Source organism: Pinus tabuliformis, chromosome 1_1 (assembly GCF_031772625.1).
Source record: "Pinus tabuliformis cultivar Carrire ecotype Pingquan chromosome 1_1, CPIR1, whole genome shotgun sequence".
Taxonomy (NCBI): Eukaryota; Viridiplantae; Streptophyta; class Pinopsida; order Pinales; family Pinaceae; genus Pinus; species Pinus tabuliformis.
The window spans coordinates 133161954-133234042 of record NC_142297.1 but is presented as its reverse complement, the minus strand read 5'-3'; positions in this window follow the sequence as shown (position 1 = coordinate 133234042).

Sequence of the window (72089 nt, the reverse complement as noted above, 5' to 3'; positions counted from 1 at the left end):
CCATCAACTTGAGAATGAGTTGCTTACTTTGGATCCTAATAATTTTTCTTGCATTGAAGATTTCTTGTCCAAATTCAAGACCCTTAGATATCTCTTGGAAGGTGTTAAAGTTAAGAAAGAAGATGGTAACCTTATTTATTCCATCCTTACTAAGTTGGGACCAGCCTACTCTGTATTTGTTTCCACTTTCCATTCTACAAGGGAAGCTTTCATTTGTCAAGGCAAAGACTACAAACCCCCTTCCTTTGACTCCTTTTGTGATTCCTTAATAAGAGAACAAGAAAAACTCTTACACCTTGGTCTTCTTAATCTTGGAAACTCTTCCTCGAAAGCGTTAGCCGCCCAGCAGCAACCAAATTCAAAGAATCCTAAGAAGTCTTATCCTCAAAGGAATGGTCCTAAACCAACTCAGCCTCAAGATGAAAGATCATTTCAGCAAAATGACAAGACCAATAAAAACAAATGGAAGAGGACTGACAGACATTGTAACTTTTGTAATCGAGATGGCCACTTAGAATCTAAATGCTTTAAGAAGATGGAAGCCTTGGAAGCCGCAATGAAGAAACATAACATCCATGTGGAGCCTACTTCAACTTCAACTTCCGGAATGGCACTTTTTGCATGTCGCTGTCAATCATCTCAGTCTGGTTATGCTTTAAATGTATCTTCTTCTTCTTCTCATTCTCATGAGTGGCTCATTGATTCTGGAGCCTCTTATCACATGGCCAAAAACCAAGCCATGTTTTCTTCTTTAAAAGATTGTAACACCAAAAATATATATGTTGGTGATGATAGATCTCTTAGTGTTGTAGGGACTGGAACTGTTCATCTAGACAATGGTCAGTTTAATGATGTATTATGTGTTCCAACCTTATCCTCCAACCTTCTATCTGTCTATCAGATAACTCATTCAGGTGAAGGCAAAATTGTTGAATTTTCACCTCATGATGTTGTAATCAAGGATCTAAAAGATCCTAAACAGATTCTAGCTACTGGTCTTGCTGATGATTCCACAAGGTTGTATAAGTTTCACAACTTTGGGTCATCAAATCTTCCCTCAGTATTTGTTGCTCATAATGATGAAGTGAGCAAACTTTGGCATGAGCGATTTGGTCACTTAAACTATCGCTCCCTTCAGCATCTATGTAAAGAAAATATGGTGACAGGTCTTCCTATGGTATCTTGCAGAGATGGTGTTTGTTCCGGATGTGTACTCGGAAAACATCATCGGGACAGTTTTGACAAACGTGCCTCTTGGCACGCCTCAGCCCCTTTACAGCTTGTGCACAGTGATTTATGTGGTCCTCTTCCTGTTGCTTCATTCTCTGGTTGCAAGTACTTCTTAACTTTCATTGATGATTTCTCCAGACGCACTTGGGTATACTTCTTAAAACTCAAGAGCGAAGTATTTAACACTTTTTTGGCCTTCAAAGCCTTTGTTGAAAAACAATCTGGACATCAAATTCTTAAGCTAAGAACTGATAATGGTGGAGAATATGTTAAAAACACATTCATCAACTTTTGCACCGAAAATGGAATTCAAATGCAACATACTGTTCCATACACTCCACAACAAAATGGTGTAGCTGAAAGGAAAAATCGCACCTTAAAGGAAATGGCTAATTGTATGCTGCAATCTAAAGGACTCAGTCTTAGTTTTTGGGCCGAAGCAATTAATTGTGCAAATTATATAATCAATCGCACTCCTACTAAGGTTCTAGAGAATATCACTCCAGAAGAAGCTTGGAGTTCCATTAAACCAGATGTAAGTCACTTTCGTGTGTTTGGAAGTGAAGCATGGGCCCATATTCCAGATGAAAAGCATAAAGCTTTAGAACCTAAGAGTGAGAAATGCACTTTTGTTGGATATTCTGAAGATGTAAAAGGTTATAGACTTATTCCATTTAAGTCCAAAAATGTTATCATTAGAAGAGATGTAAAATTTGATGAAAATAAATCGGCCTGCGAGCCTAGTCCGGCGGATGTGCCACCTCTTCCTATCTCTTCTACTTTTGAAAACATTTCTTCTTCAGATGATGAAAGTGAGGATGACAATCCTCCCCCACCTTCTCAGGATCCTCAACTTCCAAGATGGGTCCGTGCTACTCGAGATGCAGCAGGTGATCTTGCCGGTGATCCTACAGATCAGCGACGTACACGTTCTCAGTTTGAAAGAGCCTCTTCTTTACTGGCTCAAGCTCCAGTAAATCATGATCCTGACACTTTTGCAGAAGCTTCAGGCCATCCACATTGGGAAGCAGCTATGAATGAAGAATATCATTCATTGATGACAAATGATACATGGGATCTTGTTCCTCTACCAAAGGGACGAAAACTTGTAAGATGTAAATGGGTTTACAGAACCAAGTATGGACCAGATGGCAAAATTGATAAACATAAAGCTCGTCTTGTTGCTAAGGGCTTTTCACAGGTTGAAGGCATTGACTACACTGAAACCTTCGCCCCTGTTGCCAAAATGAACTCTATCCGCCTTGTTCTTTCCCTTGCTGCCTCTTTAAAATGGGAAGTCCATCAAATGGATGTTAAATCTGCCTTCTTGCATGGGGACTTGCAGGAAGAAATCTATATGGAACAACCCATTGGCTTCATACAAACAGACTCAAGCCTTGTGTGTCGACTTAAGAAATCCCTTTATGGTCTCAAGCAGGCTCCTCGGGCTTGGTATGCCAAAATGGATAGCTTTCTTTTAGAATCTGGCTTTTCTAGGTGTCATTCTGACAATACTGTCTACACCAAGAAAGTGGGTGACTCTCTTATCATCCTTGTTCTTTATGTTGATGATCTTATCCTTACTGGTAGTGATCCCAACCTTATAAACCATGTGAAGTCTATCCTTAAAAAGAAATTTGAAATGACAGACTTAGGACACTTACACTATTTTCTCGGTCTTCAAGTCTTGCAATCCAAGGAGGGTATTTCCCTTTCCCAGTCCAAGTATGCTTGTGATATTCTTCGTCATTTTCACATGGAAGACTGTAAGCCAGCCCCTTCTCCCTTTCAGTCTGGAGTCAAACTTTCAGTCTCTTGTTCTTCTCCTGAAGTTGATGCTACCTTATACCGTCAACTTGTAGGAAAACTCTTGTACTTAACCCATACTCGTCCTGATCTTTCCTTTGGTGTTGGCCTTGTTGCTCGTTTTATGCAAAACCCCCGTGAAAGTCATTGGAAAGCAGCCAAAAGAATACTTCGTTATGTTCGAGGTACAGTACAGTTTGGGATTCATTACAGTGCCAAAGCAGCTCCTCTGTTAGTTGGTTTCACTGATTCTGATTGGGCTGGTGACCCTGATGATCGGAAGTCTACTGCCGGTTATGTCTTCACTCTTGGTTCAGGACCTATTACATGGGCTTGTAAGAAACAGGCTGCCATTTCTCTTTCGTCAGCAGAAGCAGAGTATCGTGGTGCCGTGGAAGCTAGTAAGGAAGCCTTGTGGCTTCGTCAGATCCTATCAGAGTTTGGCTTTGAGCAGCAGCATCCAACCTCCCTTTGGTGTGATAATCAAAGTGCCATTCAGCTATGCAAAGATCCAGTCCAGCATCAGCGCAGCAAACACATCGAACTACACATGCACTTCATCAGAAAACTCATTCATGACCATGCTCTTGAAGTACAATATTGTCCAACAGATGATCAGGTTGCAGACATCTTCACAAAGGCTCTCACAGAGGCGAAGTTCACTAAACTTCGATATATGCTTAGAGTTCAGGAAGTTGTCACTAAGGGGGGATAGGCTCTAGTGCCTCCTTCCTTCTCCTATTGTGTCATATTTGTAAATCCTTCAATCCTATCCCAAGTTGTTCTTAAGGGGGGATGTTAGGATATTCCGACACATAGGATATAGTTAAGATCAACTTGGTCTAGTTTAGAGTTAGGTATAGAGTTAGGTAAAGTGTCTTTCTTTACCGTTGTACATATTGTAACTTACAATCCGACGGTCACGATATGTAGTGATCCGACGGTTCACTCTCACCTCGGTATTATCGACACTTGATCCGTGGCTTGACACCCGATTGGTCCATGAGTTCTATTTAAAGCGCATGGAGGGTCATTGTTCGGGTAATCTGTGCATGAGAGAAGCTTACGTAAATTTTCATTCTTTGATTAATAAATTGTCTGTACCCACGTTGGGACAGGCCGTGGACTGTTTCCCTCCTTGCACTCTGAGGGTTTTAACCACGTCAAAAATACTGGTGTATTGATTTGAGATCTGGTTGTGAGCGGTGTCCTTTTGGTATTCTTTCTGAGGAACTTACCCTGTAAATTCCTACAGAAACTTTGGTGATAGCCCTTTCATTGGCAGTCCAATCAAACTTCATCACATGGAAATATATTGAAATGATAGTCAGATTCATTGTAGTAATATGTTGTCAGTTCCAAGGAGGTCGTGGGGTCAAACCTGAAACCTTCCCCCTATGGAATTTACGTTACAACTACATTTTAAATAAATATGTTTTCTAATTATAAAGAACAATAATGTGTGGCCCAACAACTGGGTGCTTGCCACGTTGAACAAAGGTCATGGGGTCAAACCCCAAAAGCTCCAACTTCTTCAACCTAACTTATGACTAGTTTTTCTACTCCAAGGTTGTACCACATGGTGCCTTTTGAAATGGCCATGTGGCAGCTACCATTGGTTCACCTATCAACCTCTACCTACCAACTCAATGCCACATAATTGCCACATATCGTTCTTCTAATATGCCACATGTCCTAACACACCAGCATACAATGCCACGTTCATTGTACAGTCCTGCCACATGGCATTGTAGGACGTGCCACATGTAACCTTGTCCATATTTTTATTTTTTGGTGTAAACTTCAAAATTCCATAGCTTTTTCATATGGAGTATGTTTGACGTGATACAAGTTGTGTTTGAATCGCCTCCTCAAGCTCTACAGCATGGCACTCTTTCCAACAACTTCTAAGAACAATGAATTTTAGGCAACCCATTTGGTTGTGGAGAATAATTATAATTTAATATGTTTCTCTAAGAATAAAATCCTCATGTGATTGGAATTAAATAACAATCCTACTTGGGAGGTTTTAGAAAGAGAAAATTACATATTTTCTAATATGGTGTGGCTTTTCCCAAAATTTGAAGGAAACCATAGATCAGTTACTCTTGACATTCTCCTTTACCAGAGGTTTGGCAATAAACTAGAAGCATGACAAAGCTAAGTAATGCATAGAAATGAGGAACATTGAAGAAGCCTTCAAGTATTGGTATACAAATAAACATAGTTGTTTGGTGTAAACTTCAAAATTCTATAACTTTTTCGTATGGACTACATTCGACGCAATTCAAGTTGTGTTTGAATCATCTCGTCAAGCTCTACAGCATGGAACTCTTTCCACCAACTTTTGAGAACACTAAATTTTAGGCCTTCTTGGATCCTCCCTAACCATTAACGAAGGTTTCATTGGACAACCCATTTGGTTGTTGACAATAATTATAATTTAAGGTGTTTCTCCAGAATAAAATTCTCATGTGATTGAAATTAAATAACAATCCTACTTGGGAAGTTTTACAAAGAGAAAAATACTTGTTTTGCTAATATGGTGTAGTTTTTCCCAAAATTCTAAGGAAATTATATATCAGCTACTCTTGACCTTCTCCTTTCCCAAAGAGTTTTGGAAACAAACTAGAAGCATGACAAGGATAAGTAATGCATAGAAATGAGTAACATTTAAGAAGCCTTCAAGTATTGGTATAAAAATAATGACAGAAGGAAGATTTAAGTTTTGCCACGCAATATAGCTTGGGGATGATTTCTTGCTAGAAACCTGAAATTTTTTGAAGGACATGATATCCTTCCCCTTAAATATGAAATTTAGTCTCTATATATATTATATGCTTATCCATACTAGAGGAATAAATAAAGACCGAGTAGAAAATAAAAAATCATCAATTCAAGCATTCCTTGTTCATACTTTGATGGTGCTTGTCAAAGGAATCCTCTAGTAGGAGGTTTGGGAGGAATATTGTCTCTTTTGCCTTTCCTAAAATCAAAACATAGCTTTCAAAGCTAGCATTGGGTAATAAATTCATCACTATTGCAAATTGTTACTTCTCAAAATAAACTTCTAGTTAGTTCAAGAATATCGTATTACACAACTGCAAATTTGTGGGGACTTTTTACTATTTTATCTAATGTATTCAAAAGGAAGCATCTCTAAGACATTTTACATGATAACCAATTTTTGATGATATATAACAATAGAAGGTAATTGCCTAATAAATTTCTTTGTCTCAAATATACATGAAAAAGAACAAAGCAGGAGATGAACTTTCAAAATAGGTACTATCACATAGTTAATCTCCCCATTCACCATAAATATAATTGGATTTTTATAAAGATTAACATATTAAATTTCCATTTCGCCATTCCACATTCAAACCATAATTCTTCCTCTTTCCATATCCTCTCACATAAAACAACACATAACACATGAAATACCCAATTGAAATGCATCATACCTTCAATGCCACCAAATCTGCAGAAGTTAAGATAGGATATGACAACGTAAAGGAAGGGATTGTATTCTCTAAAATATATTATTTTTTATAAGTAAATGAATTCCACTCATTGATGGAAACATTATGGAAAATTTGGTCTAACTAAAGGAGTATAAAGTGATTGATGCACTTAATAAGAGTGTGCATAAGATGCTTGCAATAGCCATACGTATCTGTAGATTTAATTTGAAAGATATAATTTTGGGAGTTGTAAATTTATATTAGCATTAAGGGAATGGTGAGGTTTCATAAAGAACTCATTAAAAAAAAAAACATAAAATAATGGTTAAATAATAAAATAACACTGATGGATTTTCAAATAATAAGAAATGAAACTATGTTTTTATATTATATTTTGACTTATCTCCTTATAGGTTTACTCCAATTTCGAGCATAGACACCCACTAGATGCAAAATTGAATTCCACATCCAATGAGTACCCACTTTGCATACTTTTGAATAGATCCACATTGAAAATACATGAAAAAACATGCTCAAACACACTTTTTCATGTATTTTCAGTTTCTTTTTTATGTGGGGTCTACACTAAAGTATGTAAAGTGGGTACTCATTGGATGTCTAATTTAATTTCGCATCCAACAAGTTTCTACACTTGAAATTTGAGTAAGCCTATAACGAGATAAGTCGAAAACACAATTAAAAAAATAATTCTATTCTTTTCCATCTAAAATATTTACCCTTGGGGATAACGTCATCATATTCAATCTTGCTCATTCTTTTAATTTTGAGGTCCATTTTTTACCTCGAAATTCCCCTAATGCAATATTTTAAAGTCAAAGAAAGCATGTAGAGAGGTAAGTTACAACCAAAAATTAAGTATCACAAAGTTGAAGAGGATGGAATCCTATTGTACAAAAATAAAATATATGTTCCTAATTCTAAAGAAATGAAATCCAGTGTTGATGGAAATGCATAATGTATTGTAAGGGGCACATCCAAGTTATCAAAAGACAATTACAACAATAAAGAGTCAATATTTTTTTCTAGGCATGAAGAAGGATGTGGCTAGTTATATAGCCAAATGTGTGGAATGCCAATATGTGAAGTATAAGCTTTGACACCTCGTAGGTTTACTAGAACCATTATTAGTTTTGGAGTGGAAACGAAAGGTAGTCACCATTAACTCTATTAACATGTTATGCAGGACAATGAAGCAACATGACTCAATAATGGTGGCATGGTGGAAAAATTGACAAAGGCTACACAATTTGTTATAGTCAAAATGATTCATACAGTAGCCAACATAGTATATATTTACATGAAAAAAGTTTCTAGGCAGCATGGAGTACCCAAGGCAATTGTTTCAAATAAGGATTCCAAGTTTACCTCAAATATGTAGGCAGATAGGGAGACTTAATCAAGTGATTGAAGACATGTTAAGAATGTATGTGATGGGAAATCCATCCATGTGGGAAGAGTATCTACATCTAGTGGAGTTTTCATACAATAATGGGCATTAGGATTAACTTAGATGATCTCATTTAAAGCATTGTGTTGAATGCATTACAGCATACTAGTGAGTTTGGACAACCTAATCAATAGAGTGATTATTATGTCAACGTTTCTTAAATAAATGTAAGAGGAGATGGTAAAAAATAAGGCGTGTGAACAAAGGTAGAGAACACGGAGAATTCATAGTGGGAGAGCATATATTTCAAAAATAGAAGTTAAAAATAGTTCTCTAAGGCTGCCAAACTGCTCAAAATTGGTAGTAACTTGGATTTTGTTGGCTACTTGAAATCATATAGAGGATTGGCCTTGTTACATACATGCTTGTACTCCTTGTATCTATGAATGTGCATAATGTGTTTCATGTATCTTTAATTACAAGTTTGTATAACACCATACTATTTCATAGATTAGAATTTGATTAAGGTCCAGCGAATGTGCATCCCAGACTAGGAAGACAAGGTGCTTTAGAACAAATCCATCTAGCAAACGATGTCTAGTGGACTTATTACAACCCTAAGGATGTGACATGGGCACTAGAATATGGAATGTAAGAGACTTGTCCACAACTATTTTTGATATTTTGATATAAAAATTGTATATATGGGCACGAGTATGGTGATGTGCAATGAAGATAGTGAAAATTTAGGGGGACATGAATGTACCACCCTAGTTTCAATCCCTCGGAATTGTAATATAATTATACATATATGTATATAGGTTGGTGAGCCAATATGATGGCTAAGGGATGATCTTTCTAAATTGTACATCAAAATTATTAATAAACAAACATAAATAGTTGCAATATGAGAGCGGTGATGGCATTTGGGAGGATATGATTCCATAAGAGAGAAATAGTTTTCCATTGGTTGACCTAAACAAATGGATTTCTAGCTTGACTACCTAGTTTCTCAATCTTTCTAGTCAATTTACATATTTCATTGGTCGACTAGGTCCACTACCTAGTTGACCTACCTTTGTAGTCAAATAAATGGTTAAACATATCTTTGTAGCTGATGGCAATAGTGCATGGGTAGATCAAAGCATAAACATAAATTATTTTATTTTGATTTAAATGTAAAAGGGACATAAAGGGAGGCATAGAGGGGATAAAGCATGATTTATAATATTTTATTGTAAGCCAAAGTATGGTTACCTTAAAGTGTTATAATGGAAAAATACATATGGGAATGTGTGCCAAAGTGTTAGATGGAGTTCCTTGGGTGACAAGTAGTAAGTTTTAAAAATTCATACTAATTCTTTAGAGAAAATAAGAGTACTCTATCGATTTATGTTGGGGAGATTTGTGGACGATTTTTCCATGCGACGGAATTCAACATTAACCTATGTAGCACTAGTAGTAGTCAACCTACATAATGAACGATGGAAAGATCCTAGGAATTAGATTGCTTAACCCATTATAGAGGGATTTGTAAATCTAGTATCTAATTGCTTATAGGAAGGAGCATGTATTGTTGTGATAGAGAATTCACAAATAGGTTGATTTTCTTGAGCTTGACATTCCTATTCCTAGATAGTATGTACTAGAGCTCTAGATGGGGTGATAAATTCCTAAGAACTCACGTGGTGAATAATGTTGGAAATAATACTGAGAGGGGGGGGTGAATCAGTATTATCAGATCAATCAAACTTTTTCAATTTCATGCTCAGAATCATATACACTACTTCAATTAAGTGAACCCGCGTGTACACGCTACTGTGTCTAATGAAACTCGCGTATATCCAGAGATCTTATAATTCAGTTAGCTTAATCTTCAGTAAATGCATCAGATCATTATTAAGCATATTAACAGTAAACAGGTGCAGAATAACAGAACAGAACATCACACAAGAGCCACACACATAAACACCATGATATAAGGTGGAAACCCAATGTGGGTGAAAACCACCTGCTGCAATTCGTCTCTTTCTCTTTAATAAGAAACTTCTTTTACAATGTACTGGTGCAGTCCTTTACCAGCACGCAGGCTGCAACCTGCAGAGGGCTACAACCCTCATAGCTCTTGTACTAGCCGATCCATTTACTAGTACGTAGGTGCCAACCCTACAGAAGGCTACAACCTTCACTCGTTTTCCAGCTGCTCCTGGAAGGGAGCTACAACCCCCTTGGCTCTTGTACTGGCTGATATGTTTACCAGTACGTAGGTGCCGGCCTACGATCTTCCCGGGACCACGTTTCATACATTTTCATACTGGATCCATGAAACAATCACCATTGTAGAACAACCTGCATCATCAATCACTGAAACACCCAATTCTGAATCACTGTAACCCTGTCAACAACAACCAGACAACATAACAACAACCAGATCCAACTTCATCTTCAAATATCATACTTCACATTGTATACGCTACTTGGATGAACCCAACCTGCGTGTATACGCTGTTTTACCAAAACCAACCCGCGTACAGATCTGCAAATTCTAATTTATAACTCTGCAGCTATATCAGACATCAAAACATACCCAGATCATAACAATAAACATGCATCAGTAGATCTGATCTATCCACAGTCAAACCATATGAAGATAATCATTCCAAGCCTTGAGATCTCGTTCCATCATTCATCATCCTCCACATGAGTGAAACCTTGGTTCAGATCACCAACCCATAACCAGCACTTGGATCTCACACTTCCTCAGATCTTCATCACTCACACACTCTTGCACATTGGCCTAATGATCTTTCTCCTTATATAGCTTTAGGCCTTGCTCAATACCAAGGGCCAAAACCATAGAAATCCAATACCATCAACTCAATGCTAGGGATCGACACGTCCGTCGAGACACCATGGTCCGAAACCACAGGCACAACTTCCAAGGAATAACCGCCACGGACCAAAATGAGTTTTCCACATACACGCGCTTTTAATGAAGCCAACCTGCGTGTACACGCGACTTGGGCTTAACGAACCTGCGTGTATGAACTGTCTTGGCCTGCTGTACTCAGATCTGTCCTCTGATTAAGTTGCCATCACCTGTACCAACCTCTGAGTACCTGTACCAACCTCTGAGTGAGTTTCCATCAAGGACAACACTTGAATCATAATGCCAACAATCTCCCCCTTTGGACTTGATGGCAACCACCACACCAAGTCACTCTCCCCCTTTGACATCAAGGGCAAAGGGCGAACCAAGATATCCTCTTCTTTGGTATACCTTCTGCTGTCCATACTCCCCCTGAGTACCTGCTGCAATCTCCAAATGTGCTCCCCCTTTGTGTATGCCAAAGTGTACCAATCTATACATCCTGCTCTTGCTGAATTGTGCTGTTCATGCTCCCCTTGACTGTAGGCAAGATCTGTAAAAGATGTTCTTCAAGAAGAACAAAGACTTATACACCATAGAAGACCTTCCTATCACCAAAAGACTCAATACATACATTCATCACCCAAACTAGTGGGGATATACCAATATTGACTCATCCACCTAACCATGTGGAGATACATTAAGAGTTTACTCATGATAAGACATGAACATTACATCATTCATCCCAGGCATAGTGGGGAAACCAACATAGGCCGTTACATGACCTTGACATCATAAAAGAGATACATGACATAGAGATGAAACATCTAGACCAAGACTTATGAAGGCCACCAGCAGCATCATGATCTGTACCATCAGCCTGCAATACCATTCCTTTGATCAAACAGCAAGATGTATCATTTAGCTTCATAGACTTTATCAACAACTTCTAACCATAATGCCAACAATGCATTATTTGAAGTATATGCTCCCCCTGAGCCTGTGCCATCTGTAGTTAGATCTGATCATGCATACATCAATAATAAGCATCAAGATCTCATCATCATCAAGTTAGGATTAAACACTTCTAACATCTTACAAGTATCAAAACATTTCCAAACATCCTCAGCAGACTGTAACTGTTAACCAATAGAGCATATATTGGACTGGATCATATCAGACCCCTTTTCTGAGTCTGTCCCCACTGCTTTTTCACAAACTGACATATACGCGACTTTGCAGTGTGAAACTCGCGTATATACGCGGCTTTACTTCATGAAACTTGCGTATGAGAATTAGAACACTGAAGTTTTACATCTTCAGCTCCCCCTGAGTCTGTTATGTTTGTGCTGTGCTGAGTACCCTGTGCTGTGCCACATCTTTCTGGCTGAACTTCCTTCTTCTTCCATATCTTCAAGCATGTTGATGATTTCTTCTTATCATGAGCTTTGTTCCTGCAATCTCTTGCTTTATGTCCAAACTTGTTACATGCATAGCATCTTACATGTTTCATATTCCTCTTATAGCAATCAGCAGCTTTGTGGCCAAATATATTGCAAGAAAAGCAATATCCATTAAAGTACCTTGAATGTGATGATTTTTCTGCATGATGGTCTTGAAACCTTCTTCTTCTACATATGGCTGCAATATGTCCAAGATTATGACATACATAACATTCAACATTATTCATGGGAGGAGTAACAGATTTTCTTTGAGGAGTCTCTTTCCTTGATTGTTGATGAGGTTGACCTTTCATTTCCTTGTAGAGCCTTTCAGATTTTGCATTAGAGATTCTTGTCTTACTTTGTGAACCAGATTCACCTTTAATAGACTCATGAAAACCAAGACCAGTTTTGATAGCAGGGGACCTTTGACTACTAAGAATATCATCCAAGATCTTAGTACTATCTTGAAATCGTAATAGTTTATCCTTTTCTTCTAATTTACTTTTCAAGATATTTACCTCAACTTGATGTTGTTCTTCTTTGTCTAGACATTGCTTCTTCAAGGTCTCTTCAGCTTTCCTTCCTTCATCCAACTGATGCCTTAGTTTGAGGATCTCGTTTTCTTGCTCTTTATTCAGTGCTAGCAGCATTTGTCGAATTCTGGAGGCACATTCCAACAGATCTTCTAATTTGATGATTTCTTCTTTGAGGGCATTCTCCTTTTTGCTAGGTAGATCTTGCTGATCTATGGTTTGATCTGATGCTTCATTTGTTTGTCCATCTTCATTCTGAGGTGATTCAGATCTGAATTCTTACTTCCATTCAACGGCAGGTTGTCATTGTTCCTTTGAGCTGTCTTCTTCTTCTGACGTGCTTTCTTCCCCATTGTTCTACGAATCTCCTTCAAGCGATCAAGCTTCTCTGAAGGACCTGCTCTGATACCAATTGTTGGAAATAATACTGAGAGGGGGGGGGTGAATCAGTATTATCAGATCAATCAAACTTTTTCAATTTCATGCTCAGAATCATATACGCTACTTCAATTAAGTGAACCCGCGTGTACACGCTACTGTGTCTAATGAAACTCGCGTATATCCAGAGATCTTATAATTCAGTTAGCTTAATCTTCAGTAAATGCATCAGATCATTATTAAGCATATTAACAGTAAACAGGTGCAGAATAACAGAACAGAACATCACACAAGAGCCACACACATAAACACCATGATATAAGGTGGAAACCCAATGTGGGTGAAAACCACCTGCTGCAATTCGTCTCTTTCTCTTTAATAAGAAACTTCTTTTACAATGTACTGGTGCAGTCCTTTACCAGCACGCAGGCTGCAACCTGCAGAGGGCTACAACCCTCATAGCTCTTGTACTAGCCGATCCATTTACTAGTACGTAGGTGCCAACCCTACAGAAGGCTACAACCTTCACTCGTTTTCCAGCTGCTCCTGGAAGGGAGCTACAACCCCCTTGGCTCTTGTACTGGCTGATATGTTTACCAGTACGTAGGTGCCGGCCTACGATCTTCCCGGGACCACGTTTCATACATTTTCATACTGGATCCATGAAACAATCACCATTGTAGAACAACCTGCATCATCAATCACTGAAACACCCAATTATGAATCACTGTAACCCTGTCAACAGCAACCAAACAACATAACAACAACCAGATCCAACTTCATCTTCAAATATCATACTTCACATTGTATACGCTACTTGGATGAACCCAACCTGCGTGTATACGCTCTTTTACCAAAACCAACCCGCGTACAGATCTGCAAATTCTAATTTATAACTCTGCAACTATATCAGACATCAAAACATACCCAGATCATAACAATAAACATGCGTCAGTAGATCTGATCTATCCACAGTCAAACCATATGAAGATAATTATTCCAAGCCTTGAGATCTCGTTCCATCATTCATCATCCTCCACATGAGTGAAACCTTGGTTCAGATCACCAACCCATAACCAGCACTTGGATCTCACACTTCCTCAGATCTTCATCACTCACACACTCTTGCACATTGGCCTAATGATCTTTCTCCTTATATAGCTTTAGGCCTTGCTCAATACCAAGGGCCAAAACCATAGAAATCCAATACCATCAACTCAATGCTAGGGATCGACACGTCCGTCGAGACACCATGGTCCGAAACCACAGGCACAACTTCCAAGGAATAACCGCCACGGACCAAAATGAGTTTTCCACATACACGCGCTTTTAATGAAGCCAACCTGCGTGTACACGTGACTTGGGCTTAACGAACCTGCGTGTATGAACTGTCTTGGCCTGCTGTACTCAGATCTGTCCTCTGATTAAGTTGCCATCACCTGTACCAACCTCTGAGTACCTGTACCAACCTCTGAGTGAGTTGCCATCAAGGACAACACTTGAATCATAATGCCAACAATCTCCCCCTTTGGACTTGATGGCAACCACCACACCAAGTCACTCTCCCCCTTTGACATCAAGGGCAAAGGGCGAACCAAGATATCCTCTTCTTTGGTATACCTTCTGCTATCCATACTCCCCCTGAGTACCTGCTGCAATCTCCAAATGTGCTCCCCCTTTGTGTATGCCAAAGTGTACCAATCTATCCATCCTGCTCTTGCTGAATTGTGCTGTTCATGCTCCCCTTGACTGTAGGCAAGATCTGCAAAAGATGTTCTTCAAGAAGAACAAAGACTTATACACCATAGAAGACCTTCCTATCACCAAAAGACTCAATACATACATTCATCACCCAAACTAGTGGGGATATACCAATATTGACTCATCCACCTAACCATGTGGAGATACATTAAGAGTTTACTCATGATAAGACATGAACATTACATCATTCATCCCAGGCATAGTGGGGAAACCAACATAGGCCGTTACATGACCTTGACATCATAAAAGAGATACATGACATAGAGATGAAATATCTAGACCAAGACTTATGAAGGCCACCAGCAGCATCATGATCTGTACCATCAGCCTGCAATACCATTCCTTTGATCAAACAGCAAGATGTATCATTTAGCTTCATAGACTTTATCAACAACTTCTAACCATAATGCCAACAATGCATTATTTGAAGTATATGATCCCCCTGAGCCTGTGCCATCTGTAGTTAGATCTGATCATGCATACATCAATAATAAGCATCAAGATCTCATCATCATCAAGTTAGGATTAAACACTTCTAACATCTTACAAGTATCAAAACATTTCCAAACATCCTCAGCAGACTGTAACTGTTAACCAATAGAGCATATATTGGACTGGATCATATCAAACCCCTTTTCTAAGTCTGTCCCCACTGCTTTTTCACAAACTGACATATACGCGACTTTGCAGTGTGAAACTCGCGTATATACGCGGCTTTACTTCATGAAACTTGCGTATGAGAATTAGAACACTGAAGTTTTACATCTTCAGCTCCCCCTGAGTCTGTTATGTCTGTGCTGTGCTGAGTACCCTGTGCTGTGCCACATCTTTCTGGCTGAACTTCCTTCTTCTTCCATATCTTCAAGCATGTTGATGATTTCTTCTTATCATGAGCTTTGTTCCTGCAATCTCTTGCTTTATGTCCAAACTTGTTACATGCATAGCATCTTACATGTTTCATATTCCTCTTATAGCAATCAGTAGCTTTGTGGCCAAATATATTGCAAGAAAAGCAATATCCATTAAAGTACCTTGAATGTGATGATTTTTCTGCATGATGGTCTTGAAACCTTCTTCTTCTACATATGGCTGCAATATGTCCAAGATTATGACATACATAACATTCAACATTATTCATGGGAGGAGTAAGAGATTTTCTTTGAGGAGTCTCTTTCCTTGATTGTTGATGAGGTTGACCTTTCATTTCCTTGTAGAGCCTTTCAGATTTTGCATTAGAGATTCTTGTCTTACTTTGTGAACCAGATTCACCTTTAATAGACTCATGAAAACCAAGACCAGTTTTGATAGCAGGGGACCTTTGACTACTAAGAATATCATCCAAGATCTTAGTACTATCTTGAAATCGTAATAGTTTATCCTTTTCTTCTAATTTACTTTTCAAGATATTTACCTCAACTTGATGTTGTTCTTCTTTGTCTAGACATTGCTTCTTCAAGGTCTCTTCAGCTTTCCTTCCTTCATCCAACTGATGCCTTAGTTTGAGGATCTCGTTTTCTTGCTCTTTATTCAGTGCTAGCAGCATTTGTCGAATTCTGGAGGCACATTCCAACAGATCTTCTAATTTGATGATTTCTTCTTTGAGGGCATTCTCCTTTTTGCTAGGTAGATCTTGCTGATCTATGGTTTGATCTGATGCTTCATTTGTTTGTCCATCTTCATTCTGAGGTGATTCAGGATCTGAATTCTTACTTCCATTCAACGGCAGGTTGTCATTGTTCCTTTGAGCTGTCTTCTTCTTCTGACGTGCTTTCTTCCCCATTGTTCTACGAATCTCCTTCAAGCGATCAAGCTTCTCTGAAGGACCTGCTCTGATACCAATTGTTGGAAATAATACTGAGAGGGGGGGGGTGAATCAGTATTATCAGATCAATCAAACTTTTTCAATTTCATGCTCAGAATCATATACGCTACTTCAATTAAGTGAACCCGCGTGTACACGCTACTGTGTCTAATGAAACTCGCGTATATCCAGAGATCTTATAATTCAGTTAGCTTAATCTTCAGTAAATGCATCAGATCATTATTAAGCATATTAACAGTAAACAGGTGCAGAATAACAGAACAGAACATCACACAAGAGCCACACACATAAACACCATGATATAAGGTGGAAACCCAATGTGGGTGAAAACCACCTGCTGCAATTCGTCTCTTTCTCTTTAATAAGAAACTTCTTTTACAATGTACTGGTGCAGTCCTTTACCAGCACGCAGGCTGCAACCTGCAGAGGGCTACAACCCTCATAGCTCTTGTACTAGCCGATCCATTTACTAGTACGTAGGTGCCAACCCTACAGAAGGCTACAACCTTCACTCGTTTTCCAGCTGCTCCTGGAAGGGAGCTACAACCCCCTTGGCTCTTGTACTGGCTGATATGTTTACCAGTACGTAGGTGCCGGCCTACGATCTTCCCGGGACCACGTTTCATACATTTTCATACTGGATCCATGAAACAATCACCATTGTAGAACAACCTGCATCATCAATCACTGAAACACCCAATTCTGAATCACTGTAACCCTGTCAACAACAACCAGACAACATAACAACAACCAGATCCAACTTCATCTTCAAATATCATACTTCACATTGTATACGCTACTTGGATGAACCCAACCTGCGTGTATACGCTCTTTTACCAAAACCAACCCGCGTACAGATCTGCAAATTCTAATTTATAACTCTGCAACTATATCAGACATCAAAACATACCCAGATCATAACAATAAACATGCGTCAGTAGATCTGATCTATCCACAGTCAAACCATATGAAGATAATTATTCCAAGCCTTGAGATCTCGTTCCATCATTCATCATCCTCCACATGAGTGAAACCTTGGTTCAGATCACCAACCCATAACCAGCACTTGGATCTCACACTTCCTCAGATCTTCATCACTCACACACTCTTGCACATTGGCCTAATGATCTTTCTCCTTATATAGCTTTAGGCCTTGCTCAATACCAAGGGCCAAAACCATAGAAATCCAATACCATCAACTCAATGCTAGGGATCGACACGTCCGTCGAGACACCATGGTCCGAAACCACAGGCACAACTTCCAAGGAATAACCGCCACGGACCAAAATGAGTTTTCCACATACACGCGCTTTTAATGAAGCCAACCTGCGTGTACACGCGACTTGGGCTTAACGAACCTGCGTGTATGAACTGTCTTGGCCTGCTGTACTCAGATCTGTCCTCTGATTAAGTTGCCATCACCTGTACCAACCTCTGAGTACCTGTACCAACCTCTGAGTGAGTTGCCATCAAGGACAACACTTGAATCATAATGCCAACAAATAAGGGGTTTCCAACCCCTAGGAAATAATATTTCCTTGTGGATCCATAGCTCCAAGTGAGGGGTGGCATACTATTGAGAGAACTATAGTAGCAAAGCCTACGGCTGGGAGGAATGTCTGTCATACTTAACTAGCTAGTGTCATTTCTTCACAGGAATGTGTTATGGTTTCTATGTGATATTTTAAATTACTTATGTGCATTCACTATTAAATATGTTGTGATTTTTAATAAATTACATGTTTTTATACTTCTATATAGTTTACCTACAAATTGAATGAACTTTCATGTCATATTTCATATACATTTCATTGCGTAGAAGGATAGATCATTTTAGTCAATTAGAACTTACTTAGTTATCTAACTATGATGCAATTCAAAGGAAACGGGTACATTTTCTAGTGCCTCAATATCCCAATAGTCAAATGGGTGATTTGATACATTCCAATGTGGTATCATTGGAAATTCAAGAGGATTTCTTTTTTAATAAGTACCTCATAGCATCAACGTTTGAGAAAGATAATTGGGTATGTTACTTACTAGCATCCTGGAAAAAAATAGTGATCCCCAGAAGGAAATACAAGATGGAGCTTAAAAAGCCTCCTTTTCTTCTTAAAGGCCAATTGACATTGCTAGAACTGCCAACATTCAAAGGGGTATCCATGATATAAGGTCCCAATTAGACCTCACACCATTTCGTGTAGGATCCCCATCCAAAATGAGGCCCAATTGTCATATACTTAAATCTTTTCCTTGGCTTTAGTTGTCAGCAAGAGAGACAAAATCATATATATGCCTTTGAAAAGCAAGTGTGCCTAGTGAATGTTCTATTGCAAGCATATCAAGGTTCTTCTACTACAGAGGGGAGAGGAAGTGAGCATATGAAAGAGAGGTAACAGTACCACTCTAGCATAAACGCACACACACACACAGAAAAAATTCATCTAATATCTAGTGGAATAGTCCAAAAAGGTGCAAAGAACATTACAACCATTACAACACATTCTTAATACGATAAGCACTAAAATAACTAAAATAGTTCAAATACTTTAGTACAGGTGAAAAATAAAAATGAATCGTAAACATTTACATAATATTCTTACAAATATTCATAATCCAGGCATGAAAATGTGTTTCCCATCACGATCCATATATTAAGTAAAAATCCCAAGATGCATGTATACAACAAACATCACTTGCACCAATAGTGGAGAATTGGATCCACTACTTGCTCCCTAAAATTACTAACTCGGTATCTTTGATGCCTTATGAGAGAAGCCAAGGTAAAACGTTGTTTTCTTCTACAATGAGGGTGTATGTATAACCAATGGGGTGATCCTTCACCTTCATTGTGACTCTTGGACTACCCTCATGATTATTTGATTTCCCTATGACTTTTCAATTCTTACATGAATCTTTACATTTTGTACATGGCCTTTGGACTTCCACTTTACAATACATTTCAAATGAGAATTTACATAATCCAAAAAATGATGTGGCACATGATGACTCATGACATGACATTGATGACATGGACTGCATGATGACATGGCAATGTCAAGCCATTATTTATTGTTTCTTGCTTTGTGTTTTCTTGAAGATAGAACATGATCTCTTCTTCCACCTCCATATGGCTAAATATGAGAAGTCTTCAATGTTATTAGATCATAATTTGTTGTCTAAGTTGATGTCCCATTGCTTCCTCCTAATTGATCAACTTGTATTTACAGCTTCAGAGGTGTCTCCTCGCATGGTCTCCTTCTACATATCCTTCTTCATCATCCTGTCATAGCATGAGAAAGTACCTACATATGCAATTCACTCATGAAAAGATGACATCAATCCAATAAACCCCTAGTCTAATATGTTGCATGATAATCCACTGACTGAGCTCGAACTGAGTGGTAGGCTTAGGGAGAGACTCAGGGTCAGCGCAATTACACAACTCATGTAGTCAAGGGTGAGGCATGAGCCTTGAGACTACGCAATGCACACTTCAAGTTGGATTGGGCTTGAGGATTACGTAGTTGAGGTATTCAAGGAGCCAGAATGAGGGCTTGAGCACTGAGATTTCCCACTACACAGTGCTAGAAGGATAGGGAGGTCAGGTGATTACACAATTACATAGTTTAGGAGCTCAAGGCTGAGGATTGAGAACTAAGACTACGCAATGTGCAACTCGGGGCTGACTAAACGGGCAGATTGCACAGTTTTGGAGCTTAGGGGTTAGGCTTGAGCACTGAGATTGCGTAGTACACAATTCTGGGAGACAGGAACTATGCATGTGCAGTGCCAAGAGGTAAGTTTGTTTCTTGAGGGTTGATACTATGCAGTACGTTGTTCAAGGTGGCTGAAAGAGGATGAGTGGCCCAGTTAGGGATTTTTGCCAATTTGACTAAGTGTTAGATCAGTGAAAGGAAGGTAGGAAAAAGCTTGACTCTAAACATGATCACACACTTAGATCATTTGATGAAACAACATGGAACACTCAGAACACATGAAAAACATCCTTTCCTCAATGCAATGACTTGGACCAAGTGCGACACCAAAGATACACTTTGTGATGACTGTGACGACATTTGTACGACAATCTTTGAACCTTTGGAAATGAGGACGATACACGTTTACATGGTCAAACGAACTCATTTGTACATAAAGATTACCCCTTCAAACCACCAAAACTAGGTTTTGTGCATTATGCGACATTATACATGCTAAAAGACGACACTTTGATGTTCTTGCAAATGGTACAAGGACACTTAGAAAAAACACATGCAATAACCCTTAATTCTTGCAATGAAAACATGCAAAGTCAAAGTTGGCTCCGAATTTTGGATGCAGGCCAAAATTTTGGAGGGTGTTGTAGCTGCGAAAACAAGGCCCTAGCAACAAAAAATCTATAAACGTTAGTTGAGGGAAAAGCATTGTAGGTACAAGTAATTATGGCTAAGTACTTGTACCCAACCACAATAGGGGATTAGGTTAGGAACCATGTGAAATAGGTGTGTAATTCCTCAATTATATGGAGAGTTGTAAACTCAATTTCTAGTTGATTAGTGATTGGTTGATTTGGAAGACAAATAAAGGCAATAAATTCTATATAGAGATTGATTCTTGGATTGATAGTAAAGGCATAGAAACTTTGACGAAAAGGGTTTTTTTCACTAAGATAGGTTGTGAACTAGGGGAGGTATACGTATTGGAAACAAAAATGGCTCAATGAAGGGGGAAGTTGGATTGGGATAAGATATTGCAAAAGTTTAAAATTAACATACAAATGCCATGGAAAATAACAATGTCAAACTAGGGGGAATATTTAGACCAATTGTTATGGTCTCTTAACCCTTATGGGTTGTATGCTCCAAATTGGGATTCTTTGTCGAGGAGGGTTTCATTGGAAAACCAATTTGGTGGTGGAGAATCATATATAAGTTAATGTCTCCCTCCAAGAACAAAATATTCATCTTGATGGCATTAAACAATAAGGTTCCTACTTGGGAGGCTTTACAGGTTAAATAACATTTTTTCCCTAGGTTGGTGTAAGTTTTTCTAGCAAGCAGAGAGAACTATACATCTCTTACTCCTAACTTGCTCCCTTTCCAAAGAGGTTTGAAAAGAAGCTAGAATCATGATAGGGCTACGAAATGCATGGGAAGAAAGAAACATTGAAAAATCCTTCAAGTCTTGGTATATAAATAAGGACAAAGAAGATGTGAGCATTGTCGCTCAATATAACATGGGGAATATTGCTTGCTACAAACCTCAAACCTTTTGAAGGAGAAGAAACCCTTCCCTTGAAATGTGCAATTTAGTCTTTAGAGATACCAAATTCTTATCCATAGCTTGAGGAAAAATGGGGTAGAGTAGAAAAGAAAAAGTCATCAATTTTTTCGTTCATTGGTCATACTTTGATTGTATCTCGCAAAGCAATCCTCTAGTAAAAGGCTTAGGAGGAATCTTATATCTTTCTTCAAATCACAACATAGCTTTCAATGCTAGCATTGAGGATGTAATTGATAACTATTTTGACTCGATGTCTCTCAAAGTAACCCTCTACACTTTAGTTCAAGGATATGGTGTTATACAGCTAAATTTTTTGAGATTCTTTAATTTTATCTAATGGATTCAAAAAAAAGTTCATCTCTAACAATTTTTATATTATAACCAATTTCTAATAATAGAACAACCTATGACAAATTTCTCACACATTTACATTTCTTTGTATCATATAACACAAATAAGAAAAAAAATAGTGAATATACTTTCATTGTATATCTCATATATATATATATAGTTTGAGTGGGCCTAATGGTCAAGAGTATATGTTTCCTCTTAAGAGATCACAAGTTCAAAACCAAAAGGGGATAGAGTATGTATGTCTTCATAGACTTGGCAGTCAAGTCATTATGTGGAAGTGGGTCCCTTGTACCAGAAACAAAGAGATCTCATACATCAATTTGACATCTAACTTGATTGTGACCTTAAAATTAGATTATATATATATATATAAATATTAATTATAAAATGTGATACTTTATACTATTTCAAAGTTTCAAGATGAACAAATTTTTTTTTACTTGTTCCTAGTACACCATGAATTTAATTTCCTTTTCCTATATAACATTACATTTGAGATAATGTATTGACTTTCCTTTTGAAAAAAATATTTTTTCTACAATTTTATCATTTTAAATTAAAGAAAAGCGCAATACTTTTTACCAAACTTTTAAAAATCCCAAGAACTTCTCGTTAGTCACCCTTTCACATGTCAATCGCGGTTCTTCTACTTCCATCTCTTCCCACATCCAACAACGCACCACATGTGAAGTGCCAAATTGAAACGCGTCACGACTTCACGTCACTATATCCACGGAAATTATTGTGTCACTGGACAACGTAAAGGAAACGCCCATATTCTACACTTCAGTTCGTTGTAAGTAAGTCAATTCAGCGAGTTGCAGCTTTATGGAAAAGGAGGTTTGCCCGTGTTCGTTCTGTAGATATTTTAAAGATTGGGATTTTCACGGTATTGTCATGTGACTGCGCCTTTGTCATATTTCAAATCTCAAAACTTCGGCTTTTTTTTTGATAAATTTGTGGTGTCAAGGATATGAGTACCATCATATTGCAGATATTGATTTGTCGTATGTTTCGAGGTATTGATTGCAGATGTAGAATGACACGTGAAGCGTAGGCTCACTTCAAATCGTTACCCAAAAAAAATCAGTAGCTCCAATATGATGCTGCTGTTATACTGAGATGATGTCTGCAATATGATGGCATTGATACGCTCTAGGCACAGGCTGGCTTGATTATATCAAATTGTGAGTCCCGGACTTAATTATATCAAATTGTTATATATATATGTACGTGGGTACACGGTGGCTTGATTATATTAAATTGTGAGTTTGTCATTGAAAAATGAGTTTTATATATATATATATATAGATATATATTATTTTTTTAAATGTATATTATTAAATTTAAAAAAAAAATCAATAAAAATAGAAAATGAAGACTTATATGTTTAAAGTTTATTTGGTCAAAGTTTTTGATTGTGTGGATTGGGAGTTCATGAGGAGGTTGGTTTGGCATAAGATCAACATTGGTCCTTATATCATTAGATGGATTATGGCATGTTTCAATTTAGCCAATTTCACTTTTATCATCAATGGCTTTCTTCACGGCTTTTAGAGGGTTACGACAAGGCTAAGCCTTGTCACCTCTCCTCTTTCTTGTTGTCATTGATTATTTGAGTTGTACGATGGGGGACACAACGAAGAGGGGTTTGATAACCAATGTGCCAGTGACAAGGCAGATTGCCATCACTAATTTGATGCTTGTTGATGACTTGTTATTTGGAGAGATAAATCTGGATGAATGGGTGCACATTCAAGATTCTTATGTCTTTTGGTGAGGCTACAAATTCATATATGAGTAAAACAAAGTCTATTCTAGTTTTGGAGACAAAGAGGCTTTGGTGATTAGGGAAATATGCAATCTATTTGAGATATCTTCCATACATTTTGATGAAGGGTTTGTATACATGGTTTTAGACAAAAACCCGATAAGTATGGCATTAAGGATTGGGACTAGCTAATTGATCAATTTGGCAATAAATTGGCTAGATGGTCTCATAGATGGTTATCTATGGGGTGGTCGTTTGACACTAACAAAGTTTGTTCTACAAAACATTTTAGTTTCTAGATGCATTTATTTAAGCTGTTGATGGATATTTTGCACAAGATTGATTTCATTTTGGTTGGGTTCATATGGTCTGGACATAATCAAATGGGGCAAATGCACTTGGTTACATGGAAAGCTATAGCTTCTCTGATTTTTGAAGGTGGTTGGGGCATTTTGGGCATGTTTTCTTTTAGCAGATCTTCGATTATAAAAAAAAATTGGAGGGCGTTGTTGGTCTGAAATTATCATTGAAAAGTACATGAATGGGTAACATTTCTCAATATGGCTCAAGGATGGCACTTTGAGAAAAACATGTGCATCCTATATCTAGCACAGTATAATGAAAAACATAAAATGGTTGCTTGGTTTTCTCTACTCGGATGTTGTAGATGGCACACAGGTCAAGATTGGTTTATATGCCCTCAAGGGCTTTTCCGAAAACCACTCATTATTGGTCCCTCTTCTAGTCTTCCTCCACAATAAAGGGATTTTCTATCTTAACCAGATTCATATTATTCACAATAATTTCTCCACCTTCCATTCATGGCTCAAGGCAGTCGAGTTGGGGTTACATGGTAATCTTGAAGTGAAATGGGAAGAATATCTTACACAATTGTGTGTCGCTAGTCTATGTTGAGATTTTCTGTTTTGCATAAGATAGGCAAAATCTCAGTAGATGACAACAATAGGAATCAGTTCCTAGATTAGCTCCAGGTTGTTGGGAGATGATTAATGCCTCCTATATTTGATGAAAGTGAGTTAATGAAGTTGTTAGAATCCCTTTGCTATAAAACAGGCAACCATTCGGATTGTTTGGAATGAGGGTGAGAGTTTGTGAGGATTGAATTATGTAATCTCCTATTTGATTAATAAGATTGTCGATGCCTATGTTGTGTGGATGTAGCCCAGATTGGTTGGGTGAACCACGTTAATTCCTATGTCTTTATGTGCTTGATTTATCTGCTGTGTATTTTTGTTTAATTAGTTGTGCATCTGATCTCCAACAACTGGTATCAGAGCATGTTGGAGGCGTCGAGTGAGCTGCGTATATCCACATCAGCACTGTTCTGCTACTATATCGTGGAGGTGGAGCGTATATCCGCTGCTCTGTTGTTAATCTGTTGGGAAGACAGAATTATATCACATATATTTGCTGAGCAGAGGTTTGAAGTAGCTGCATATTGTTGTGCGTAGAGGTCGTTTACCTGCTGCCTGGAGGTGTTGCGTGGTGTTACTGCGTATACTGTGGTGGATAGCTATTAGTATTGCCTGGTGCGCGTTGTCTTGACTGTGGAGCCTTACCTGCGTGGTGCCGTGGACCAGCTGTTGGTGCGTGGAGAATTGCTGGTGCGTTGCTGCTGGTGCGCAGGATTGTTACTGCATTGAATTGGCTGGTGCGTAGGCGGTGCCTGTGTATTGGATCAGGCAGCGTGGGTTAATTAATTGAATGCTGGTGCATAACCTTACATTGCGTGGAGGTGGTATTGCTGGTGCGTACTCCAGCATTGAGGTATTTTGTTTTTTTTTTTTTAAAACAAAAACACCTGCGCGTTGAGAAGCAATGAAATACAAGTATATGAGAAGCAATCCTTGCATATTTTTAAACGTTTCACATTATATTGCACCAAGATTTAAGATAATCTTACTAAGGATTCGGACAACCACATAGTTTACTAATAATTTGACAATTTATTAGATACCAATGTGCACGTTAAAACGAGAACAGAAATACCAATTTGCAGATGATGTCTTTGCGGTGTATTATGTGTTGTAATATGTGCTGATAGAAGGAGTTTATTTGGTTTTTTATTCCAAAATGAATTTCCATTAGCGCGCATTTGTTGAAAGGCGCATCGTTTTTTTTTTAAATACGCCAGTGCTCCATTGATGCATTGTTCCAGTGCTTTGCTCGGTTGTGTAATGTAACTTGCACAGTCAACAAATAAAAATACACTTTTGTTTTTTAAGGCAAAGGCAGAAAGGCATAGGCAGTTTGTTTTGTTAATTGCTGGTATTTAAACATTGGTTTTTTGGAGATTATTGTGTTTTTTGCTGATACAAGATGGCGAAAACTCAAAGTGCCCGGTTTGAAATTGAGAAGTTTAATGGCAAGAATAATTTTGAGATCTGGAAGGTGAAAATGCATGACTTGCTTGTCCAACAAGGCGTGGCAAAGGCATTGATGGGTAAATCCAAACAACCTTACAACATCACAGACGATGAGTGGGACGAGATGGATGAAAGAGCAGTAAGTGCTATTCGATTATGCCTGGCGGACGATGTCCTGTTTAATATCGTGTCAGAGACAACAGTTGTTGGTTTGTGGACGAAACTGGAGAAACTGTACATGACCAAATCCTTAACCAATAGGATTCTCCTGAAGCGACAGTTGTACAGTTTGCGAATGAAGGAAGGTACATCGATTGCTGATCATTTGAATGCTTTTAATACTCTTCTTGTGCAATTACAAAGTATAGAGGTAACTATTCAATCCGAGGATAAAGCTATTACTTTATTGTGCTCGTTGCCCGACTCATGGGATCATTTTGTTACTTCTATAAGTCTTAGTTCATCAGAAACTATTGAGTTTGATGATGTAGTTGCATCCTTATTATCGGAAGAAACAAGGAGGAGGTCGCATTCTGAAACCTCTACATCAGAAGCTATGATGGTTAGAGGTCGTTCGAAAGAAAGACACTCCAGGAGGCCGAGCGACTCACGTTCAAAGTCGAAAGGGAAGAAGAGTAAGCTAAAGTGTTGGTTTTGTGGCAAATCAGGGCATTTAAAGAAGGACTGCTGGAAGCGACAGCAGCAAACTTCAAAAGCAGATTCTTCGACAGAGAAGAAGGAGGAAAATGCGACAGATACAGGTTCGACATCTGGTTCAGGTATGAGTGATGAAGTATTATCAGTTAATGTGTCAAATCATGGTCAACATTGGTTGTTAGATTCTGGTGCATCAAACCACATGTGTATCCATAAAGAATGGTTTAAGGAATATAAATCAATTAATGATGGAGTTGTGTACATGGGTAATGATGTAACATGTAATATTGTGGGGATTGGGAGCATACAACTACAAATGTTTGATGGGACAACTAGAATATTAACTGATGTGAGGCATGTACCAGATTTAAGGAAAAAATTTATTTCATTAGGAGCACTTGATTCAAATGGATATAAAACTGTAATTCAAGGTGGAGTAATGAAAATTTACAAAGGCATTTTACTAGTTATGAAAGCTAAGAAAGTAGGAAATCTATTTCAGTTAGAAGGAGGTACAGGGTCAGATTTTGTGTCTACTATGTCTGAACATGACAGTAGTTCCATTCACTTATGGCATCAAAGATTGGGGCATATGAGTGAAAGAGGGTTGAAAATTTTGGCTAATCGCAAGTTACTTCCAAATCTGAAGTCTGGAAAGTTAGATTTCTGTAAGCATTGTCTGTTTGGAAAACAAAGTAAACAAAAGTTTAAAACAGGCAAACATACTAGTAAAGGCATACTTGATTATATCCATTCAGATGTTTGGGGACCAGCCCCTACAACCTCATATGGTGGTTCGTCTTATTTTATATCATTCATTGATGACTTTTCTAGGAAAGTGTGGGTCTACATGTTGAAAAGGAAGTCTGATGTTTTTTCAGTTTTCAAGCAGTTTAGAGCATTGGTAGAAAACGGCACTGGTAGAACAATAAAATGTTTAAGAACTGACAATGGTGGTGAGTTTACTTCTAAGGAGTTTGACAGCTATTGCAAGGATGCAGGGATCGAGAGACATAAGACCACGGTTTATACTCCTCGGCAGAATGGAGTTGCTGAACACATGAACAGGACTCTTCTAGAGAGAGCAAGGAGTATGCTGAGTAACGCCGGGCTGCAAAAGGAGTTGTGGACGGAAGCAGTGGCAACAGCTTGTTATGTGATAAACCGATCTCCATCAACGGCGATAGGCTGCAAGATTCCACAAGAGGTATGGAAAGGACACCCTTGTGATTATTCTAAACTCAGAGTGTTTGGTTGTGATGCATATGCTCTAGTGCCTAAACATCAGCGAACTAAATTAGATCCAAAGTCGAAAAGGTATATCTTTGTTGGGTATGGTGTTGGAACAAAGGGATATAGATTGTGGGATCCTACTACCCACAAAATCATCATCAACAGAGATGTAAAGATTCATGAATCCTCTCTTGTACAGTTAGATGTAGATAGTAGATTGAAACAGGATGATGTATCTGATTTTCAGCACATTCAGTTTGATAGCATTTCTAATGATAGTCATGATGACCATAGTTCAGATACTATCAATGAACAAGTTTTAGAATCGGATCATGAACAGGGTTCAGGTTTAGATCATGAACAGGTCTCAGATACTGATCGGCAAGAAGTTCCTACAGATGGTAGTCAGCCAATCGAGGAAGTGCCAGAAACATCATTAAGGAGGTCGACAAGAATCAAACAGCCACCAAGAAGGTATGATGATTATGTTACTTCAGTTGCATTTACTGCTAATGACGATGAACCTCTGTGCTATCAGGAAGCAATAGAAGGTTCGAAAAGTGATAAGTGGAAAGTAGCCATGAAGGATGAAATGATGGCCTTGAGTAAGAACGACACATGGGATCTGGTTGAGCTTCCGAAAGGCAGGAAAACTGTGGGGTGTAAATGGGTCTTCAAGCTGAAACGGGGTGTGAATGATACGGAAGACAAGTACAAAACGCGGCTCGTTGCAAAAGGGTTTTCTCAAAAAGCCGGTATTGACTTTCATGAGATTTTTTCGCCAGTGGTTAAAATTGTTTCAATTAGAATTGTGTTAGCATTAGTGGCTTTGCTTGATTTAGAGTTTCAGCAATTAGATGTTAAGACTGCATTTCTACATGGAGACTTAGATGAGGAAATATATATGGAACAACTGGAAGGGTTTGTTCAGCATCGCAATGAGAAATTTGTCTGTAGGCTCAAGAAGTCTTTATATGGCCTGAAGCAATCGCCTCGGCAGTGGTATAAGAAGTTTGATTCTTTTATGTTGAGTCAGAAATATGTTAGAAGTGAATATGATCATTGTGTTTATTTTAAACAGTTAAATAATGGCATATTCATTATCTTAGTATTGTATGTTGACGATATGCTTTTAGCAAGCAAAAGCATAGAAGAAATCAACAGGTTGAAGGCTCAGATGGCAAGGACATTTGATATGAAAGATCTAGGAGCAGCAAGACAGATTTTGGGCATGGAGATTTTTAGAGACAGAAGCAATGGTAAGCTATGGCTATCACAACAAAAGTATATTGAGAAAATACTTTTGAGATTTGGTATGAATAACGTGAAGCCTGTGTCAGTCCCTTTCGCTTCCCATTTCAAGCTTTCTTCGAGTTTATGTCCTAATTCAGATGAAGAAAAGGAATTTATGTCTCGAATTCCATATGCTAATGTAGTAGGGTGTTTAATGTATGCGATGGTGTGTACGCGACTAGATATTTCACATGCAGTTGGGGTTGTCAGCAGGTACATGGCAAATCCGGGTAAAGAACACGGGTCAGCAGTGAAATGGGTGCTTTGGTATCTGAGAGGCACAGGTAGTTATTGTATCACTTACAATAAGAGTAGTGAATTTGTTTGCGGATTTGTTGATTCCGATTTTGCAGGTGATTTGGATAAGAGAAGGTCAACTTCAGGGTATGTCTTTACTCTTGCAGGTGGAGCTATAAGTTGGATGTCAAAGCTACAAAACGTTGTCGCTTTATCCACTACTGAAGCAGAATACATTGCTGCTTCGCATGCTTGCAAAGAGGCGGTTTGGTTGAAAGGTTTGCTTGGTGAGTTTGGTAGGTTACAGGACAGCATCAGGTTACTTTGTGATACTCAAATTGCAATACATTTGGCTAAGAATCCGGCCTATCATAGTAAATCAAAGCATATTCCAATTAAATACCATTTTGTAAGATAGGTTATCACTAAAAGGGGAGTCTCTCTTGAAAAGGTGCATACAAAGGAGAATTGTGCAGACATGTTCACGAAACCAGTTTTGTTAGAGAAGCTACGTTGGTGTTTAGCTTCTCTTGGCTTGCAGAAAAGATAAAATAATAATAACAAGGCATTAGGCTAATTGTTGTCAAGGTGGAGATTGTTGAGATTTTCTGTTTTGCATAAGAGAGGCAAAATCTCAGTAGATGACAACAATAGGAATCAGTTCCTAGATTAGCTCCAGGTTGTTGGGAGATGATTAATGCCTCCTATATTTGATGAAAGTGAGTTAATGAAGTTGTTAGATTCCCTTTGCTATAAAACAGGCAACCATTCGGATTGTTTGGAATGAGGGTGAGAGTTTGTGAGGATTGAATTATGTAATCTCCTGTTTGATTAATAAGATTGCCGATGCCTATGTTGTGTGGACGTAGCCCAGATTGGTTGGGTGAACCACGTTAATTCCTGTGTCTTTATGTGCTTGATTTATCTGCTGTGTATTTTTGTTTAATTAGCTGTGCATCTGATCTCCAACAGTCTATCTATTTATGATCAATATGATAAAATGGTTTGGGACAGGTTGTATAAGAAAGGGAAAGAAGTGGCTCGGGAAATCTACTACAAACTTCCTATGGCCGAGAATGACTTTGAATACTATTTGTGGTTCCAAATGGCATGGAAATGGGAGATTCCACATAAACTAAAAAAAATTTGCTGGTTGGCTCCACATGATCTTGTGCTAACTTGGAAAAACCTTCAACTTTAGGGTTTCATTCACCCAAGCATTTGTCCTATGTGTATAAGGGTACTGAGGAAGTGAACCACCTATTGTTTAGTTTTCCTTTCACTATGGCAGTTTGCAATGGAGTTTTGGAATCTTTAAACATTGTCCGTATAGGGACAATTAGTTTATGGACACATGCTTAAGTTCATGGTTCAATATTCAAAAGGATCATCGAACCATTCCATTCTACATTATATGATCCATTTGGTGCAGCAATAATTCCTTTTTGTTTAACTAGAAATTGGTTGTTGTCAGGGATGTGATTAAAACAGTGGCATATTATGCAAAAATAGGGATGACAAAGAAGAATGCACACAAGAGGGCGATCATGTACAAGGCCATTTGGAAGGATCCTCTTGCATGTTTCTTTTATGGAGCTTATCTACAGAGAAAATGTGGGTGTGGTGCTTTTATTGTTTTAGAACCAATAATATATTATCCTTTCTGGTACGAGGGTGTATATGACACAAACAAAAAAGCATAAATTATCTCTTTATGAGGTGTTCTCATATGCACAAAATGGTTGGGTTTGGAGGTATTGCGTGTTCATGGAGACACAAAGGACATCATTGATTGGGTTGAAGATTATACACAATTTAATCCTCCTATCCTATCAAATTGGATGCGACACATAAACAATTTGGTGAGGACTTTCCAAAATATTTATTTTAGGCATATCTATAGGGAACAAAATCAAGTTGTCGATATTTTATCAAAGAGAGGCATATCTAAGAATTCGAAAAAGTTATTCTTTGCAACATTTGTACGAGATTGTTTGGTATATGTTGGCAACATAATTTTCTCTTAGATTGCAAAGTTTTGTTATATTTTCCTATTTTCCTTTAGGACATGTTTTTGTATTTTGGAGATGAAATGTGACACAAAATGGTAGCAACCATCATCTGTAACTTTTTTATAGACTTATATGAATGAGATATAGATACCAAAAAAGTTAAGGTATCTCCTCAAGATATATAAAGGAAAAGATGATAACACTAGCACTGATCTCTCTGATATTGTACTCTCTTTTTATATAATGAAAATAAATATTTTTTTTCTTCTAAAAATGAGAAAAGAAGAAAAAAAACTATTTTTTCTTCTAGAAAAGGAAAAATGAAGAAGTGAAAACTATTTTTATTTAAAAAGAATAAGAGGTGAAGTTAATTGTTTGACTTAGTTAATGTATATATGCATTGTTTTCTCATTTTTAAGGTTATATTTTTTACAAAACTTCATTATTAAAGATTATTTTCAAATGAAAGGAAACAATCAAAATATATAAATTTAAGCAATATGTCTTGTGTTTGACTTTGATCTTGTTAGTGAGATTTTATGCAATCTAGATACTAGAGCAATTGATTATGAAGTCATGAATCAATATAGGAATTAGTATTGAAGAAATTATGAAATGTCAAATAACTGTATATGTAAAACATATCTTGATATCAAATTATATGACTACAAATTATATTTAAAAAAAATTACTTAAAAACACATTTGTCAAATTAATTTTAACTAAATCTTACCTATTGAAATATATTTGTATTTTATAATTATTTTTTGGAAAGCTACAAGCCCATGCCTTATAGTGAACTCATTTGCTAACTATCTTCTACTCTGTAAACATATTTATATATAATAATTAAATCTTATGTAATTTATAGTAAAATAAATCTAATCGTATATATTTTTCTCTCACACACATATATGCACTAGAAATTTATATTGGATCATATCAAAATGAGTAAAATGAGAGTTTGGTGTTCTTATTGGTTTCTCAAAATGAAACCAAACCAAAAACATAGCATTATAACTGTTGTGTAAGGTCTAAAATTGATAAAGAAATCCATTATATTGTGTCTACTAAATATATTATAAACTACTTTGAAAACATGAGAGACTATTTTATTAATATTGATAATCAAAATCACAAAAACTAGAACCTTGTTAACTACCATTAACTATAACTATTCAAGGGGGAATCCATCTAAATTATAACAGGTGAGTCTTTATCCTCTTTAAAATCTATAAATTCTAGAATGGCAAATTTTCTTACCATTTATAACATTTTGATATTATGTAATTCATCTTTTGTAATTAATACTTTATGAAATATCATATAGTTTATATAATTTGTCTATACCAATCTTATAGTATTAGCTTATTAGCTTATTGAATTGAAATTAAATATTTTATTTTCATAAAATTATGATAATTAATATATCATGAAATATTATATGGCTTATGTAATTTGTGTAAATAAATCTTATATTAATGTTGGTATATAGTATTCTCAATTGAATTAAATGTTCTATGTAATTTGTGTAAATAAATCTTATATTAATGTTGGTATATGGTATTCTCAATTGAATTAAATGGTTTATGTAATTTTTTAAAACCAATGTTATAGAGTTGGTATATTGAGATTAATATGAAATAATTTGTTTTAGTAAAATTATGATAATTAATTTAATGAAATATTATATGAGTTATGTAAATTTTTTAAGTAAAGTTTATGATATTTATTTGTGTGAGTATGACCCGATGCAATGAGTGCTAAGTGGACTATACAAAAATCATAAGAAACTGGTCATTTACCACTACCTCTCATGGAAATGTTCATAGATAAATGACTTACTTATTGCAATTGAATCCCAAAATGGATATCTGATATTAGACCTATTAAATTGAGATTAAATAATTTATTTGAGTAAAGATATGAAACCTATTTAGATTAATTTATTTATTTAAAAAAATTATAATATTTTATATTGTGTTTTAAATTGAGTGAGCTATTCGAATCAAATCTCATGATATTGTTATAATGAATTCAAATTTAAATAATTTATTTTAGTGAAATTATAATAATCTATACTAAATTAATAATATTATTATAAAAACCCCAATATTATAATAAAAAATAAAAATAAAAAACTATTTATAAAAGTTTTTCCAATTTTTTAAACAAATAAATAATTAAATTATATATATAGATATACAATGTGATATAATTAATATCATTTAAGGATATTAGTATCATCGTATTGCCCATATTGATTTGGTGTCAGATTCGGAGATATTGCTGATAACATTATATTGCAGATATTAATTTGATTGTCTTGGGATATATATAAATGGAGTTGTTTAAGCAGGCTGAGGAATTGATAGGAAGGTTAAAAGTGATTATATTTTGGGCAAAAGAAATTCAAAAAATTTGTATATACAATGTTTGAAGTTTGAATCATGATTTTGACGATGAAAATAGATTAGCACTATCAAAAACTTCAAAACACTTAAAATATGAAATTTGATACTTCCTGTTTAAATTTATAAAAATCCCTATGTATTTCTAAAACTTTCAGAACAAAAATCAATTTTCTCAAACTACGACTATATAAATATATATATATATATATGTTTTTGAAACAATTTCATATAATTAAGCCGGTAAAATCTAACTTCATATCTGCCACCAATATCTCGCACACATACCAAATCAATATCTGCATTATGATGGTTTCAACCATGAAGTTTCGAGATTTGATAGCTGACAAAATCAATATCTGCAATATGATGGTTTCAACAATGAAGTTTCGAGATTTGAAATCTGACAAACGCGCAGTCACATGACGATACCTTGAAAATCTCAATCTTTAAAATATCTTTAGAACAAACACGGGCAAACCGGCCTTTCCATAAAGCTGTTATCAACTAGCCGAATTCATTTACTTAACAACAAACGTAGAAGTGTCGAATATGAGCGCTTTCTTTACGTTGTTCCAGTCATACCATTATTTCCATGGATTTTGTGACGTTGAAGGCATGACGCGTTCAATTTGTGACGTTGAAGGCATGACGCGTTCAATTTGCTACTTCACGTGTGTTACATGTCGTTTGATGTGGGAAGAGATGGTAACTAGAAGAATCGCGATTGACATGTGGAGGGGTTTCCAAAAGTGCGGCGAAAAGTAGAGCTGTTTTGAAAGATACCACTATTTTTAAAGCCAAATTTGTAATTGGTTTTATAAGGTAAATGTTCATGGATATCAAATTAAAATTAAAATATTTAATTTAGGATAATTTTATTTTGTGAATTAATAATAAAATTATAATTTTATTTTGTTAATTGGGATTATGTGAGGTGGTTGGGTAGAAGAGTTGTTATTTTGTCACTGATATGATGATGAGAAATATTGATGTAATGACTATGTGCATATTAATATTATTGTATTTATCTTCACTCTCCAAAAATTATAGCTCAAATCCCTACCATCTACCTAATCCACCTCATAATTATGGATAATTAAATTAAAATACATGAAGTCCTATTTGTAAATAGACAAGGCTATCAACACAATTAAAAAATGAAATTATATTCATGGTGTATGAGGGAAAAAAATTTCTCCATCTTGAAAAAAGGAATTGGTTCAAGTATCACACTCCATCCCCTCTCTTCAAGTCCATTTACTACCTTGCTCCTATCCTTTTATGCATGATACAAAGAAATGTGTGAAAATGGTTGTTGTTGTATATCATCAAAATGGGGATGTCATATAAAATTTCTTAGAGATGCTTCCATTTGAATCCATTTGATAAATAGTAAAGAATCTCCAAAAACTTGTAGTTGTATAACACCACATCCTTGAGCCAAATAGATGGTTAATTTGGGAGACACCAATTCGCAATAGTTATGTGTTTCCTACCCAGTGCTAGCTTTGAAAGCTATGTTATGATTTATGGAAAGATACAGGATTTATACCTAGACACCACCAAAATGAGATAAAGGAATGTCCAAATTGACATTTTCTTCTTTTCTACTCTACCCATTCTTTTCCTTAATCTATGGATAATAATTCAATATATTTAGAGACTAAATTGCATAATTAAGAGGAAAAATTTATTGTCTGTCAAAACATTTTAGGTTCCTAGAAAGCAATATTCCCCACTCTATATTGAGGGACAACACTCTCATCTTCTTCGTTTCCTTATTTGTATATCAAAATTTGAATTCTTCTTTAGTGTTTCCTCCTTCCATTGCATTGTTTAGTCATTCTTCCAGATTCTTTCCAAACCTCTTTGGAAAACCACCACGTAGTAAGTGATTTAGAATTTTGTCTTCTTGTTGGCTAAAACTGTATTATCTTGAGTTATACCATCTTGGGCCAAAAACATTCTTTTTCCTATAAAACATCTGATGTAATAGTCGTGTTGTTTAATTCTAACCAAAGTTTAATTTTATTGTTGGAGGAACAACTTAACTTCCATATGATTCCCTAACACCAAACTAGTTATCCCAACAACCCTTCCTTAATAAGGGCTCTATATCCCATTTTTATAACATAAGTTTTACAAGTGTTAAGATACCTTGGTAACTAGTCTTCATCTTCCCTAATATGGCATAGTTATTTTTTAGGGCATTTGTATATGAATTCAAAACTTTTTCAAGATCCTATGCCAAACCAACTTCCTCCCAAGTGAGTTATTTTTGTTAGCAATATGTATGCCTCTCCTAGCACACAATATATCTTAGTGAAAAAATCCATTCTCCTCGAAGTTACTATGTCATGTAACTAGACCTCCTATGTTGTCCTTTACTATCTATCCAAGGATCAATCCCTATCTAGAATTTATCTCTTCCACCCACCTTCTATCAACCAATTACCAATTGTTCCAAAAGATTAACAGAAAAATTTTCTATATAATTGAGGCATTATATCACATGTTTCGTAGGGTTCCTAATCCAATCCTCTATTGTGGTTGGGAACAAGTGTTTAGCTCTTATTACTTGGACCCACAACCCTTTTCCTTGGACCAACCTCTATATATTTTTGGCTACCAATGCCTTTGAGAAGAGTAAGATGTATTTTAGGTCTCATCCTCCATTTTCTTTTGGAACTACCTATTTTTCTAAGATGCCAACACAAGTCCTTTCCTAGTTGTTTTTCATAACTAGATGAGTTTATAGCACAATTTCCTAATTTCTTCCAACACATATTTCAAGGTACAAGCCAACGACGTCTAGTATACCAACATAGCTTCTAGAATAGGTTTGACATATACTAATCTCCCCCCTCTTGAGAACCATTGATTGCACCAGTTAAAATTCTTTTATACTTTGGAAATTAATCATTTCTAGACACTTTTCTTTCATATATTTGGTTACTAGTGAAATACTAATTACTTTAAGCCTTAGTCGATGAAATAGTATAAAACCAATTAGGAGAAATACTCACGTCCATTTTCATATATGTCCCTTCAAATATTAGTAGGAATAGGTGAGGGACCAAAAGAGGGAATCCTTACGTAAGATCCCTACACAGTCTAAAGAAAGTGGTCATTGATCCATTGATTAAGGAAAAATTATTCAAGATTTATGAAGGCAACAAAAAGAAATATATATTTATAACAAAAACATAAAGATATAGAAAAATTGACTTCTATTAATAAATGGAATGTTCTTAAATTGTAAATAATGTGGAATGAAATAAAATTCCTCAAATGTTGCTAGCCTATCTCTGAGAAGAGATGTAATAACTATGTTCATTTGTCAAAGTATAGGCATTTGGCTACATGGAGTTTCTTAGACCTTTCCAACTTCTTTCACAAATTCGTATTGGGATTCTCCCATATGGCAAGTGACCAAGGGTCATGGAAAATAAAATAGTCACAACAAAAAGCCATCAATGGTTTGAAACACCACTTGTGATTAGCCCCAGTGATCTCCTTACCGATTTGCAGCAACCTTTTGAGATTGAGACAAATGCTTCAAACTATGTTGTGGGTGCATTTCTCACTCAAAGTTAAGCATAGGCATGGTTTTCATTGAATTTCATCTTTAGGACATACTTTTATGCTATTTAGGCCATCTCTGTGTTCCTTCAAGTGAGTGTGCAAAGATGATTTTGGGAAGCTCACTATAGTCGGATGGCAAGAACTTTTGGCATGGAAACGAGTATGGTCATGCTACTGAAGTATCTCTCTTGGCCAGAACTTTGAGAGGATGTCAACAAGTATAGTAGGTCCCACACTACCTACACCATTTCCAAACCAGACAATAAGAAGAAAGGCCTATACACCCCTCTTCCTACTACAAACAAGCCTTGGGAATCCATCTCAATGTATAGTCTTCCTTCTACCAAGTAGGGAAATGATTGTGTCTTCTGATGGGCCTCACTAATAGGTATATAATAAGTCCCATCTGGCCATCCTTTAGTGTATATTTAACTCTCCTTGCATTCGATAACAACTTTTTGACTATGATGCGTTTAATTAGGAAGACTAAAGGATGTTTATCATATCTTGTGGCCTAACTTGATTAATGTGTAGGAAAAGGGTGCATTTATTATGCAGAGATACGTTGGAGGCAACTATAGGAGATGTAGGATGATGGTCCCCTACATTTATAAACCTACAACTAAACTTGCTCTCTAAATTTACTCATTTATAATTCAAAGATCTATTCAAAAACTGATGCATTCAAGGAATGCAAGGATCACATGGAGCTAGATCCACCTTTCTAAGTATTTGGATGGAAGCAGCCCTCCTTCCAAGGAGGCTTCCCCTTCAACCACTTTTGTATAAATAAGGGAGTCCAAGGGCTCAAAAGGATTCAAATTTTTAGAGAAGAATAGTGATTTCTAGGTCTAAGAGCTTGTACTTGTCATTTTCAACTTTCATATCATGTACTTGAGCATTGTTTTATATCGATGAAAAACATCCTATTATGTCAAAACTAATTTTATTTTAGAAGGTTGAGTCCCATTGGGTTAGAACCGAACTCAAAGGCTCTAGTCTTATTTGCACATTTTACTATACATCTTTCTTTCTTGTACTTAGGTTAGCAATATTTCCTTTCTTGTAAGTTTTGTTTATATAAAAAGTTTCCTTTACAAATTCATCAATCACCACTCTTGTAAAGTGTGGTTGTAAGCCTTTTATTGGAAAGCATAATAAGATAGATTTCATTTTTCATGTAGTAGGAATATCTTGAATAAAATTCAAATCATCCTTTACTTCTAGTTTAATTTTCAACAATTGGCATTGCTAATATGCTTTAGATGTTTTGTAAGATTGAGTAATCTTTGCAGACGTAGGTCATATTGTTGGATTGCATGGAATATCACTATCATTTCCAATTTTCATCTTAATGTGAGCATCCTCCTTCCTTCCTCAAAAGCCTCCTCAAAAGCACCGTTCACCGAAATATCATTTCAGATTTGTTAAAGCCCACTATGTGCATTTCTCCTTATGCAAGATGGGCTCATGAGGGGTAATAAGATTTGCAAGGATCTCATGCAACCTCTTTATACCTTCCACTACCCTTCACCACCTTTAAACCACCTTCTAAGCCCTCAAAATTCTCTCGGATTTTATCCTATAGCAAAACAGGGCAATCTTGTAGCATCATGTAACAATCATGTAACATCCTATAGCACTGTGAAGAAGCTCTCCAAACTCTATGAGAATTTCCTTTTGAGATTAATTTTTGCATTTTACACTATACAATGACCCCTAGGGTTTGAAACCAAATTTGAGGAAGGCTAGAGACCACTTAGGATTTGTTTTTCTTCACTACAATACATTTCTGTAGTTAGGGTTAGTAAACAAGTTCATGAATTGAATGAGACAGGGATAGTTTACATGATTACTTTCCAATATGATTAATGAACTTTGTTACTAGGTTCTAATCTCCTTTGAATGCAGCAATTTGAAGTTGATTTATGCTCTTTACTTTATGAAATTAGAATAGATTCTCCTTCCTTGTATTTGGTTTCTTGCAATAGGCTAGAGTATCCATTCCAAGCATTTCAATTTCTACAATTAGATGAGGTTTCCATTCTTGCAAGTACATTAGAATTAACATTTCCTGTAAGTAGATTAGCATTTACAATTCTACAAGTAGAATAACATTTACTTTTCTGAAAAATTTCCATTTCCTACGAATAGTTTAAACATTACTTTCATGCAACATTTTCATTCATGCAATTAGATTAGGGTTTCCTTTTTTCATCATTCTTTCATTCTTGCAAGATCTAGATTTAGTTTTTAGAATGGTCTTTGTACACCTTGTTTTGGTTCACTATCTCAGAAGAAACTAGATTAGAGCTTAGCCTATTGTGTATACATCACTTCCACTTCTTAAGTTTGTACAAACCCATATTGATAAATTAAACATGGTAGCCTTGGGAGTTGCAACATTCTTGTTGCAATACCAAAGCTCATCACTTTTTGGCATTGTTTCTAGGTAGGTGTCAAAGTAGATGTTGATTCCACTTTGATTGCTTTCTTTTTCCATTTTATTTCTTAAAAAATAAAAACTTTGCATTAATTTTTTAATATTTAGAAAATCCCAAAAACAAGAAAAAAAACCATAAAAATCCATATATTTATTTCATGCCTTGTAGGATTAGGGATAACCTAGGGAAATTTCTACCAAAAACCCCCACTCCTTCAAGCAGTGAGCCATCGCTCTTCTTTAGTGACTGTGAGCCTCCAACTCTAACCATAGAGGAGTTCAAAAGTCCTTTAGGTGAGCATCTAGATATCTTTGAAGAACCCATAGTGGAGGAAGAACCTACATAACTGATGAGCCTTAGTATTGTAACAAGAGTGTTGCAACTCCCAAGGCTACCAGGGTTAATTATCAACCCAAGGTTCGCAAAAACTTAAGAGATGGCAATGCTATACGCACAATATGATAATCTCTACTCAAGTCACTTTGAAGCAATGGACAAGACCAAGGTATAAAAATACTACTCTATCAACTGAATCTATATTTGCAATGAAAAAAAAAATTGTAAGCTTGGTTGGACTCTCCAATTTTTTAGTTTACATGTCAGTTATTCACCCTGCTATGGGGGGAGGGTAGCATAACATTCGAACCCATGATCTCTGGTTCGATGAGACTTCATTTCACGACCATTGCCACTTGAGCTACCCCAGGTGGACTTAATGAAATAAATTACACGAAAGTAAATTTCTAATATATTTGCAGAAATGGAAATGTTACTCTATTTTCAAAAATTGAAATGTTACTTTTGCATAAAGGTAAATGTTGACCTACTTGCTCAAATGTAAATGCTACACTACTTGCAAAAATGTAAAGATACACTACTTTCAGAAATGTAAAGGCTACACTACTTTTAGAAACTAGACATATAATGTATTTGCAGAATGTAAATATTTCATCAAAAGGAAACCTAGTCTATGCATAAAAAAATCACAATGCTTGAAATAGAAACCCTAGCTTAAGAGGCATAAAAGAGAGAGAAATTATAATCTACCTTGCATAAAGTATAGAGAATTAAATCGGCCCTTTTTCATTGAATTCAAGAGATATAATATCCTAGCAAAAAATTTATTTAGTTTCTTCATAATGTAATCATGAAAATCACCATTATGTTATTCAATTCATGAACCTGTCTACAAACCCTAATTTCTTAAATGTGTTGTAGTGGTAAAAAGGAAAGCCATAAGTGGTATTTTTTCTTCCTCAATCATGGTTTCGGAGCCTAAGGGACATTATTTAAAAATAACAGGAAACAATCAAGCTTCAAAGACAATTTTGATTAATTTTGGAGGGATTTCACATAGTGCTACAAGATGCTACGCAATTGCCCTGTTTTGCTACAGGATTGAATCTGTGATAATTCTGAGGGTGAGAAAGAAAATATGAAGGTGGGAAAGGGTAGTGGAAGGTAGGAGAAGGTTACATGTTTCCCTTGTCAATATTAGTACCCTTCAGGATCCCATCTTGGACAAGGAACAATGCACGTGGTGGCCTTCTACAAACCAGAAACATAGTCTCAATGAAGAATGTTTTGGAGGTTTTGTTGACATAGAAAGGTAGGAGTTGGTGTTAGGATGAGGAGTGTAAATGGAAGCAATGCTAACCGTAGAAATAAACAGTGGTACCTATGCACCACAAAAAGTCACTAAATTTTTCCAAACAACTAGAGCATATTAACAATGTAAATTTCATATGTTTCATTTCTCATGTAAGAAGATAGGTTTCATTTATCATGTAGTAAGAATATCTTGAATAAAATTCAAATCATCCTTTCTTTCTAGTTCAGTTTTCAACAATTGGCATTGCTAACATGTTTTAGATGTTTTGTAAGATTGAGTAATCTTTGGGGATGTAGGTCATATTGTTGGATTCTGTGGAATACCACTATCATTTCCACTTCTCATCTTAATTTGAGCATCCTCCTTCCTTCCTCAACAACCTCCTCAAAAGCATCGTTCACTGAAATCTCATTTTAGATTTGTTAAAGCCCACTGTGTGCATTTCTCCTTATGCAAGACGAGCTCATGATGGGTAATAAGATTTGCAAGGACCTCACACAACCTCCTTATACCTTCCACTACCCTTCCTCACCTTTAAACCACATTCTAAACCCTCAGAATTCTCTCGGATTTTATCCTATATCAAAATAGCGTAATCTTGTAGCATCCTATAATAATCATGTAACATCCTTTAGCATTGAAGCTCTCTAAACTCGACCAGGATTGCCTTTTGAGCTTTATTTTTTCATTTTACACTATAAAATGACCCTTAGGGTCTGAAACTAAGTTTGAGCAAGGCTAGAGACCACTTAGGATTTTTTTCATCACTACAATACATTTCTGAAGTTAGGGTTAGTAAACAAGTTCATGGATTGAATGATACATGGATGGTTTACATGATTACTTCCCAAGATTATTAATGAACTTTGTTACTAGGTTCTAATCTCCTCTGAATGCAGTGATTTGAAGTTGATTTATGCTCTTTAGTTTATGCAATTAAAATAGGTTTTCCTTCATTTTATTTGGTTTCTTACAATAGGCTAGAGTTTCCATTCCAAGCATTTCAATTTCTGCAATTAGATCAGGTTTCCATTCTTGCAAGTACATTAGCATTTACATTTCCTGCAAGTAGATTAACATTGACAATTCTACAAGTAGAATAACATTTACTTTTATGAAACATTTCCATTTCCTACGGATAGTTTAAACATTACTTTGATGCAACATTTTCATTCATGCAATTAGATTAGGGTTTCCTTTTTGCAACATTCTTGCAAGATCTAGATTTAGTTTCTAGAATGGTCTTTGTACACCTTGGCTTGGTTCACTATCTCAGAAGAAACTAGATTAGAGCTTAGCCTATTGTGTATATAACACTGCCACCTCCTAAGTTTGTACAAACCCATATTGATAAATTAATGTTGGTAGCCTTGGAAGTTGCAACATTCTTGTTGCAATACCAGATTTCTTGAAAAATAAAAACTTTGCATTAATTTTTTAATATTTAGAAAATCCCAAAAAAGGAAAAAAATCGTAAAAGTCCATATATTTATTTCATGCCTCATAGGATTAGGGATAACCTAGGGAAATTTCTACCAAAAACCCCCACTCCTTCAAGTAGTAAACCATCACTCTTTTTTTGTGACTATGAACTTCCTACTCTGACCATAAAGGAGTTGGAAATTCCTTTAGGTGAGCATCGAGATATCTTTTAAGAACCCATAGGGTTGTGTTGTGGCAGCTACAACACCCTCTCAAATTTTGGCCTGCATCAATTTTGGAGCCTCCCTTGAAGAGTTTCACTTGATGACTACACACATCCGGGTTCACTCCATGAGCCCTTGTGAGTCTTTACATTCACCTTGCTTGTTCATTTCACTCAATTCTCTACATTTTGATGTGTAAGTTATGCTTGCGACTGTGTTCTGGTTATGCTCAAAGTCTTTGCTTCGTATGTGTTTGAAGTGTTTTCCATGAAATAATCTGACTCACTCACACACGAAGTCACATTTACTGTCACGCAAACATCGTCTCGATCATGAACGATCAATCACGAGTGTTTCAATTGTCGCTTGCACCATCGGTCACTCATGTTGAACATATGTACTCAAATGGTTTGGTCATTTCGTCGTCAATTCATGTGAGTGTGTGTGCGTATGATCACCTATGCATCTTTCGACTGTTCACACACTTAGTCATTTTTGTTGAAGTTCTGACGACCAGAATCCTCACTGACAGTCAGAATGTCACCCTACTTTCGACTCGATTGACTATCAACCAGGACAGCACAGAAGAACTAAGCTAGCTCTTTCAAGTTGTGTTGCCCACAATCAATTCAATCAACACTCATGCTAGCCACCTAGATACTCGACTAGATGTTCATCTCAGAAACTGTGTAGTTCTCATGAGAAAGCATCCCACTGCCCATCAATCAACTCATCTCAAAAATTGTGCAGATATGATTAGCAGGCTGACCTCCCGGCCTTAATGCAATTTTCCTAGCTAGTAGATCCTAGCAGCAGACTACCTGTTCCCCCCAGGAATTGCGCAGTTTCTGCTGCCAGTGACTGAGTATCCAACTGGAAATTCCCTTTGGGAACTGCATAAGTCTCGTTTCCAGTGACCCCAGCAGCTAACTGGCAGTTCCCTCTGGGAATTGCGCAAGTCTCGCTGATAGTGACCCTGGTAGCCAATTAGCAGTTCCCTCTAGGAATTGCGCATATCTGGTTGCCAGTGACCCTAGTAGCCAAATGGAAGTTCCCTCTGGGAATTGCACAGATATGGTTGCCAATCTCCTGGGCATTTCCCCAGGAAAATTGCGCAATCCCTCCCTATTGACCCCTCATGTATGTAGAATTCCTGCAAAAACTCCGATAGATCTAAAATTCTAGTTAAATTAAACACAAGTAATTTGTTGATATTCAAGAGAGAAGAGAAATAATTTGCTCCATAAAATCAATGTATTAAATTAATGAACAACATTAATACATGAGCAACCAAACCTCTAATCCCAAACGGAGGTGGTTATATAGAAATTGCTGAATATGGAAAACTAGGAAACAACTAGTAAAAAACTAGAAAAGGCTACGAAAAGCTAAAGGGAGGCCTAAAATAGCAACAATGACTCAAGACAACCTATGAAAACTATCCGCCACGAGGAAAGCATGAGGAGGGGCACATTTCCCAATGAAGGCAACTTTAAAACATGCTAAAATGGTCAGGGGGACCAAATCCCTTTATTTAAGGGGGAATCTTCATGTGGGGCACCAATCCTCAAATAACTCAAGTGGATGAGGTGTGGTTAGGTGTGAACATGCACTTAGATGTATAAATGGTTTAGGAAAGTGGTTGGACCAATATTTCCATAATATTAAGCCTTTAAAGGCAAAAAACAAGGGAAAGTTGGTCCACTGAGCTAGTTTACCAAAAACCAAGCGTGAACATGATTTTTAGTGCATGTGGCTAAGTCAAGGATACTTAGGCTAAAAAATAAATGTAGATTTTAGGATTATATTCTAACACCCCCCCTCATCCTAACTCACTTATCTAAACTGAGTCCCTACCAAGATGCCATGTTAGGTACTCGGGTACAATAAATGAAAGATCCTCATAAAATGAAGAAAGAGGGAAAACCTTGTGGGAACTCCGCCCCCCCTCCCCCCCCCAAAAAAAGAGGAAAAAGGGCTAAGTGGCCAAAAGGGCCTACTCAACTATCTCCACCACTCCAAGCATAGCTCTTAGTTCTAAAAATTTCTTTTCAGTGAAAGACTTAGTGAATATGTCTGCAACCTACTACTGAGTGGCGCAGTACTGCAGTGATATGACTCGGTCATGGATAAGCTCACGGATGTAATGCATGTGAATCTCGATGTGCTTGGTCCTATGCCTATGAACTGGATCAATTGATATCTGAATGGACCCTTGATTGTCACAAAATATGACAGTTGGAAGTGGATACTGAATACCAAACATGGAGAGAAGCCCATGCAACCAAACAGCCTATGTAGCTGCATTCACTGCACCTCTATATTTTGCCTCTATTGTAGATAAAGCAATCGTGGATTGATTCTTGCTAGACCAGAAAAAAGGCCCTGAACCAAAGCTGAAAACATAACCAAAGGTAGACTTGCGGTCTGTACCATCGCCAGCCCAATCAAAATATGTGTACCCAATCAGTGAAAGTGGGAAATCTGCAGCATAAAAGATACCAAAACTGGAAGTACCTTTCACATATCTAAGGATTCTCTTTGCAGCTTTCCAGTGAAGCTCATGAGGCTCCTGCATATATCTGGAAAAAACTCCTACAACAAAATATATATCAGGTTAGGTGTGAGTAAGATACAACAAAGTCCCAACCAACTGTCGATAGAGTGTACTGTCCACCAAAGGTGTAGTACCCGCATCCTCAAATCTGATCCCCAAAAGAAAGGGAGATGTTGCTAGCTTGAATTCTGTCATCTGAAAGCATACAAGTAGACCTGATGCATACTTAGACTGTGCCATCTTGATCCTTGAAGTAGACTGAGAAACTTCAAGACCAAGAAAGTAGTGCAACAGTCTCAAATCTATCACGGAAAATCGATCGTGCAATGCTGATTTTACCGAATCAATAGCTGAGGTAAGGTTCCCTTTCATCAGTAAATCATCTACATAAAGTACTATCAGAAAAAGGGAATCATCATTTTGTAGTAAATAAACATTCAAATCAGATTTTCATCGAATGAATCCAATGGAAAGAAGGAAAGAATCCATCTTTTCATAGCAGGCTCTAGGAGCCTGTTTTAGGCCATACAAAGATTTCTTTAATCTGAAAACGGGGGAAGAGTTCTGAATGTATCCATGTGGCTTCTCCATATATATCTCCTCCTTGAGATCTCCATGAAGAAATGCACTCTTCACATCCATGTGATGAACTTCCCATCTGCGAGAAGCAACAATGGCTAAAACTAGTTGAATGGAGTCCATTTTTGCAAGAGGTGCAAATGTCTCTATGTAGTCTATGCCATGTACCTATGAGTATCCTTTTACAACAAGTCAATCTTTTTACTTTCTAATCTCACCATCTACAGCAATCTCTGTTCGATAGATCCATCGACATCGAACAAGCTTTCTTCCTTTCGGAAGTGGAACCAAGTCTCATGTGTTGTTTTCCATGAGAACATAGTACTCTTCATCCATGGCAGCCTCCCAAAGTGGGTTTCTAGCAGCCTCAGAGTGTGACTGTGGATTTGAACCAAGTTTCATATAGCAATGTATGGTAAGTAATGGTTCGGTGGCAGCCAAGGCTTGAGGAGCCCCAAAAAACTGTGATCTATCCCTTCTCGCATCTGCGGGATCACCGACTAGTTCACTCGCATCTTGTAGGGTTTTCTTTAAGCTGAGTTGGAGCAACCATGACCTGCTCCTCATCCTCTAAATCAGACCCAATACTCTTCTCTGATGGCTGCTCTAAAGTGCTCAAAGAAGTTTTGGACTCCTCCTCGGCAGGGTCTGCTGAAAAATCATGTAGTGATTCTTCTTCAAACTTCACACTTCGAGCTACAAGGAACTTTTCAGTGTGAAAATCCAAAAATCTATATCCTTTGACATTGTTAGGATATCCAACAAAGATACATTCAACACTTTGAGGCTCCAAATCCTTCCTCTTATCTATCAGAATCTGAGCCCATGCTCGTGAACCAAAAATGTGAAAGTGTGACACTTTCGGTTTCTTACCAATCCAACATTCAAATGGAGTGGTTCCTTTAAGTGCTTTGTGAGGAATACAGTTCTAAGTGTATGTTGCACAATTAATAGCTTCAGTCCATAGCTTAGGAGCTAATGATTTGGACTGTAGCATAAAATTGGCCATCTCTTATAATGACCGGTTTTTCCTCTCCGCCACACCATTCCGTTGTGGTGTATATGGTACTGTGTGTTGTAGTTGTATACCTGCATCAATACAAAGTTGTTGCACATCTTTGTTGACATACTCCCCCACATTATTAGTACGGAGTATCTTAATATTACACCTAGACTCATTCTTAGCAAGTGCTCTAAATTCTATAAGGCATTCAAATACTTCCGATTTTAATTTCAGAAAAAATACCCAAGTAAAGTGAGAGAAATCATCTATCAAGGTGAGTACATATCGAGCCTTACTGATTGAAGCCTACAGGAATGGGCCCGTGATGTCACTATGAATCAGCCCAAGAGGTGAAGAAGCTCTCTATGCCTTCCCTTTATCAAAATTTTGCTCCGGATGCTTGCCAAGAATGCATCCTCGACATACACCGCTTGTGAATTTAATAGAGGGAAATCCTTCTACCATGTTTTCCTTGCTGAGTTGATGCAAGTACTTATAGTTTAGATGGCCAAATATTTCATGCCATAACCTTATGATATCATTAGATTATGATAGAAATATAGTCTACACTACTTGCAGAAATGTAAAGGCTACACTACTTGCAAAAAATAGATGTATAATCTATTTGGAGAATGTAAATATTTCATCAAAAAAAAACCTAGTCTATAGACAATAAAATCACAATGCTTGATATAGAAACCCTAGCTTAAGAGGCATAAAACAAAGAAGGAAATTACAATCTACCTTACATAAAGTATAGAGAATTAAATCAACCTTTGTTCATTGAATTCAAGAGATATAATATCCTAGCAACAAATTTGTTTAGGCTCTTCATAAAGTGATCATGAAAATAACTATTATGTTATTCAATTCATGAACCTGTCTACAAACCCTAATTTCTTAAATGTGTTGCAGTGGTAAAAAGGAAAGTCATAAGTGGTATTTTTTCTTAATAAATCATGGTTTCGGAGCTTAATGGACATTATTTAGGGCCAAGTGGAAAAAAATCAAGCTTCAAAGACAATTATGATTAAGTTTGGAGGGTTTTACACAGTGCTACAGGATGCTACACAATTGCCATATTTTGCTACAGGATTGAATTTGTGATAATTTTGAGGGTGAGAAAGAAAATATGAAGGTGGGAAAGGGTAGTGAAAGGTAGGATAAGGTTAAATGTTTACATTGTCAAGATTATTACCCTTCAGGATCTCATCTTGCACAAGGAACAATGCACGCGGTGGCCTTCTACAAACTAGAAATGTACTCTCGGTGAACAATGTTTTGGAGGTTTTGTCGAGGTAGAAAGTTAGGAGGTTTTAGAAAGTTAGGAGGTTTTTGGGGCATTTTGGACACATCTTATTTTAATATATCTATGCTTATAAAAAATATTTGGATGGTGTTGTTGGTCTCAAATTATCATTGAAAAGTACATGAATGGGTAACATTTCTCAATATGGATCAAGGATGGTGCTCTGAGAAAAACATGTACATCCTATATCTGGCACAGTATGATGAAAAACATAAATTGGTTGCTTGGTTTTCTCTGCTCGAATGTTGGAGATGGAACACAAGCCAAGATTGGTTTACATGCCCTCAAGGGCTTTTCTGAAAACCACTCATTATTAGTCCCTCTTCTAGTCTTCCTCCATGATCATAAAGGGATTTTCTATCTTAACCAGATTCATATTATTCACAATAATTTCTCCACCTTCCATTCATGGCTCAAGGCATTTGAGTTGGTGTTACATGGTAATATCGAAGTGAAATGGTAAGAATATCTTACACAGTTGTGTGCTGCTAGTATATCTATTTCTAATCAAGATGATAAGATGGTTTGGGACAGGTTGTATAAGAAAGGGAAATAAGTGGCTCGGGAACCTACTACAGACTTCCTATGGTCGAAAATGACTTTGAATACTATTTTTGGTTCCAAATAGCATGGAAATGGGAGATTCCACAGAAGCTAAAATGTTTTTGCTGGTGGGCTGAACATGATCGTGTGCTCACCTGGAAAATTCTTCAACTCTAGGGTTTCATTGGACCAGCCATTTGTCCTATGTGTATGAGGAGTACTGAGGAAGTGAACCACCTATTGTTTAGTTGTCCTTTCACTATGGGAGTTTGGAATGGAGTTTTGGAATATTTAAACATTGTGTCTCTAGGGACAATCAATTTATGGACGCATGCTTAAGTTCATGGTTCAATACTCAAAAGGATCATCGAACCCTTCCATTCTACATTATCTGGTCCATTTGGTGCAGCAAGAATTCCTTTTTATTTAACCAGAAATTGGTTGTTGTCGGGGATGTTGTGATTAAAATAGTGGCATATTATGTAAAAATAGGGATGATAAAGAAGAATTCACACAAGAGGGCAATCATGTACAAGGCCATTTGGAAGGATCTTCTTGCATGTTTTTTTTATGGAGCTTATCTACAGAGGAAATGTGGGTGTGGTGCTTTTATCATTTTAGAACCAGTAATATATTATCATTTCTGGTGCGAGGGTGAATATGACACAAACAAAAAACCATAAATTATTTCTTTAAGAGGTGTTCTCATATGCACAAAATGGTTGGGTTTGGAGTTATTGCGTATTCATGGAGACAAAAAAGACATCGTTGATTGGGTTGAAGATTATACACAATTTAATCCTCCTATCCTATCAAACTAGATGCGGCACATAAACAATTTGGTGAGGACTTTCAAGAATATTTATTTTAGTCATATCTACAAGGAACAAAAACAAGTTGTCAATCTTTTATCAAAGAGAGGCATATCTAAGAATCCAGGGAAGTTCTTCTTTGCAACATTTGTACAGGATTGCTTGGTAAGTGTTGGCAACATAAATTTCTCTTCGATTGTAAAGTTTTGTTATATTTTTCTATTTTCCTTCGGACATGTTTTTGTATTTTGGAGATGAATTGTGACACAAATTTGATTGGACTTATATGACATAGATATTTTGCTCTTGTAGAATTAGAACTTTTCAATGGTTGATAGATGGAATAGATTTTGAATAAAAACTACAAAAAAGTTAAGGTATCTCCTCAAGATATATAAAGGAAAAGATGATAACACTAGACTGATCTCTGATATTGCACTCTCTTTCTATATAATGAAAATAAATATTTTTTTCTTCTAAAAATGAGAAAAGAAGAGAAAAAAACTATTTTTTTCTTCTAGAAAAGGAGAAAAGAAGAAGTGAAAACTATTTTTATCTAAAAATAATAAGAGGTGAAGTTAATTGTTTGACTTTGTTAATGTATATATGCATTATTTTCTCATTTTTTAGTTTATATTTTTTACAAAACTTCATTATTAAAGATTATTTTCAAATGAAAGGAAACAATCAAAAGATATAAATTTAAGCAATATGTCTTGTGTTTGACTTTGATCTTGTTAGTGAGATTTTATGCAAGATTCAGAGCAATTGACTGTGAAGTCGTAAATCAATATAGGAATTAGTATGGAAGAAAATATGAAATGTCAAATAATTTTATATGTAAAACATATCTTGATATCAAATTATATGACTACAAATTATATTGAAAAAACATTTTACTTAAAAACACATTTGTCAAATTAATTTTAACTAAATCTTACCTATTGAAATATATTTGTATTTTATAATTTTTTTTGGAAAGCTACAAGCTCGTGCCTTAATAGTGAACTCATTTGCTAACTATCTTTTAATTTATGGTAAAATAAATCTAATCATATGTATTTTTCTCTCTCACACACATATATATGCCCTAAAAATTTATATTGGATCATATCAAAATGAGTAACATGAAAGTTTGGTGTGCTTATTGGTTTCTCAAAAGCAAACCAAACCAAAAATATAGCATTATAGCTTTTGTCTAAATAAAATGTCTAAAATTGATAAAGAAATCAATTATATTGTGTCTACTAAATATATTACAAACTAACTAGAAAACTTGAGAGACTATTTTATTAATATTGATAATCAAAATCACAAAAAAAAAACCTTGTTAACTACCATTAACTATAGCTATTCAAGGGGGAATCCACTTAAATTATAAAATCTATAAATTCTAGATTGGCAAATATTCTTACCATTTATAACATTTTGATATTATGTAATTCATTTTGTAATTAATAACTTATGAAATATCATATAATTTATATAATTTCTCTATACCAATGTTATAGTGTTAGCCTAATCAATTGAAATTAAATATTTTATTTTCGTAAAACTATGATAATTAATATATGATGAAATATTAAATGGTTTATGTAATTTGTGTAAATAAATCTTATATTAATGTTGGTATATCATATTCTCAATTGAATTAAATGGTTTATGTAATTTGTTTAAACAGATGTTATAATGTTGGTATATTGAGATTAAGATGAAATAATTTTGTTTGGTAAAATTATGATAATTAATTTAATGAAATATTATGAGTTATGTAATTTGTTTAAGTAAAATTTATGATATTGGATTTATTAGATTGAGATTAAATAATTTATTTGAGTAAACATGTGAAATTTATTTAGATTAAATTATTTATTTTATATATATATATAAATTGAGTTAGCTATTCTAATCAAATCTGATGATATTGGTACCATGAATTCAAACTTAAATAATTTATTTTAATGAAATTATAATAATCTATATTAAATTGAGTTTAGTTGATTTATTTATATAAAATTTTGTAATTAAAAATTTATAAAAATTCTATTATATAAATAAATAAAACAAAAGATTATATTTAAAAATACCATTACATATAATATAAAAGTTTTCATAATAATAATAATAATAATAATAATAAATTATAATTAAATTATAATATATATATATATATATATATATATATATATATATAACACCATCAAAGGATATCACTACCATCGTATTGCCGATATTGATTTGGTGACAGATTCCGAGATATTGCTGGTAACATCATATTGCAGATATTGATTTGGTTGCCTCAAGGAGAAATATATCTAGTTTTTAACAATTTCCTATAATTGAGCCGGTGACATCTAACTTTATATGTGCAATCAATATCAACAATGAAGTTTCTTTAAAGCTGAATTGATTTACTTACAACGAATGTAGAAGTGTCGAAAATGAGCGCTTTCTTTACGTTGTTCCAGTCATACCATAATTTCCATGGATTTGGCGACGTTGAAGGCATGACGCGTTTCAATTTGGTAACGAGAAGAATCGCGATTGACATGTGGAAGGGTGATGCGGAGAAAAGTAGAGCTGCTCAAAGGATACAACTATTTTTTAAAAGCCAAATTTGTAATTGGTTTCATAATGTAAAGGTTCATGGACATCCCTATAAAATAAAATATTTGATTTAAGATAATTTTAATAATAAAATTGTAATTTTATTTTGTCAATTGGGATTGGTCGGGTGGTTGGGTAGAATAGTTGTTATTTTACCACTCATATAATGATGAAAAATATTGATGTAATGACTGTGTTTATTAATATTATGTATTGATCTCTACTCTCCAAAAATTATAGCTCAAATCCCTAGCATTTACCTAATCCACTTAATAATTATGGATAATTAAATTAAAATACAAGAAGTCCTATTTTTAAATAGACAAGGTTATCAACATAATTAAAAAATGAAATTATATCCATGGTGTATGAGGGAAAACATTTTCTCCATTTTGAAAAATGGAATTGGTTCAAGTATCACACTCCATCCCCTCTTTTGAAGTCCATTTACTACCTTGCACCTATCCGTGTATGCATGATACAAAGAAATGTGTGAAAATGGTTGCTCTTGTATATCATCAAAATGGGGATGTCATATAAAATTTCTTACAGATGCTTCCTTTCGAATCCATTTGATAAATAGTAAAGAATCTCCAAAAACTTGTAGTTGTATAACACCACATCCTTGAGCCAAATAGATGTTTAATTTGGGAGACACCAATTCGCAATAGTTATGCATTTCCTACCCAGTGCTAACTTTGAAAGCTATGTTATGATTTAAGGAAAGATACAAGATTTATCCCTAGACACCACCAAAATGAGATTAGCCCCAGTGCTCTCCTTACCGGATTTGTAGTAAACTTTTGAGATTGAGACAAATGCTTCAAACTATGTTGTGGGTGCATTTCTCACTCAAAGTGGTCATCTGGTGGCCTACCATAGTGAGACATTATCAAATTTCGTCCATAGATACTTTGAATATGAAAAACAAAAGTGTATTCCATTGTACAATACTTTTGGCAATTGAAGCATTACATTCTAGGGAAGGAGAAAATTATCCACACTTATCACAAGCCTCTACAGTTCATGAATAAACAAGGAGAATTGCAGAATACCAACCATAAAACTGCTCCACATACTTGCAACACTTTCATTTCAATATAGAATATAAGATAGGAAGCACCAATTGCATTACTAACTGCCCCAATCAACCTCTAGTTGTAGCACTAACAACAATGCTCCACTCTTATGGACATGAGGCCTCTAAGTGGCCCCAACTCTATGGAAGCAATCCTTACTTTTCTACCTCCAACCAAATGCTAAGCATAGGCATGGTTGTCATTGAATTGCATCTTTAGGACATACTTTTATGCCATCTGGGACATCTCTGTGTTCCTTCAAGCGAGTGTGCAAAGACGATTTTCGAAAACTCACTACAGCCTGATGGCAAGAAATTTTGGCATGGAAAAGAGTATGGTCTTGCTAATAAAGTATCTCTCTTGGCCGAAACTTTGAGAGGATGTCAAAAAGTATAGCATGTCCTACACTGCCTGCACCATTTCCAAACCGGCCAATAAGAAGCAAGGCCTATACAGCCCTCTTCCTACTCCAAACAAGCGTTGGGAATCCATCTCAATGTATAGTCTTCCTTCTACCAAGTAGGGAAATGACTATGTCTTATGATGCGCCTCACTAATAGGTATATAATAAGTCCCATTTGGCGATCCTTCAGTGTATATTTACCTCTCTCCTTGCATTCGATAACACCTTTTTTATTATAATGTGATTAATTAGGACGATTAAAGGATGTTTATCATATCTTGTGGCCTAACCAAAATAATGTGTAGGAAAAGGGTGCATTTATTATGCAGAGATACGTTGGAGGCAGCTAGAGGATATGTAGGATGTTGGTCCCCTACACTTACTCATCTACAACTAAACTTGCTCTCTAAATTTACTTACTTAGAAATCAAGGATCTATTCAAAAACTGGTGCACTCATGGATTGCAAGGATCACAGGGAGCTAGATCCACTGTTCTAGGGATTTGGACGGAAGTAGACCTCCTTCCAAGGAGGCTTCCCCATTAAAAATTTCTGTATAAATAAAGGAGCCCAAGGGCTCAAAAGGATTCAAATTTTTAGAGAAGAATAGTGATTTCTAGGTCTAAGATCCTGTACTTGTCATTTTCAATTTTCATATCATGTACTTGAGCATTGCTTGATATCCATGAAAAAAATCCTATTGTGCCGAAACTGAGTTTATTTTAGAAGGTTGAGTCCCATTGGGTTAGGATTGAACCCAAAGGCTCTTGTCTCTCTCATTTGTACATTTTAATATACATCTTTCTTTCTTGTTTCTAGAATGGTCTTTGTACACCTTGGTTTGGTTCACTACCTCAGAAGAAACTAGATTAGAGCTTAGCCTATTGTGTATACAACACTACCACCTCTTAAGTTTGTACAAACCAATATTGATAAATTAAAGTTCGTATCCTTGGGAGTTGCAACATTCTTGTTGCAATACGAGAGCTCATCACTTTTTGGCATTATTTCCAGGCAGGTGTCAAAGTAGATGTTGATTCCACTTTGAGTGCTTTCTTTTTCCATTTTATTTCTTGAAAAAATAAAAAAACTTTGCATTAGTTTTTTAATATTTAGAAAATCCCAAAAAAAGGAAAATAACCATAAAAATCCATATATTTATTTCAAGCCTCATAGGATTAGGGATAACCTAGGGAAATTTCTACCAAAAATCCCCACTCCTTCAAGCAGTCAGCCATCACTCTTCTATGGTGACTGTGAACCTCCTACTCTGACCATAGAGGAATTGGAAAGTCCTTTAGGTGAGCATCCAAATATCCTTGAAGAACCCATAGGGTTGGAAGAACCTACATAACTGATGAGCCTTGGTATTGCAACAAGAGTGTTGCAAATCCCAAGGCTACTAGGTTTAATTATCAACCCAAGGTTCTTACAAACTTAAGAGGTGGCAATGTTATATGCACAATAGGATAATCTCTACTCGAGTCACTTTGAAGCAATGGACAAGACCAAGGTATAAAAACACCACTCTATCAACTGAATCTATATTTGTCACTTTGAAGCAATGGACAAGACCAAGGTATAAAAAGACCACTCTATCAACTGAATCTATATTTGATAAAAAAAAAAAAAAAACATTGTAAGATTGGTAGGATTCTCCGATTTTTGAGTTTACATGTTCATTGTTCACCCCGCTACGGTGGGAGGGTAGCACAAGTTTCAAACCCAAGATCTCTGGTTCGGTGAGACTTCATTCTACATGCATCGCCACTTGAGCTACCCCAAGAAGACTCAATGAAATAAATTACATGAAAGGAAAGTTCTAATATATTTGAATAAATGGAAATGTTACTCTATTTGAAAAAATGGAAATGCTACTTTTACATAAAGGTAAATGTTGACCTACTTGCTCAAATGTAAATGCTATACTACTTGCAGAAATGTAAAGGCTAGACTACTTGCAGAAATGTAAAGGCTACACTACTTGTAGAAAGTAGACATATAATCTATTTGCAAAATGTAAATATTTCATCAAAAGGAAACCTAGACTATGCACAATAAAATCACAATGCTTGAAATAGAAACCCTAGCTTAAGAGGCATAAAACAAAGAAAGAAATTACAATCTACCTTGCATAAAGTATAGAGAATTAGAGAAACCTCTGTTCATTGAATTCAAGAGATATAATATCCTAGCAACAAATTTCTTTAGGTTCTTCATAAAGTAATCATGAAAATTACCATTATGATATTCAATTCATGAACCTGTGTACGAAACCTAATTTCTTAAATGTGTTACAATGGTAAAAAGGTAAGTTCTAAGTGGTATTTTTTCTTCCTCAATTGTGTTTTCAAAGCCTAAGGGACATTAATTAGAGCTAACAGGAAAAAATCAAGCTTCAAAGACAATTCTGATCAAGTTTGGAGGGCTTTTACATAGTGCTACAGGATGCTACGCAATTGCCCTGTTTTGCTACATGATTGAATCTGTGATAATTCTGAGGGTGAGAAAGAAAATATGAAGGTGGAAAAGGGTAGTGGAAGGTGGGAGAAGGTTAACTATTTTGCTTGTCAAGATTAGTACCCTTCCAAAGCCCATCTTGCATAAGGAACAATGCACGCAGTGGCCTTCTATAAACCAGAAATGTACTCTCGATGAACAATGTTTTGGAGGTTTTGTTGAGGTAGAAAGGTAGGAGGTTTTTGGGGCATTTTGGACACATTTTATTTTAACATATCTCTGATTATAAAAAATATTTGGAGGGCGTTGTTGGTCTCAAATCATCATTTAAAAGTATATGAATGGGAAACATTTCTCAATATGGATCAAGGATGGCGCTCTGAGAAAAACATGTGCATCCTATATCTGGCGTAGTATGATGATAAACATACATTGGTTGCTTGATTTTCTCTGCTCGGATGTTGGAGATGGCACACGGATCAAGATTGGTTTATATGCCCTCAAGGGCTTTTCCAAAAACCACTCATTATTGGTCCCTCTTCTAGTCTTCCTCCACCATAAAGGGATTTTCTATCTTAACCAGATTCATGTCATTTACAATAATTTTTCCACCTTCCATTCATGGCTCAACGCAGTCGAGTTGGGGTTACATGGTAATCTCGAAGTGAAATGGGAAGAATATATTACACAATTTTGTGCCGCTAGTATATCTATTTCTAATCAAGATGATAAGATGGTTTGGGATAGGTTGTATAATAAAGGGAAAGAAGTGGCTCAGGAAATCTAATACAAACTTCCTATGGCCAAAAATGACTTTGTATACTATTTGTGGTTCCAACTAGCATGGAAATGGGAGATTCCAGAGAAAATAAAATGTTTTTGCTGGTTGGCTCCACATGATCGTGTGCTCACATGGAAAAACCTTCAACTCTAGGGTTTCATTGGACCAGGTATTTGTCCTATGTGTATGAGGGGTATTGAGGAAGTGAACCACCTATTGTTTAGTTTTCCTCTCACTATGGCAGTTTGGAATGGATTTTTGGAATCTTTAAACATTGTCTCTATAGCGACAATCATTTTATGGACGCATGCTTAAGTTCATGGTTCAATACTCAAAAAGGATCATCGAACCCTTCCATTATACATTATCTAATCCATTTGGTGCAACAAGAATTCCTTTTTGTTTAACAAGAAATTGGTTGTTGTCAGGGATGTTGTGATTAAAACAATGGCATATTATGCAAAAATAGGGACGACAAAGAAGAATGCACACAAGAGGGTGATCATGTACAAGGCCATTTGGAAGGATCTTCTTGCACATTTTTTTTATGGAGCTTATCTATAGAGGAAATGTGGGTGTGGTGCTTTTATCGTTTTAGAACCAGTAATATATTATCATTTCTGGTGTGAGGGTGGATATGACACAAACAACAAAGCATAAATTATTCCTTTATGAGGTGCTTTCATATGCATAAAATGGTTGGGTTTGGAGGTATTGCATGTTCATGGAGACACAAAGGACATCATTGATTGGGTTGAAGATTATACACAATTTAATCCTCCTATCCTATCAAATTGGATGCAACACATAAACAATTTGGTGAGGCCTTTCCAGAATATTTATTTTAGGCATATCTACAGGAAACAAAATCAAGTTGTCAATCTTTTATCAAAGAGAGGCATATCTAAGAATCCGGGGAAGTTCTTCTTTGCAACATTTGTACGGGATTGCTTGGTAAATATTGGCAACATAAATTTCTCTTAGATTGCAATGTTTTGTAATATTTTGCTATTTTCCTTCAGGACATGTTTTTGTATTATGGAGATGAAATGTGACACAAAATGGTGGCGACCATCATCTATAACTTTTTGATAAGACTTATATGAATGGGTTATAGATAGATATTTTGGTCTTATAGAATTAGAACTTTTCAATGGTTGATAGATTGGATAGATTTTGAATAAAATCTAAAAAAAATTTAAGGTATATCCTTAAGATATATAAAGGGAAAGATGATAACATTGAGTGTGATCTCTCTCTGATATTGTACTCTATTTTTATATAATGAAAACAAATATTTTTTTTCTTCTAAAAATGAGAAAATAAGTAAAAAAAACTATTTTTTTCTTCTAGATAAGGAGAAAAGAAGAAGTGAAAACTATTTTTATCTAAAGCCAATAAAAGGTCAAGTTAATTGTTTGACTTAGTTAATGTATATGTGCATTGTTTTTTCATTTTTAAGGTTATATTTTTTACAAAACTTCAATTTTAAAGATTATTTTCAGATGAAAGGAAACAATCAAAAGATATAAATTTAAGCAATATGTCTTGTGTTTGACTTTGATCTTGTTAGTGAGATTTTATGCAATCTAGATACTCCGAGATATTTTAGAGTAGGAATTAGTATTGAAGAAAATATGAAATGCCAAATAATTTTATATGTAAAACATATCTTGATATCAAGTTATGACTACAAATTATATTAAAAAAACATTTTACTTAAAAACACATTTCTCAAATTAATTTTAATTAAATCTTACCTATTGAAATATATTTGTATTTTATAATTGTTTTTTGGAAAGCTACAAGCCCGTGCCTTAATAGTGAACTCATTTGCTAACTATCTTCTACTCTGTAAACATATTTATATATAATAAATAAATATTATGTAATTTATGGTAAAATAAATCTAATCATATGTATTTTTCTCTCTCACACTCACACACACTATATATGCGCTAGAAATTTGTATTGGATCATATCAAAATGAGTAACATGAGAGTTTGGTGTGCTTATTGGTTTCTCAAAAAGAAACCAAACCAAAAACATAGCATTATAACTTTTGTCTAAATGAAAGGTCTAAAATTGATAAAGAAATCGATTATATTGTGTCTACTAAATATATTATAAACTAACTTGAAAACTTGAAAAACTATTTTATTAATATTGATAATCAAAATCACAAAAAACAGAACCTTGTTAACTACCATTAACTATAGCTATTCAAGAGGGGAATCCAAATAAATCATAGCAGATGAGTCTCTCCCCTCTTTAAAATCTATAAATTCTAGATTGGCAAATTTTCTTACCATTTATAACATTTTGATATTATGTAAGTCATCTTTTGTAATTAATACCTTATGAAATATTATATAACTTATATAATTTGTCTATACCAATCTTATAATATTAGCCTATTCAATTGAAATTAAATATTTTATTTTCATAAAACTATGATAATTAATATATCATGAAATATTATATGGTTTATGTAATTTGTGTAAATAAATATTGTATTAATGTTGGTATATAGTATTCTCAATTGAATTAAATGGTTTATGTAATTTGTTTAAACCAATGTTATAATGTTGGTATATTGAGATTAAGATGAAATAATCTTTTTTGGTAAAATTATGATAATTAATTTAATGAAATATTATATAAGTTATGTAATTTTTTTAAGCAAAGTTTATGATATTGGACCTATTAAATTGAGATTAAATAATTTATTTGAGTAAACATGTGAAATCATTTATTTAAACAAAAATTATAATATTTTATATTGTGTTTTAAATTGAGTTAGCTATTCCAATCAAATCTGATGATATTGGTATAATGAATTCAAATTTAAATAATTTATTTTAGTAAAATTAATATTAAATTGAGTTCAAGTGATTTATTTATATAAAATTTTGTAATTAGATAAGTTTTTAATTATTTTGATAAAAATTCTATTATATAAATGAGTATAAAAAAAATATTTTTATATTTAAAAATAACATTACATATAATATAATATGTAGTAATATTTAAATAATATTAATATAAAAGACTTTTCATAGAAAGTTTTTTTAAATAAATAAATAATTAAATTGTTGAATTAAGATTTTGTGATGCATATTAATTATATTGAATTAAGATTTTGTGATGAATATTAATTATAACAGCATTTTTCATAAAAATCACATGAAAAATAATTTTATCAGCTCTTTCAAACCAACCAACCAGTATGATCCATTTCACGACAAAATGAATTAAGTTATAAAATATATATATAAAAATAAAATACCATGTAAAGAAATCAATACCATCTTATTGTCGATATTGATTTGCTGTCAGATTCCGAGATATTGCTAGCAACATCATATTGCAGATATTAATTTGGTTGTCTCAGGGATATGTATAAATATATATATGTCTTTTTGTAACAAATTCATATAATTGAGCCGGTGACATCTAACTTTATATCTGCAATCAATATCTGCCATACATATACCCAATCAATCTTACTTACAACGAATCTTATCAAATAATTCAGCCGGCGACATCTATATCTCCCATACATATACCGAATCAATATCTGCAATCTGATGGTTTCAACAATGAAGTTTCGAGATTTGAAATCCTTGAAAATCTCAATCACAGTCACATGACGATACCTTGAAAATCTCAATCTTTAAAATATCTTTAGAACAAACATAAAGCTGTTATCAACTGGCTGAATTGATCTACTTACAACGAACGTAGCAGTGTAGAATATGAGCGCTTTGTTTACGTTGTGACGTTGAAGGCATGACGCGTTTCAATTTGGTACTTCACGTGTGTTACATGTCGTTTGATGTGGGAAGACATGGTAACGAGAAGAATCGCGATTGACATGTGGAAGGTGATTAAAGATAGGGTTTCCAAAAGTGCGGAGAAAAGTAGAGCTGTTTTGAAAGGATATAACTATTTTTTAAAAGCCAAATTTGTAATTGGTTTTATAAGGTAAAGGTTCATGGATATCAATTTAAAATTAAAATAAAAATTTTTGATTTATGATAATTTTATTTCGTGAATTAATCATAAAATTATAATTTTATTTTGTCAATTAGGATTATGTGAGGTGGTTGGGTAGAATAGTTGTTATTTTGCCACTGTTATGATGATGAGAAATATTGATGTAATGACTATGTGCATATTAATATTATTGTATTGATCTTCACTCTCCAAAAATTATAGCTCAAATCCCTACCATGTACCTAATCAACCTCATAATTATGGATAATTAAATTAAAATACATGAAGTCCTATTTGTAAATAGACAAGGCTATCAACACAATTAAAAAATGAAATTATATCCATGGTGTATGAGGGAAAACATTTTCTCCATCTTGAAAAATGGAATTGGTTCAAGTATCACACTCCATCCCCTCTTTTCAAGTCCATTTACTACCTTGCTCGTATCCTTGTATGCATGATACAAAGAAATGTGTGAAAATGGTTGTTGTTGTATATCATCAAAACAGGGATGTCATATAAAATTTCTTAGAGATGCTTCCTTTTGAATCCATCTGATAAATAGTAAAGAATCTCCAAAAACTTGTAGTTGTATAACACCACATCCTGGAGCCAAATAGATGGTTAATTTGGGAGACACCAATTCGCAATAGTTATGCGTTTCCTACCCAGTGCTAGCTTTGAAAGCTATGTTATGATTTAAGGAAAGATACAAGATTTATCCCTAGACACCACCAAAATGAGATAAAGGAATGTCCAAATTGGCATTTTCTTCTTTTCTATTCTACCCATTCTTTTCCTTAATCTATGGATAAGAATTCAATATATTTAGAGACTAAATTGCATAATTAAGAGGAAAAGTTTATTGTCTGTCAAAACGTTTTAGGTTCCTAGAAAGCCATATTCCCCACTCTATATTGAGGTACAACACTCTCATCTTCTTTGTTTCCTTATTTGTATATCAAAATTTGAATTCTTCTTTAGTGTTTCCTCCTTCCATTGCATTGTTTAGTCATTCTTCCAGATTCTTTCCAAACCTCTTTGGAAAACCACCAAGTAGTAAGTGATTTACAATTTCGTCTTCTTGTTGGCTAAAACTGTATTATCTTGAGTTATACCATCTTGGGCCAAAAACATTCTTTTTCATATAAAACATCCGATGTAATAGCCTCCTTGTTTAATTCTAACCAAATTTTAATTTTATTGTTGGAGGAACAACTTAACTTCCATATGATTCCCTAACACCAAACTAGTTGTCCCAACAACCCTTCCTCAATAAGGGCTCTATATCCCATTTTTATAACATAAGTTTTACAAGGGTTAAGATACCTTGGTAACTAGTCTTCATCTTTCCTAATATGGCATAGTTATTTTTTAGGGCATTTGTATATGAATTCAAAACTTTTTCAAGATCCTATGCCAAACCAATTCCCTCCCAAGTGAGTTATTTTTGTTACAAAAATGTATGCCTCTCCTAGCACACAATCTATCTTAGTGAAAAAATTCATTTTCCTCGAAGTTACTATGTCACGTAACTAGACCTCCTATGTTGTCCTTTACTATCTATCCAAGGATCAATCTCTATCTAGAATTTACATCTTCCACCCACCTGCTATCAACTAATTACCAATTCTTCCAAAAAAAAAAAAAAATCTATATAATTGAGGCATTATATCACATGTTTCATAGGGTTCCTAATCCAATCCTCTATTGTGGTTGGGAACAAATGTTTAGCTCTTATTACTTGGACCCACAACCCTTTTCCTTGGACCAACCTCTATATATTTTTAGCTACCAATGCCTTTGAGAAGAGTAAGAGGTATTTTAGGTCTCATCCTCCATTTTCTTTTGGAACTGCCTATTTTTCTAGGATGCCAACATAAGTCCTTTCCTAGCCGTTGTTCATAACTATATGAGTTTATAGCACAATTTCCTAATTTTTTCCAACACATATTTCAAGGTACAAGCCAACGATGTCTAGTATACCAACATAGCTTCTAGAATAGGTTTGGCATATACTAATCTCCCCCCTCTTGAGAACCATTGATTGCACCAATTAATATTCTTTTATACTTTGGAAATTAATTGTTTCTAGACACTTTTCTTGCATATATTTGGTAACAAGTGAAATACTAATTACTTTAAGCCTTGGTCTATGAAATAGTATAAAACCAATGAGGAGAAATACTCATATTCATGTTCTTATATGTCCCTTCAAATATTAGTAGGAATAGGCGAGGGGCCAAAAGGGTGAATCCTTACATAAGATCCCTACACAATATAAAGAAAGTGGTCATTGATCCATTGATTAAGGAAAAATTATTCAAGATTTATGAAGGCAACAAAAAGAAATATATATTTATAACAAAAATATAAAGATATAGAAAAAATTGACTTCTATTAATAAATGGAATGTTCTTAAACTGTAAATAATGTGGAATGAGATAAAATTCCTCAAATGTTGCTAGCCTATCTCTGAGAAGAGATGTAATAGCTATGTTCATTTGTCAAAGTATGGGCATTTGGCTACATGAATTTTCTTACACCTTTCCAACTTCAATCACAAATTCATATTAGGATTCTCCCATATTGCATGAGACCTCAAGCAAGTGACCAAGGGTCATGGAAAATAAAATAGTCGCAACAAAAAGCCATCAATGGTTTGAAACACCACTTGTGATTAGCCTCAGTGCTCTCCTTACCTGATTTGCATAAACCTTTTGAGATTGAGACAAATGCTTCAAACTATGTTGTGGGTGCATTTATCACTCAAAGTGGTCATCTGGTGGCCTACCATAGTGAGACACTATCAAATTTCATCCATAAATACTTTTAATATGAAAAAAAATGTATTCCATTGTATAATACTTTTGGCAATTGAAGCATTACATTCTAGGGAAGGATAAAATCATCCACACTTATCACAAGCCTCTACAGTTCATGCATAAACAAGGAGAATTATAGAATGCCAACCATGAAACTGCTCCACATACTTGCAACACTTTCATTTCAATACAAATTATAAGATAGGAAGCACCAATTTCATTATTAACTGCCCCAATCAACCTCTAGTTGTAAGCACTAACAACAATGCTCCACTCTTATGAACATGAGGCCTCTAAGTGGCCCCAACTCTATGGAAGAAATCCTTACTTTTCTACCACCAACCAAATGCCAAGCATAGGCATGGTTGTCAATGAATTTCATCTTTAGGATATACTTTTATGCCATCTAGGCCATCTCCATGTTCCTTCAAGCGAGTGTGCAAATATTATTTTGGGAAAATCATTACAGTCGGATGGCAAGAAATTTTGGCATCGAAACGAGTAAGGTCATGCTACTAAGGTATCTCTCTTGGCCGAAACTTTGAGAGGATGTCAACAAGTATAGCAGGTCCTACACTACCTACACCATTTCCAAACCGGACAATAAGAAGAAAGGCCTATACACCCCTATGCCTACTACAAACAAGCCTTGGGAATCCATCTCGATGTATAGTCTTCCTTCTACCAAGTAGGGAAATGATTGTGTGTTTTGATGGGCCTCACTAATAGGTATATAATAAGTCCCATCTGGCCATCCTTCAGTGTATATTTACCTCTCTCCTTGCATTCAATAACACCTTTTTGACTATGATGTGTTTAATTAGGAAGATTAAAGGATGTTTATCATATCATGTGGTCTAACTTGATTAATTTGTAGGAAAAGGTTGCATTTATTATGCAGAGATATGTTGGAGGTAGCTAGAGGATATGTAGGATATTGGTCCTCTACATTTACTCACCTACAACTAAACTTGCTCTGTAAATTTTCTCACTTATAATTCAAGGATCTATTCAAAAACTGATGCACTCAAGGATTGCAAGGATCACAGGGAGCTAGATCAACCTTTCTAGGTATTTTGATAGAATCAGCCCTCCTTCCAAGGAGGCTTTCCCTTTAGCCACCTTTGTATAAATAAGGGAGTCCAAGGGCTCAAAAAGATTCAAATTTTTAGAGAAGAATAGTGATTGCTAGGTCTAAGAGCTTGTGCTTGTCATTTTCAATTTTCATATCATGTACTTGAGCATTGTTTTATATCGATGAAAAACATCCGATTATGTCAAAACTAATTTTTTTTTTAGAAGGTTGAGTCCCATTGGGTTAGGACCGAACATAAAGGCTCTATTCTCTCTTATTTGTACATTTTACTATACATCTTTCTTTCTTGTACTTAGGTTAGCAATATTTCCTTTCTTGTAAGTTTGTTTATCTAAAACGTTTCCTTTATAGATTCATCAATCACCACTCTTGTAAAGTGTGTTTGTAAGCCTTGTATTGGAAAGCATAATAAGATAGATTTCATTTTTCATGTAGTAGGAATATCTTGAATAAAATTCAAATCATCCTTTCTTTCTAGTTTAATTTTCAATAATTGGCATTGCTAACATGCTTTAGATGTTTTGTAAGATTTAGTAATATTTGCGGGTGTAGGTCATATTGTTGGATTGCATGGAATAGCACTATCATTTCCAATTTTCAGCTTAATGTGAGCATCCTCTTTCCTTCCTCAACAACCTCCTTGAAATCACCGTTCACTGAAACATCATTTCATATTTTTTAAAGCCCACTTTGTGCATTTCTCCTTATGCAAGATGGGCTCATGAGAGGTAATAAGATTTGCAAGGACCTCATGCAACCTCATTATACCTTCCACTACACTTTGCCACCTTTAAACCACCTTCTAAGCCCTTAGAATTCTCTTAGATTTTATCCTATAGCAAAACAGGGCAATCTTGTAGCATCATGTAACATCCTATAGCACTATGAAGAAGCTCTCTAAACTCTACGAGAATTTCCTTTTGAGATTTATTTTTGCATTTTACACTATACAATGACCCTTAGGGTCTGAAACCAAGTTTGAGGAAGGCTAGAGATCACTTAGGATTTTATTTTTTCTTCACTAAAATACATTTCTGCAGTTAGGGTTAGTAAGCAAGTTCATGAATTGAATGAGACAGGGATGGTTTACATGATTACTTTCCAAGATGATTAATGAACTTTGTTACTAGGTTCTAATCTCCTTTGAATGCAGTGATTTGAAGTTGATTTATGCTCTTTACTTTTTGAAATTAGAATAGATTCTCCTTCCTTGTATTTGGTTTCTTGCAACAGGCTAGAGTTTCCATTCCAAGCATTTCAATTTCTGCAATTAGATGAGGTTTCCATTCTTGCACGTACATTAGCATTTACATTTCCTACAAGCAGATTAGCATTTACAATTCTACAAGTAGAATAACATTTACTTTTCTGAAACATTTCCATTTCCTACAAATAGTTTAAACATCACTTTCATGCAACATTTTCATTCATGCAATTAGATTAGGGTTTCATTTTTGCATCGTTCTTTCATTCTTGCAAGATCTAGATTTAGTTTCTAGAATGGTCTTTGTACAGCTTGTTTGGGTTCACTATCTCAGAAGAAGCTAGATTAGATCTTAGCCTATTGTGTATACATCACTTCCACCTCTTAAGTTTGTACAAACCCATATTGATAAATTAAACTTGGTAGCCTTGGGAGTTTCAAAATTCTTGTTGCAATAATAGAGCTCATCACTTTTTGGCATTGTTGCCAGGTAGGTGTCAAACTAGATGTTGATTCCACTTTGATTGCTTTCTTTTTCCATTTTATTTCTTGAAAAATAAAAACTTTGCATTAATTTTTTAATATTTAGAAACTCCCAAAAAAAAGAAAGAAAACCATAAAAATCCATATATTTATTTCATGCCTCATAGGATTAGGGATAACCTAGGGAAAGTTCTACCAAAAACCCCCACTCCTTCAAGCAGTCAGCCATCACTCTTCTTTGGTGACTTTGAACCTCCAACTCTGACCATAGAGGAGTTGGAAAGTCCTTTAGGTGAGCATCTAGATATCTTTGAAGAACCCATAGGAGAGGAAAAACCTACATAACTGATGAGCCTCAATATTGCAACAAGAGTGTTGCAACTCCCAAGGCTACCAAGTTTAATTATCAACCCAAGGTTTGCAAAAACTTAAGAGGTGGCAGTGCTATATGCACAATATGATAATCTCTACTCAAGTCACTTTGAAGCAATGGACAAGACCAAGGTATAAAAATACCACTCTATCAACTGAATCTATATTTGTAATGAAATAAAAAAAAAAAAAAAATTGTAAGCTGGGTAGGACTCTCCAATTTTCAAGTTTACATGTCCATTATTCACCCCGCTACGGGGGGAGGGTAGCATAAGATTTGAACCCACAATCTCTGGTTCGGTGAGACTTCATTCCACGACCATCGTCACTTGAGCTACCCCAAGTGGACTCAATGAAATAAATTACACGAAAGGAAATTTCTAATATATTTGCAGAAATGGAAATGTTACTCTATTTTCAAAAATGGAAATGTTACTTTTGCATAAAGGTAAATGTTTACCTACATGCTCAAATGTAAATGCTACACTACTTGCAAAAATTTAAAGATACACTACTTACATAAATGTAAAGGCTACACTAATTTAGAAAATAAACATATAATGTATTTGCAGAATGTAAATATTTCATCAAAAGGAAACCTAGTCTATGCACAAAAAAATCACAATGCTTGAAATAGAAACCCTAGCTTAAGAGGCATAAAACAGAGAAAGAAATTATAATCTACCTTGCATAACATATAGAGAATTAAATCAACCCTTTTTCATTGAATTCAAGAGATATAATATCCTAGCAACAAATTTATTTAGTTTCTTCATAAAGTAATCATGAAAATCACCATTATGTTATTCAACTCATGAACCTGTCTACAAACCCTAATTTCTGAAATGTGTTGTAGTGGTAAAAAGGAAATCCCTAAGTGGTATTTTTTCTTCCTCAATCATGGTTTCGGAGCCTAAGGGACACTATTTAAAACTAACATGAAACAATCAAGCTTCAAAGACAGTTTTGATTAAGTTTGGAGGGCTTTTAAATAGTGCTACAAGTTGCTACGCAATTGCCCTATTTTGCTACTGGATTGAATCTGTGATAATTCTGAGGGTGAGAAAGAAAATATGAAGGTGGGAAAGGGTATTGGAAGGTAGGAGAAGGTTACATGTTTCCCTTGTCAATATCAGTACCCTTCAAGAGCCCATCTTGCACAAGAAACAATGCACGTGGTGGCCTTCTACAAACCAGAAATGTACTCTCAATGAACAATACTTTGGAGGTTTTGTTGACATGGAAAGGTAGGAATTGGTGTTAGGATGAGGAGTGTAAATGGAAACAATGCTAACCGTAAAAATCAACAGTAGTACCTATGCACCACAAAAAGTCACTAAATTCTACCAAACAACTAGAGCATATTAAAAATGTAAATTTCATAGGTTCCATTTCTCATGTAAAAAAATAGGTTTCATTTTCCATGTAGTAGGAATATCTTGAATGAAATTTAGATCATCCTTTCTTTCTATTTCAATTTTCAACAATTGGCATTGCTAACATGCTTTAGAATTTTTGTAAGATTGAGTAATCTTTGTGGGTGTAGGTCATATTGTTGGATTCTGTGGAATGGCACTATAATTTCCACTTTTCATCTTAATTTGAGCATCCTCCTTCCTCAACAACCTCCTCAAAAGCATCGTTCACTGAAATCTTATTTCAGATTTGTTAAATCCCATTGTGTGCATTTATCCTTATGCAAGATGGGTCATGAGGGGTAATAATATTTGCAAGGACCTCATACAACCTCATTCTACCTTCCACTTCCCTTTCTCACCTTTAAACCACCTTCTAACCCCTTCGAATTCTCTTGTATGTTATCCTAATACAAAAAGGGTTAATCTCGTAGCATCTTGTAACAATCATGTAACATCCTATAGGACTGTGAAGAAGCTCTCTAAACTCGATCGGGATTGCCTTTTGAGCTTGATTTTTGCATTTTACACTATAAAATGACCCTTAGGTTCTGAAACCAAGTTTGAGGAAGGCTAGAGACCCCTTAGGATTTTTTTTTTTCGTCACTACAATACATTTCTACAGTTAGGGTTAGTAAACAAGTTCATGAATTGAATGATACAGGGATGGTTTACATGCTTACTTTCCAAGATGATTAATGAACTTTGTTACTAGGTTCTAATCTCCTTTGAATGCAGTGATTTGAAGTTGATTTATGCTCTTTAGTTTATGCAATTAGAATAGGTTTCCCTTCCTTGTATTTGGTTTCTTGCAATAGGCTAGAGTTTCCATTCCAAGCATTTCAATTTCTCCAATTAGATTAGGTTTCCATTCTTGCAAGTACATTAGCATTTACATTTCCTACAAGTAGATTAGCATTTACAATTCTATAAGTAGAATAACGTTTACTTTTATGAAACATTTCCATTTCCTAAGAATAGTTTAAACATTAATTTCATGCAACATTTTCATTCATGCAATTAGATTAGGGTTTCCTTTTTGCGGCAATCTTTCATTCTTGCAAGATCTAGATTTAGTTTCTAGAATGGTCTTTGTACACCTTGGTTTGGTTCACTATCTTAGAAGAAACTAGATTAGAGCTTATCCTATTGTTTATACAACACTGCCACCTCTTAAGTTTGTACAAACCCATATTGATAAATTAATGTTGGTAGCCTTTGGAGTTGCAACATTCTTGTTGCAATACGAAATCTCATCACTTTTTCGCATTTTTGCCAGGTAGGTGTCAAAGTAGATGTTGATTCCACTTTGAGTGCTTTCTTTTTCCATTTTATTTCTTGAAAAATAAAAAACTTTGCATTAATTTTTTAATATTTAGAAAATCCCCAAAAAAAGAAAAAAAAAACCATAAAAATCCATATGTTTATTGCATGCCTCGTAGGATTAGGGATAACCTAGGGAAATTTCTACCAAAAACCCCACTCCTTCAAGCAATCAGCCATCACTCTTCTTTGGTGACTGTGAACCTCCTACTCTGACCATGGAGGAGTTGGAAAGTCCTTTAGATGAGCATTCAGATATCTTTGAAGAACCCATAAGATTGGAAGAACCTACATAAATGATGAGCCTTGATATGGCAACAAGAGTGTTGCAATCCCAAGGCTACCAAGTTTAATTATCAACCCAAGGTTCATAAAAACTTAAGAGGTGGCAGTGTTATACGCACAATAGGATAAGATCTACTCAAGTCACTTTGAAGCAATGGACAAGACCAAGGTATAAAAATACCACTCTATCAACTAAATCTATATTTGCAATGAAAATAAAATAAAATTGTAAGCTTTGTAGGACTCTCTGACTTTCGAGTTTACATGTCCATTATTCACCCTACTACGGGGGGAGGGTGGCACAAGATTTGAATCCACAATCTCTGATTCGGTGAGACTTCATTCCACAACCATCGCCACTTGATCTACCCCAGGCAAACTCAATGAAATAAATTACATGAAAGGAATGTTCTAATATATTTGTAGAAATGGAAATGTTACTCTATTTTCAAAAATGGAAATGCTACTTTTGCATAAAGGTAAATGTTGACCTACTTGCTCAAATGTAAATGCTACACTACTTGCAGAAATGTAAAGCTACACTACTTACAGAAATGTAAAGGCTACACTACTTTTAGAAAATAGACATATAATCTATTTGCAGAATGTAAATATTTCATCAAAAGGAAACCTAGTATATGCACAAAAAAAATCGCAATGCTTGAAATAGAAACCCTAGCTTAAGAGGCATAAAAAAGAGAAAGCAATTATAATCTACCTTGCATGAAGTATAGAGAATTAAATCAAACATTTTTCATTGAATTCAAGAGATATAATACCCTAGCAACAAATTTCTTTAAGTTCTTCATAAAGTAATCATTAATATCACCATTATGTTATTCAATTCATGAACGTGTCTACAAACCCTAATTTTTGAAATGTGTTGTAGTGGTAAAAATGAAAGCCTTAAGTGGTATTTTTTTCTTCCTCAATCATGGTTTCGGAGCCTAAGGGACATGATTTAGGACTAACATGAAAAAATCAAGCTTCAAAGACAATTCTGATTAAGTTTGGAGGGCTTTTACACAGTGCTACATGATGCTATGCAATTGCCTTGTTTTGTTATAGGATTGAATTTGTGATAATTCTAAGGGTGAGAAAGAAAATATGAAGGTCGGAAAGGGTAGTGGAAGGTAGGAGAAGGTTACATGTTTCCGTTGTCAAGATTAGTACCCTTCAAGAGCCCATCTTGCACAAGGAACAATGCACGTGGTGGCCTTCTACAAACCAGAAATGTACTCTCAGTGAACAATGTTTTGGAGATAATGTTGAGGTAGAAAGGTAGGATTTGGTGGTAAGATGAGGAGTGT